Below are 71,628 nucleotides of genomic sequence, written 5' to 3'. Positions count from 1 at the left end.
AAATCTTGTTTTGATAAGAAGGTAGTCAGTGCCACCTCTACATGCAAAGGAGACTTGGAAATGTGCCTTTTAAGCTGGGCACGTTGCCACTCCCAACAAAATCAGAATCAGCAAAATCAGAATTAGTTGCCTAATAAAGTAAAACCAACAAACAAACAAAAACTGGGTGCAACACAGTTGGTCATTACATGGAATACGAATATTCCAGAGATCTTTGAAGCTATTTGTACAGGAAGCTTCTGGAAGGCTAGATTTGGAGTTTTAAAAAACCGAATTCTTGCTCTGTCATTCCCTCTAACGTTAGGCAAGTCACTTTATCATTCTGAGTTGTAGTCTTCTCATTTGTAAGTATTTTTAAGGTTTCTTCCAATTCCAGAATACTATGATTTTTTAGTTTATACAACATAGTTATGCTGTAAATTTCATGAATACATTAATTGCTGCCAGCAGCTAGTGTGGATTAAGCCCTTAAGGTATGATGATGAAGGCCTTGGCTCTTGCCTGCATTCAATATGCTCATATTTAGAGGGGGATTTAAAAAAAAACCAAGCAAATAATATAGGGAGAAGTGATATAATACAGCCATGTATTAATATCTAACATTTAAAAAAATAACCTCTATGTGCCAGTGCTTTACGTGCATCATCTCATTTAATTCGTTCAGCAACCCTATAAGATAGGTATTATTTATCCCCATTTTATATCAAAAATTTGCTCTCTGATAGAAATATTTGATCCAAGCTTTGAAATGAAATCAGAATTTCTCAAGCTGAAGAAAAGAAGAAATGAAAACATACAAAACATTGATTATCTTACATGTCACTATAATGCCATGATTTTAAAGAAGGTAAATCTTACAACCATTTCTATGGAACTGCCTAACTTGTTTGTTGTAATGAGGAGTCTTGTTATTGTATAATACATGAAATTTGTTTTTTTAAGGCAATTCTCTATTAATCAGAGGTCTTTCTGTGGTATCAGGTTTATATAGTGATATATCCAATATAAAGTCTCACTGCTTTATCAGGCAATCATTTAATTGTGATGCAGTTCAAATTAATAGAACATTTCTATATTAGGTAAAAATCTTTATCTCTTTGATGTTCACCCATTGGTCCTGGTTCTCAAATCTTGGAACAGGAAATAAGTTATTTGTTTTCCAAGCATTGGGAAAGTCATTCCCTATAGTCTGAACACGAACTTCTAGTACAACAGAATTAAGTGAACTTTCTTTCATTAGCGTCATATTACACTGTGTTCATGTTAAGGTGATGGACAGCTAAAACTCCAAGGACTTTACCTCATGAACCGATATCAATCCTGGTCTCATATTAAAATTTTAATCTTGATGCAGAATGATTACTTGTTGCATTTCACCTGACTTGTTCTTTTTTAAATATATTTTTAATTAATTAATTAACTACTTTATTTATTTATTTATTTTGGCTGCACCGCGTCTTAGTTGTGGCAGCGGGCTCTTCGTTGCAGCATGTGGACTTCTTAGTTTCGGCATGTACGTGGGATCTAGATCCCTGACCAGGGATCAAACCTGGGACACCTGCATTGGCAGTGCGGAGTCTTACCCACTGGACCACCAGGGAAGTTCCTCACCTGACTTGTTCTGAACAAAATTCTATTGAGATCTATAAACATGTCTCATTTCTGCCATTCAATATACTGGTCATTTCTTTTGTCTTCAGTAGATAGAAGCGTGCCTTCTGTGTCTTCATCCTAATCGGTAATATGAATGTAGTCAGGAACTGTTTTTGTCTGTAAGTAAAAGAGACTAACAAATCAATGACTTACATCAGGCGGGAGTTAAGTTCTCTTTCACATAGCAACAAAAACAAAAGCATGGAGACAGGCGGTGCAGAGCTAATGGCAATTCCATAATGGTGTCAATGTCCCAGGAGCTTTCTTTCTGCTCCTTCATCCATAAGGTCTTGCTTCCATCCTCAAAGTCACCTCATGGTAGAAGATGTTCACTGCAGCTCCAGCTATGATGTCTCAGTCAGGAAGAGACGGGGGGGAGCAAAAAGCATGCAAGGTAGATCGGCCCCACTTTTTAACTCTCCCCAAAGCATCAGTCACAAAATCTTGTTTTGACAAGAAGGTTGTCACACACTGCTAACTACATGCAAAGGAGACTTGGAAATGTGCTTTTTTTTTTTTTTAAAGCTGGGCACATTGCCACCCCCAACAAAATCAGAATTCTTTTAGGTGGAGAGGAATAAATATTGGATAGATGAAAGATGGAAGAGGCAAGAGGAACACAAACATTTTTTTCCCCAGAAACACTGTGCTGCTCAGTACCAGGGACCTAAGCTGTGGCAACACAAGGATGTGAAGAGGTGAATGAGACACAATTCTCGACCTTGGTCACAGTCAGTAGTTTTAATATCATCATTAAATTAATGTGATTAGGAGCAATCTTCTCTAAGAAGATTGGCTTATCAGGTTTGCTAATCTTCTACAGAAAGGTCTCAAGTTACTGTACTTACTCTCCTTTGAGATCAATGCTTTTTAATTGAAGGCACTTGGCTAACCTAGTGAGTCATACTTTTAGTAACAGGGGATTGATGATCATCAATTTAATTAATGACATTTTTATAACAAGAATGTGGAAATTGTACTGCTTAATATTCGTCTCCTCTGCCCCAGTCTTCTGCAGAGTTTTAACAGTGACCTTTCCCTGAGGGCTAGGACTCTGGAGTCCACTTCTTCAACTTCCTGTTGCTCTGCACAGACAAGCAGAGCCTGCCGCAGTTCTCTACCACAGCCATTCTGCCCATCTCCACTCTGACAGGAGACATTAATGTCTGAGAGAAATTTTAAGATAAAAATAAGTTCAAGATAAAAAAGCTAAAACAAGATTTAAAAAACTACATATATCACTTTTGTCTGGACAACATTTTTTCTTTTTTCTTTTAATAGAAAATTAAATCTCCATAGCTGGCGAAGGATCCGATACTTCACCTGTAAGTAGACGGGAATGGTGGCTTATTTGGGTAACATCCAGAACTCATTTCCCATTGCTTTCAGACAGAATTTATGGGTACAGTTACAGAATTTTAAAAGATCATCTTCATCTTCTCAGAATAGGAAGGCTGTTTGTTAAACTCTCTGGCACAGTGAAAACAAGATAGGTCTCTGGAAAATTCTCAGAACTCGCCACAATCACCAATGTCTTTTACAGCTGAAAGAAGATTTGCTTTGTGAGAAAAGACCCAATTTTATATTAAAGAAAGAGCTGCTGGCAGGTCTCTCCCAGAACACCTCCCTTGGGCTTTTGTCATTAAAATTCAATTGAACGCTGACATTTTTTACCTCCACGTGCCCCACCACTGCTTTCCTTCCTCACCAGTTTTTCACAGAGCTGCGAAATGCCCTCTCATTTGTGCTGTGTCATACTAAATACACAAACAAAATAAAATGTAAACTAGGAATACACTGGCATCAGTGTTTAAGGCAAGTGTTACATGCATGTGATGAGATGTGAGCTAGAAAGAGATGGAGCACTTTGGGGTTTTCAATTGCTTTACTTTATTTATTAAAAATTTAAGCACTTCCCTGGCGGTCCAGTGGTTAAGACTCCGCGCTTCCACTGCAGGGGGTGCGGGTTCGATCCCTGGCCGGGGAAGAACCCGCATGCCGTGCAACCAAAAAATAAAAAATGCTTAAGGCATCTTTGGGAAATAAAGGTAGAGATATTTTTTTAAAAAATTAAAAACAAAAGTACATGTGAAACAATGAAAAGATTTATAAAAAGTTCATCTCTCCTTCTCTTATTGTAACCAGTGTTGACATCCTTTCCCGTCTTTCCTCCTATTGACACAAACATTCTATACGTACACACGTGTAAAAGTTAGGATGCTTGAAGCCTAAGAAGGAAAGGCTAATACAGGAGAAGAGTCATACCTCTTTTTTCTATTATACAGGAAAGAAGTTAATGAAAAACATGATTTTTTTAGGACTCTTTTAGTTGCAAGACCCAGAAACCCAATTTAAACCAGTTTAAACAAAAATGGGGAATTTATCTTCGATGTAACTAAACTTTAGAAAGGGTAGGGGTGGAGCCAGTGTCAGGGATAGCAGGATCAAAGAATTCAAACATCCTCAGGTATTTGCCTTTTTTCCCCTCCCGTCTAGTCTTTGCAGTTTGTCTGTCTGAAGAAAGTTGGCTTAGTTTCCTTGGGAAGATTGGAACCATAGCCACTTGCATGCCTAGGCATTCTTCTATCCAAGTACTTGAAAAAAAAATTCCCTCCAGCTCCAATTAGAGGAAACCCTGTGGCCAGGGGCAAAGTCTGTAACCAGAAAGATTCTGGGGAAGAGTGCAAGGGAAACAAAATAATTGCAAGTCAGGAATGGCTTGAGTGAAATTAGAAAGACATCTGTTTAGTGATCTGGGAAGCCTGATGTGGTGAGCAGGTGGTTTAAGGCAGACCTATGGTGATTGTTAACTCTGCTTTTACTAGCTGTGTGTCCCTGAAAAGACTAACTGCCTTTGTGGGTCTCACTTTAGGGGGATCAAGTGAGGTGATGTAAATACAGGATACAGATGTGAGATACTCCACCCCATCTTCACCTCCACGCTCCTTAATGGAAGTGGAAATTTTCTGGAGGTGGGAATTACATCTAAAGATGCACAACACAGTGTCTTGCTTCTATTAATCATTGCTCAATAAATATTTATTGATAAGAGAAAGAATAAAGATGGCAAAATTTAACTGCCAATTTCTCTCAATCAAACGCTTTGGGTCTTCACTGACACCAAGACAGCCTCCAGAATGTTCATATAGGAAACTCATTTTGTAAATTAATTAAGCTTCAAAAAGAAAAAAATTATTCCCCTTCCTATCTAAACAACTTTATGCATGGCCTTTACCTCCATTACCTTTAAGTCTCCTCTGTACGCAAAGTGGAAAGGCAAGAATGTACATATGCATCCAATCCTTTTAGCTTGAGCAGAGCTTGTTCTCATAACTGAGGTGAAAAAGCTGAGGTCCCCAAAGGCGTTTCAGCAGCAAATTCATTCTCAGACTGAAAAATTCGCTGATGTCCATTCCAGTTCTGTGCACTAAAACCCTGTGTTCTAGATTCCATGCCATGATCAGGGCCTCCAAAACCTTAAACCTCTTTAACCACCTATTACTGTAGAAAAAAATATATGTTCCTTGAAGTCCTTCCTGGTTACCTGAATTTGTGAAGGCTAGCTTTTGTGAAAACACAAACATGTTTTCATGTCACAAGGTGAAGTACAATGGATGCAAGTACCTGAGTCCAGCAGTGACGTGTGGTGTAAACTGGAGGAGGGGGACCACAGAGTTCACATCCTCTCTGCTGTCCAGACAGTCTTTAAAACAGATTATGACTGCTGTTGGCAGCATGGTCTGGAGGCTACATAATGACACAAATAACCTTCGTTATGCATGAACTGTAGTGAGACATTTTATGTTAAAGAGGGCAGGCTGTGGAAGACATGACATGATTTGTTTTAGTTAAAGTTACATTTTTATGCACTTACTTTTTGTTTAAAAAATCCCAGCGGAGAAGAATGATTTCTGAGCTATCTTTACCAGGCAGGGTTGCAAATCCTATTCTAAAATTGTCAGAACAAGTTTTATTTCACAGAATAATCATGCCCAGTGCAGCCAAGTAACGATATCAATGACAGTCAAGTAACACCGCAAAACCACTTCATTTTTATTCTGGAGAAATGCACATATGTTAGAGTATTAAATCCAAGGAGAATATATCTGTGATTTTTTTTAAAATAGGAAAGTAAAAGAAAGCCATAGTTTTCAAATCAAGTGATAATAAACATGTCTTTTTCTTTTTTTTTACATTTTTTGAACCAATGTAACAGCATAGTACACATTTTACTATCTATTCTAGAAGGGGATGTACTAGCAAATCTTAGGCAAACTATGACATATTGTATAGTACATTGTGAATTCCTGATTGTAGAAATGTCCAACATATGGAAATTTACAAAGTATTTCATTGTTCTGTGGTTAAAGATAAGTGTTCGGTAACTATCAGGTAGGCATATTCTTTTTCTGGGTCCTCCCCTTGCTCCCTACCAATGTGCTTCTCTCTGTGAGACCTGCCTTCCCTCGTGACTCTAGAATGATCCTTGCAAATGTCTGCTAGTTCAGGCTTAAGTGGAATTATCTCCCAGTAACACTTGTATTTAAGTTGGAGACCAGTAAATGATGGCTTTCTTCCCTTTCCCCTAGTCCACTTATATCCAGGGACACCTAAACTGCAAAGCGTCCTGGGCTCTGTGGAGTTTTCCCCAGGCTGAACCCTCTCACTGAATGTGCTTCTGTGTGCCCCTGGTTAGCTGCTACCCCACCCTCATCATAGTCTTTCTCTACAAAGTTTGAGTAGGGCTGAGTGAGTGGAGCGTTGGCTGCCACTTGGAACGATTGCCAGTGCCTCAATAGTTGCTTGGAGGCCATCACATTTGAAAGAAGTGTCACTTTTTATATTTTCCAGTTGATAGATCTAAGCACTTAGAAGAATGCTGTTAGTTGGCTTTCTTCAGACTAAGTTGCAATTAACTATTCAAACACAACTCATGTAGGGTTCTTGTGGATGAACCCTACCACCAAACAATGAGTCCTCTGTCTAGTTTATACAACTGAGCACATATTGAAAATTTAAAAAATTCCTCCCAAGTGACATTAAGGCTGACACCCTTTGTTTTCCAAGGGAGCCTATGTCTACTTCAGAGGGATGCGGGTTTGCTTTAAGCCTCTTGTGTGCTACAGAGTACCTTTGTTTCCCCTTCCTGGGCTGTGCTCATGGCTGAGTCTAAACGGTGCTTCTGGAGCAAGGGAGGGGCCCCCATCTCACCATATTTAACATATCTGAGGTTGTGGCACTCACACACTGAGGACTTGAGTTTTTTAGAGTATTTTTGGAGACAGCACTTAATAAAACACTTGAGGACCAAAAAACTCAGTTCAGTGAAATTCAACACAATGCACAGGCATGAGGTAATGACCAAGAAGAGGATGAAAATCGTTTTCTCTGTGGGTTTGGAGACGAAGCAGTCCACAGTGTTGGGACAAGGCTTCAAATCACACTGCATAAAGTAGGGAACACTAAAGCCACCATAGAGCTTGTAAAATAAAACCAGGAAGCCAATTTCAAAACCAGTTTTAACAATGAGGCTGATAAGGTAAGTGTACCACAGGCCCCCATCCATGGTGCCTGGGCTGACATAGAGTTTCTTCCTGTGCCTTTTCTCTCTACCCTCGCGATAGGCTACATGTAGAACCACCAGAAGTGAAGGCGTGGAGACCATGATCAGTTGTAAGGCCCAAAGTCTGACCTGGGAGATGGGGAAGAAGTAGTCAAAACACACATTTTCACAACCAGGCTGTCTAACGTTGCACTCAAACTCTTTCTGCTCATCTTTCCACACATGCTCTGCCGCCACCATGTAGACCAGCAAACGGAAGATGAACATGACAGCCAGCCAGATCCACCCGATCCCAGGGGAGTATTTATTTACTCCACTCAGGAGGTCTCTGAGGAACATCCAACTCATGACTTAGGTTCAAAAGAAGGCAATATTCTGCAAAAGAAAACAGTTTCATCATGATTCATTTACTTCTATTCCATTGATCATTTCTACTGTCTTACTCGTAGATTATGGAATTATGGAAGATGAACTTGACTTTTTGCATTATTACAACCCTGGATGTTCAGGGCTCTCTAAGAATCCCTTAGGATATGCTCGCTTTCATACAAGGAGATGACACGGCTGGTCCACAGGACGTAAATGAGCCCATGCCCAGTTTAATTTGGAATTTGGTTTGTCATCCCACACACACTAGCCCATTCCCAAACAAATCCTTCTACTTTATTGCTTCTGTCTAAGGATGGTTGGGCTCTATGGCTGATCTAGAAAGAATTAGATATGAATCCCAAGGTGAACTTGGTACCTTGAGATATCCCTCACATGCCAGCTTCTCTTTTTTTCTTAATGTTCTTTTTTTATTGAAGTATAGTAGATTTACAATATTGTGTTAGTTTCAGGTGTACAGCAAAATGATTCCGATATATATTTATTTCAGGTTATTTTCCATTATAGGTTATTACAAGATACTGACTATAGTTCCCTGTGTTCTACAGTAAATCCTTGTTGCTAATCTATTTTATATATGGTTGTGTGTGTCTGTTAATCTCAAACCCCTAATTTATCCCTTCCCACCCTTTTCCTTTTTGGTAACCATAAGTTTGTTTTCTATGCCTGTGAGTCTATTTCTGTGTATTAATTTTTGGATTCCACACATTGAAGTTGTATCTCTACTCACCTTCTCTAATTTGTCAGTGCCCATCCCTAATCCTTAAAGGTTATTCCCTGTCCCTACCGCCTCCTGTGTTCAGTATCTCATCCCAGCTGCTTGCCTACAATTTGATAGTGAGAAGTGAGCCTCTCCACTATGAACTCCCTCAAACTCATGCTCCCTTATCCCTCCAGATCTACTTACATCGGTGCCCAACTTACCTTCTTTACCCAGTTTGGAGGGAGAGGGTTGGTCTCTTCTCACCTCAAAATGATCATTCCAGCTCTAATCCCATTCTTGATCTACCCATTTCCCCTGTTCTGAATTCTGTATCTTCACCCTCTACTGCCCCTTCCTCTCAGTGTATAAACGTGCTGAAGTGTTGTCCATTTTTAGTGGGGGATTCTTCATAGCTTCTCTTTCTGGCAACCGCTATCTTTATCCCTTATTTCTACTTCCTCAACTATTATTTACTCATCAACTCACTGAGTCTAGTTTTTCTTCTCAGCATTGCACTTAACTTCAACTACCTCTCAATTACCAAGTGTTCTGGACACTTCGAATCTCCTTTAATTTTCCTGTGATGTTTGATACTGTTGCCTGCACTTGTGTTTTTGAAACTCTTTCAGCCTTGATTTCCATACCATTCTCCCCACTCTTTCTGTTATTCTGATCCTCTTGATTGTACCATCTTAGCTGTCTTTGCTCAGCCCTGAACAGCTCTGTCCTCTGCTCTTTCTTCCCTCCATATGCTCTCCCTGCAAAACCTCATGCATTCCTACAGATGCAACTACTGCTTTCAGGTTCTTGTTTCCCAAATCTTAGGCTCCTCCCCAGACTTCCAGATCTCACTGCCTTCTGGCTATTATCTAAATATCCTACAGGCATCTCAAACTTGATATGTCTGTAGTTCAATGTATTATCTCCTCTGCCCTTTGATTTCCTTATGTGGTTAAACAGCATCACTAACGCCCAAGCACCCAGGTCAGAAATCTTATACTCATCCTAGATGCCTCTCTCACAACCGTTTTAAAATTGCTCATCAAGTTCTTCCGATTCCTCCTAAATATCTCTCAAATTCACTTCCAAGTCACTGCTGAGCTCTCTCTCACCCATACAGCCCTCCCACTGCTTTCTACATCCGGTCTCAGCATCTCCTCCATTCCCCTCCTAGTACACCCTCAATGCTGCTCAATTCTCTTGCGCCCCTCTCCGTCTCTTTTGCTCTTTACCCTACAAAAGCGGATAGGAAGCTAGGGAGCCTTCTTTTTCATCTCAGCGACATTGTCTTTCTCGCACTCTCGGCTTCCATTTTGTCATATAACTGAACTCCATGGGCTGGGCAGTGATTTTTTTTTGTTGAGCCTACAGTGTGCTCAGCCTTCTCTGTTTAGTGCTCTTTTGAGTTGGTCTGTCGCAACCAGCCTGGAAAGTGGGGTTTTTGTTGGTTTGTTTATGGTGGCGGTTGTATTGTTCTTTCAGATGAGAAAGCAGACTCTGAAAAATAAAGCCACTTCCCAAGGTCACAAAAATAAGAGGCAAAGCAGGGTTCAAATCCAATTTTCGTCACTCTAAAACAGAGTTTCTCAACAGCGGCACCATTGACATTTTGGGCTGGATAATTCTTTGTTCCAGCAGCTGTCCTGTGCATTGTAGGCAGTTTAACAGCATCCCTGGCTTCTCCCAGCTAGATGTCAGTAGCACCACCTCCCACCCTATTTGTGACAACCGGAAATGTCTCCGGACAATTCCAAATGTACACTGGGGAGATGTAGCAAAATCTCTCCAGTTGAAACCATTGCTCTTAACTCTCTAGTGCAATCAGAAGATGTAGACTGGAGCTCCAGGTCTGCCGCTAAGATACTTCATGATTTCTCAGGTGAAAACCTTGCCATTTCAGGCCCTATCTGCTATTACAAAGATGGATTACTTCTTGCCTTCTCTATAGACTCTGCCAAAGGAGCATCATGGAAATGATGATGTGAGGGGAACCAGGGGGTAAAGAAAATGGGGATATTGTGATAGTAGCATTCCTGCCAGAGCACATCACATGATCTCTTCCAGAGGGAACATTATGTAACAAACCCACATGCTAGAACCCTGAGGAGGTGCATGAAGGTTAAGAGGTATTTTCAGAGACAACAAAGACACATGTACACAATGCCCTATTCAGCAGGGAATAAATACCTCAGTGTCCTTGGTTTTCAGAACACAAACAAAATTGTATTAAATAAAAAGGATTCTCAAATCCACCTGAAAGGTAAACATCTCCATGAATTATTAAAACAAAGCCCCAAAGATTAAAAAGGGGACAAAAGGGTCTTATGTTTCTCTATGACATGTGTCACTGGGCATTTGTCTGTATTACTCAGGAGGATGTTTATGTAATGTTGCAAAATATTTAAAAGTACCCTGTTGGACATTTCAGAGAACGGATAAAGGTAAGAGATTTTCTTTTTTTTCAAAAAGAAAAGTAGTAAGAAAGTGACTGGTGTTTGAATAGGATCAGAAGACTGACGCCATCAAATGTGTCAGGACTATGAATTTCATCTGACTAATGTCCATCCTATTTTGAAGTTCTCTACTGATGGAAAGGCAATGGCTTTTCTCAGGAGGGAGGGGTGTTCTAATATGAGTTCACTTTTAACAGGGGTGGTTTACCGTAGCGGATAAGAGCCTGAACGCAGTGTTGGACTCCTTGGGTTCAAGTCCAAGTTCATCTGTGATAATAATAGTACCTACCTCATGGGGCTCAAAACAGAGACTGACACACGGTAGGTGCTCAGTAAGCATTATCATTATAATTTTTAGTTTTTCCATTAAAAACCTTTTCTTGGTGTCAAAGTGAAGTCTTTCCAATTGCAAGGTAAGTATATATATATATATATATATATATATATATATATATATATATATATACATATGTATATATATATATATATATTTTTTTTTTTTCTCTAGCTCTGTTCCTATGAAGGATAATAGTTAGGAATCTCCCAGTAATAGCCCTTTAAGCATTTGAAAGCAGTGAAATCATCAGCTCAACATTTTTATCTCTTAATAATGTAGATTGTCTCCTTATTTTTAAAAAGGGTCTTTAATTTATCCCTTTTATTAAATTACTAAAGATTACTCTCAATTTTTAAAGAGTTTCCGTTTACCATGTCTAATGTACAAATTATCCTATGACTCTCTCCTTTCTCTTAAGAAGCAGCAGTTAACTGCATAGGAATTTAGTTTGGAAAACATAAATATTTTCAGAAAGTAAAATATTCAATATTCCAATATCAGGAATAATTTTGGAAATTGGAAATTTCCCCCAAACATTTGATCTAAATTAATTTTGTCTGTTATGTATTACAGACAAAATAAGTTGAACAGAGTTCTGTGGAATATAAGTGAAGTGTGTATTGGGAAATAATGTGCATGTGTACGTTTCTCTAGGGGGAGTGGATTTAAAGAGGCTGGGAAGGAAGGTTGGAACTTATATTCTGGAGGGCTTTGAACACATTTTTATTTTTAACATCTTTATTGGAGTATAATTGCTTTACAATGGGGTGTTAGTTTCTGCTTTATAACAAAGTGAATCAGCTATACATGTACATATATCCCCATATCTCCTCCCTCTTGCGTCTCCCTCCCACCCTCCCTATCCCACCCCTCTAAGTGGTCACAAAGCACCGAGCTGATCTCCCTGTGCTATGCAGCTGCTTCCCACTAGCTATCTATTTTACATTTGGTAGTGTATATCTGTCCATGCTACTCTCTCACTTTGTCCCAGCTTACCCTTCCCACTCCCCGTGTCCTCAAGTCCATTCTCTACGTCTGCGTCTTTATTCCTGTCCTGCCCCTGGTTCATCAGAACCATTTTTTTTTTAGATTCCATATATATGTGTTAGTGTACGGTATTTGTTTTTCTCTTTGTGACTTACTTCACTCTGTATGACAGACTCTAGGTCCATCCACCTCACTACAAATAGTTCAAATTCATTTCTTTTTATGGCTGAGTAATATTCCATTGTATATATGTGCCACATCTTCTTTATCCATTCATCTGTCAATGGACACTTAGGTTGCTTCCATGTCCTGGCCATTGTAAACAGAGCTGCAATGAACATTTTGGTACATGACTCTTTTTGAATTATAGTTTTCTCAGGGTATATGCCCAGTAGAGGGATTGCTGGGTCGTATGGTAGTTCTATTTTTAGTTTTTTAAGGAACCTCCATACTGTTCTCCATAGTGGCTGTATCAATTTACATTCCCACCAACAGTGCAAGAGGGTTCCCTTTTCTCCACACCCTCTCCAGCCTTTATTGTTTGTAGATTTTTTGATGATGGCCATTCTGACTGGTGTGAGGTGATACCTCATTGTAGCCCTGATTTGCATTTCTCTAATTATTAGTGATATTGAACACATTTTAAAGAAGTTTATTCTTTGTTCTGTGAAAAAAAAATGGGAGTGAGAAGAAGGTGCTGGGACAATCAGATTTCCACATGCAAGAGAATGAAGTTGGATCCCTGCCTCACACCATTAAAAAAATTTAACTCAAAATGGATCAATGACAAAAATATAAGAGCAAAACCCATAAAACTCAAAATCCTCCACCAGCTATTCTAAGGTTCTACTAACTGATTAAGAGAAATTAAGAATAGTATCACAGGCCTCCATAAAACATAACGTCCTGGAGTGAGAGCACTGTCAGGCTAAATTAAGTAACTCAGAATTTGGAGACAAATACCTCCTTTGAGTGTGAAATGAGTAAAAAACATCATGGGATGTTATTTATAGAAGAAACCCACCCCAGAGAGATCATCTGTCCTGTATTCCTGGGATAACATGGAAAAATACTAGAAAGTTGGTAGATATGTAGATTTAAGGGTGTAAGATTATGCAAGACTTCGAACATCAAGAAGAGAATTGGAGGGCTTCCCTGGTGGCGCAGTGGTTAAGAATCCACCTGACAATGCAAGGGACACGGGTTCGAGGCCTGGTCCGGGAAGATCCCACATGCTGCAGAGCAACTAAGCCCGTGCGCCACAACTACTGAGCCTGTGCTCTAGAGCCCGTGAGCCACAACTACTGAGCCCACATGTCACAACTACTGAAGCCCGCGGGCCTAGAGCCCGTGCTCCACAACAAAGACAAGCCACCGCACTGAGAAGCCCGCACGCTGCAATGAAGAGTAGCTCCCGCTTGCTGCAACTAGAGAAAGCCCGTGCACAGCATCGAAGACCTAATGCAGCCAAAAATAAATAAATTAAAAAAAAAAAAAGGAAGAGAATTGGAAACTTTTTTCCAATCATAGCAACCAGAAGGTACCTGAGTAAAGTGGGTAGTAAATGAAGAAACAGAGAGAAGATAACCAACCATGTGGTCCTGTGAGTGGCATCAAGACATGGCAGCAAAGGTTCACAAAAAAGTAGAGGTCTGCATGAAAGATAGGTGAACAGAAACGACCTAAAATGACATGGACCTGCTAAGAGTCTACACAGTTCTCTGGGTAGGGAGAACACAGTAATGTGCAGACACCACTCTCTCTTCTGCAACTGAGGATCCTGGGTTTTCTGGGACAACCCCTACTGCAAACATGCTGAGCTATTGTCAGAGCTAGTGAGAACATGCACAAGTCTTAGGTTTAAAAAAATGAGTCCCAGTAACCATCTGGTAGGACAAGGATAGCTAATGCATCTGGCTCCTATACATCCTGGATTAAATGTCCATTACAATCATTTGATTCTCATTACTCCAAGTGACCAAGCAACCTTCTGAGGAATTGTTTTCTTGCTGAGATTCCTTAAGCTGTGCAATGAAGTTCTCCTGAGATTAGATGCAAGACTTCCAGTCCCTGGAGAGGTGCTTTATAAATCAGGCTTCCTGGGGCTTGGTTAACATGGATGAGTCCCTTAGGGATGACTCCACTCGGGGTGAACTAACTATACACCTGAGCTTCCGAGCCTTTGGGCCTGAGCACCAGCCCGCCCGTTCTTCTCTTATTGCAGGATGAGCCTTTGCCATGCCAGCAACTTCTAGCCACACAGGAGGCTTCACTTCTTGTGTGGTTCAGGCATCAGGAAGCAAGTGCCCTCTCTGGGCTCTGAATGGGCACAAACACTGTCCAAGAAACCCTGGCACTGCCAGGAGCCGGGGACCTGCTCTGTCGTTACCAAGGAGTGCTGTTTTGAAACTTGCATTAGAGGGGGACCAGATATCGAATGCCACACGCACCATTGGTGACAAGCCCTGAAAAAGCCATCAGCCTCCATACCCAGCTTCTTTTGCTTCTCAGTAATAATAATACCTTGGATATTATTATCCCTGGATAGTGCTTGACCGTTTCCAAAACATCTCACAGCCTCTCATCTGACCCCCACCCCATCTTCTGTAGTAGGCAGTGTGTGGTAGGACCCTTAATGCACTGACGAAGAAACCAAAACTCAGGGAAGTGGCTTGTCCACAACGCGCAATAGTCAGTAGAAAATCCAGCAGCAGAAGCCAGGTCCTGCAGGATGGGTCTCCAGCTCCCCCTGGAGCTGATTTCTGTCCAACCTTGCACACAAATCATTTAACCCCCAAAGAAAACAGTTTCCTCTCAAGGACCTCTTTCCATCTCTGAGGCCCATAGAACGTGCTGACACGTGTGAACGCTTTAACCCCATGTTCGATTATAAGGCATTTTCATTTTTAGAGATGGCCTATTTGGGAAATGCCAAAAGCAGAAAGTTTCTCAACCCAGGACCTGTGGCCCCTGAAGGGCTGTTGTTAGATTCTCAAGGGTCTATGAGAAGAGTTTGTGTGTGTGCTTTCGGTCTAGGATCTTCAAACAGGCAAACAAAAGCACCGCTGAATGACCAGCTCATAACAAGGGCTGCCCCAGGATTTCAGCGCTCACATTTACGTGTTTGGCAAACTACACAGCCTTCAGGCCAAATCCAGCCCACCACCTGTTTTGTAAATAAAGTTTTTTGGGACACAGCCATGCCCATTCATTTACTATTGTCTTTGGGCGGCTTTTATGCCAAAACAGCAGAGTTGAGTAGTTGCAATAGAGATAAAACTGCTCTCAAAGCCTAAAATATTAACTATCAGGCCTTCTGCAGAAAACATTTACTGACCTCTGATATATATAAATTATGTTTAAAAGCATCTTGGAACCAAGTTGCAGAATTTTAATCACCTAGGCCTGTGAGCAGCAGCACAGAATGGGTTGTGCTCAGGAAAAAGCTACATGAAGCCACAGGGAGAGCCGCGGGAACCAAGGTGCTGGTGGCTGGAACGGGGACCGGTGGTGGAAGAAGCAGCCAGGACCAGCCCGACGCGTCAAGCAGGCCCATCACAAGGGCTCTGCCGTCAGAATCTCATCCTCGCCGTGAGTAGCGATTTCATTTCAGCAAAACGACATCTTTTGTCTGCTAAACTTTAATTAGTTTAAATTTAATTTATTGGTTTCGCAACGTTTGGTTTTTCTTTTGTAAATATATCCCCATAAAAGCCGTAAGTCTAAAGATTAGCCTGTAGATGTAAAATTATTTTACGCCTGATTTTATGTTTTACACATATCAATAACAGTATAGTAAAACTTGAATTGTCAATACTGAGGGTCCACAAGCAGTGCTGAGTAGAACAGTACCCACCCAGGCTGACACGTGTCCATATGCACCACGTGCCTGGGATTTCATTTTCCTGTGTGAATAAAGGCGTTGCCATTTTCAGAGGACCCCCCTCTTAGGAACAGTGCAAAGGTTGTCCTCAGGCCACACAGAAAAGACCACTGAAAGGTCCTGGGCTGTGCCTCTGTGCTCCCATCACCTCACTTATATCAGTCCACACCCTGTGCTCAGGCCAGGCTTCTGCCCTGGTCACAGGCTCCCGAAGCCCTTGTCACCCACACGTTCCAAATGGGCAACTTTACTTAGCGGCAGCACATCCAGAAAGGGCATCTGTGATGCGGCACAAAACTGAAGAGCGGTATGTCTAGGTTTGTCATAATTAGGATCCCTTCCCTGAGGGAAACTTTTGGGAAAGAGGTAACGACTACCCAATTACAAGAAATGGCATTTTCCCAGTAAATAAACAAATCCTACCATAAGAGAAATAAGCTTAACTTACCTCTTGACACAGATGTGAAGATTAAAAAGAAATCCAGTCCACTGCTCATTCCATTTAAAAAACCATGAGTTGATTATATCATTTCCCTGAGAGGGAACTGGTGTTTTAAGCTGAGGAAAATGGAGTCCAGTGGTTTCCAAGGTAGCGTAAGCAGAACAGGTGTAACCTGATCATTTGTTTTGGCTCATAACTTCGATGCGCATTCTTATGTCTCTGCTGTTTAAAATATATGTTAAAAGAGAACTGAAACTGAAAAACCAATTCAAAGCCACTGACGTACACACAGTTCATTGAACATGCCTTTTTATAAAACCTTGTCATTATCTAAGCAAAGAAGCTGGGACAATGAGGGAGGGTGTTTCATCTTTTTAAATGATTTCCCAAGGTTATTTATCAAAAGCCATCTACGGGGGGAAAAATAGGCAAAAGAACAATTTAAGTCAATCTATCTTTAATGAGCTTATTTTAACTTCACTTCATGGGTCATAATCTTAGAAATCCAGAAAGTAAAAAGCATAGTAAACATCACTTTTCTAAACCCAGGAAGCATTGATAACAGACATTTTCTATGTATATCACAAACAGAAAGAAAAAGTACTTTATCTTTTTATGGAGCCATTTCTAGGCATGAGTTTAGCTAAAATTAAAGACGTGCAGAAATGAAAATGAAACCCTTTTTCTCTTGGAACAAGAATAACTTAGAAACAGAATTTTACAGTTGGAAATGATATTAGATGTCATGAGATTGAATGCCTTCATTTTAGAGATGAGAAAACAGAACCACTGAGAGCAGCCTGTTGCAGGTCCCAGAGCCAGTATATGAAGTGTAGAAAAGAGCTGGGCAGGAAACCCAAGCCCCAGACTTTTGCACTGTCATAGACACCTCCACAGACCAGGTGGATTTCAGTTCTCCCTTACTGCTCTTAACATTCGTGACCTTTAAAATTATTCCATATATTCATATATTTAATCCAAAATTCAAAGAGGACTGCAGTTTATTTTGAAAAAACATTGATCTACATTATTAATTATCCTACTGGATAATTACTGGATAAACCTCTTCCATACCCAATAAAGCAAATCTTGTTTGATTTGGTTTTGTTTTAACAGAGAGATCCCAGGATCCTAGAATACTGACCCAGTTTCCAAAGAGTTGATATCACGATAAGATCCCAAAGCCTTATCTCTGGAATTGATCATCCCTTTTAGTTTCCATTCCTTTGTTTAGCACTTATCAAACTTCATCTGTGACCTTAAAACGTTACCTGATTGTACTGAGACAACTTCTGCCAGGAATAGTTGGACTGAGGTGGTTTGTTGTTAGGGCAACCTTCAGAGTGGCCTTACTGAATCCCCAAGCACTAATGATTCAGAAGATCCCAGCCTTCCAATAAGGTTAGCACTAACCCAAACAAAGGTAGCATTCGATGACCCAGTATGGCAGAGGTGTAGTTTTCTAGACGAAGGTCCCTGTCCTCAAGGATCATGTAGCATCTTGCACACAAGCTAGGGGAGGGAGAAATTGCTGGGCCTAGGGGGCTATCAGGAGAGGTTCTATAGAAGAAGAGGATGTGGGTTGTATCTTTGTGGAGCAAGAGGCAAGAACATGGGTGTGTCCTGGACACAGTGCCTCTGATGAACCTGACACCTTATCAGTTATGCTCACGATGCTTTCAGTGTTTTTGACAAAGAGATTTCATTCTCCCCCCTCCATTTTTTGTTTGGAAGAAGTAAACATAATAAGGACTGCAAAAGGAGTGATGTGTCGTAGCAGAAATAACACCATCTTGAAGTCAGAAAGCTAAGGGTGGGGAGAGGTAAGAGAAGCCAGAGCTGGAAAGAGAATGGAATGAATGCTGTTTGTTCACCTTGTTCTCCTCTGCTTTCTCTTCACTGTGAGAATGTGTCCCTGCAGGACGTCAGCATGAGCAGAGCCCAGAACACGGAGGCAGTATAAGTCAGAGCCTTCAAATGTCCAGCGTGGCCCCCTGGATGAACCACACAGGGGTGGAGGCTGCAGGAAAACCTGCTTGAGGATCGCTGTGTTAACAAAGACAACAGAGGTGTGTCGAATGCAGAGCCATATGAGAAGAACACGACCAAGGTCTAAGCGTTAACATCACAGCTGGCAGCAGTGATGGACGTATAAGCACTCCTGTGCATTGGGAACACTCACGCACAGAGTACTGTGCTCTGAACTTGACCTTTATTGTTTCTTAGCATAATGTCTCTTCCAAGGGAGGTCAGGAGTCTTTTCTCCTCACTTTAGACAGAGCTGGAGCACTGCGTTTTTTTCTGGCCTCCGTAAGACCTTTGACAAGCTCAAGTAGGTCTACAAGACAGTGACCAGGGTGGAGAGGGTGTCTCTAAACAAGTCTTGAAAATATGGATTGGAGGTATTTAGCCTGGAGAGGCAAGGTTCAAGGGAGTTACTTATCAGAATTTGTGTCAATTCTCTATTAAAATGTTTTTTTGCAACAGTACAGATCCCATAGACTGGAGTTCAGACAAACCAGGGTTGGAATCCCGGACCTGTTTTTTTTTTTTTTTTTAATTAATTAATTAATTAATTAATTAATTTTTGGCTGTGTTGGGTCTTCGTTTCTGTGCGAGGGCTTTCTCTAGTTGTGGCAAGTGGGGGCCACTCTTCATCGCGGTGCGCGGGCCTCTCACTATCGCGGCCTCTCTTGTTGCGGAGCACAGGCTCCAGGTGCGCAGGCTCAGTAGTTGTGGCTCACGGGCCTAGTTGCTCTACGGCATGTGGGATCTTCCCAGACCAGGGCTCGAACCCGTGTCCCCTGCATTGGCAGGCAGATTCTCAACCACTGCGCCACCAGGGAAGCCTCCGGACCTGTTTTTTACTTAACTTCATGAACTTGCTCAAGATGCTTGAGTTTTCTGAGCCTCAATTTCCTTGTCTGCAAAATGGGAAAGGCATTCCCTTCTTTGGTTTTCTTATAACACTTAAATGAAATAATAACTGCTCAATAAATAGTAGCAGTTGTTATCTTTGTCCACTGAGAGCAACGCTGACTTTGGGTTGTGAGATTTTCTGTAAAAACAAAATGGAACCAGAAATGAGAGAAGTATGCATAGACTCGAAAAACAAAAAAAATTACCTTTTGCACTGGGCAGCAAAGCACATATGGGGAGAACTTGCCTCTGCATCTCAGAACAATTGCTTTCCAGTACAATTTGTGAACACAAGATACTTACATGAAGAAGTAGTACCCATCCCTTTCTTTTTCTTTTTTAAAATTTTTATTGGAGTGTAGTTGACTTACAATGTTGCATTAGTTTCTGCTGTACAGCAAAGTGAATCAGTTATACATATACATATATCCACTCTTTTTTAGATTCTTTTCCCATATAGGTCATTATGAAGTAATGAGTAGAGTTCCTTGTGCTATACAGTAGGTCTTTATTAGTTATCTACTTTATATATAATAGTGTGTATATGTCAATCCCAATTTCCAATTTATGCCTCTCCTCTTCCCCCACTGTTAACCATAAGATTGTTTTCTACATCTGTAACTCTATTTCTGTTTTGTAAATAAGTTCATTTGTACCATTTTTTTTAGATTCCACATATAAGCAATACCATACGATATTTGTCCTTCTCTGACTTACTTCACTCAGTATGACAATATCTAGGTCCATCCATGTTGCTGCAAATGGCATTATTTTGTTCTTTTTCATGGCTAATATCCCATTGTATATAGGTACCATATCTTCTTTATCCATTCCTCTGCTGATGGACATTTGGGTTGCTTCCATGTCCTGGCTATTGTAAATAGTGCTGCAATGAACACTGTGGTACATGTGTCGTTTTGAATTATGGTTTTCTCAGGGTATATGCCCAGTAGTGGGATTGCTGGGTCATATGGTAGTTCTATTTTTAGTTTTGTAAGGAACCTCCATACTGTTCTCCATAGTGGCTGTATCAATTTACATTGCCACCAACAATGCAAGAGGGTTCCCTTTTCTGCACACCCTCTCCAGCATTTATTGTTTGTAGATTTTTTGATGATGCCCGTTCTGACTGGTGTGAGGTGATACCTCATTGTAGTTTTGATTTGCATTTCTCTAATCATTAGTAATATTGAGCATCTTTTCATATGCTTTTTGGCCATTTGTATTTCTTCTTTGGAGAAATGTTTATTTAGATCTTCTGCCCATTTTTTGATTGGGTTGTTTGTTTTTTTGTTATTGAGCTGCATGAGCTGTTTGTAGTTTAGAAATTAATCCCTTGTCAGTCATTTTGTTTGCAAACATTTTCTCCCATTCTGTCTGTTGTCTTTTCATTTTGTTTATGGTTTCCTTTGCTGGGTAAAAGCATTTGAGTTTAAGTAGGTCCCATTTGTTTATTTTTGTTTCTATTTTCATTACTTTAGGAGGTGGGTCAAAAAAGATATTGCTGCGATTTATGTCAGAGAGTGTTCTGCCTATGTTTTCCTCTAAGAGTTTTATAGTATCTGGCCTTACATTTAGGTCTTTAATCCACTTTGAGTTTATTTTTGTGTATGGTGTTAGGCAGTGTTCTAATTTCGTTCTTTTTTTTTTCTTTCTTTTTTTAAATCAAGTGCTTATTAGGAGGAAAAGGGGTACATGTAGAGAGACACACGGGCCGACTCAGGGAGAGAGTCACCTCTAATTTCATTCTTATAATGTGGGATGTTAGTTCCCTGACCAGGGATTGAACCTGCGCCCCCTGCAGTGGAAGCGCAGAGTCTTAACCACTGGACCGCCAGGGAAGTCCCTACTCATCTCTTTCTAACATGGCAACTCTCAGTTATACCAGGAGCTCATGGGAGTTTTTAGCATCTAGAACAACTCCAGGAGCACAATAAATATTTCTTATGTATTTATTTATTGGAGTATAGTTGATTTACAATATTGTGTTAGTTTCAGGTGTACAGCACACTGATTCAGTTATACATACATATTTTTTTCAGATTCTTTTCCCTTATAGATTATTACAAAATATTGAGTATAGCTCCCTGTGCTCTACAGTAGGTCCTTGTTGCTTATCTGTTTTACATATAGTAGTGTGTATATGTTAATCCCATACTCCTAATTTATCTGTCCCCTCCCTAAATATTTCTCAGTAATGGTTGATGGGAGCACTATCAAGTGCTTCTGAGGTTTCACATTCTGGTGAGAATGAGCTGAAGGGCTCTGTGTCTTCAGTTGCTGCCTCTTGCCCTGGTGCCATCCGTGATTCATCTAACTTCTGACTGATGTAGGGGAGGATCGAGGAAAAATGCTTCGTGGGTACAGAATAGCTGAGGCGTCAGAAAGGTCACATTTCTATACCTAAAATGAGTTTTCAACATTTTTCAAAGGAACATGTGAGCATCATTTCCTGATTGTAACCACTCCTAAATCAGCCCTTTCTGGACCCAGTGGCACAATGGGCTTGTCCCACACCAGGCGGCCATCAGCAGAGACACAGCTCCCGGCCCCATCTAGGCACCGCATCTCCCCCCAGGTCACTGAAAGCACTCGCATTTTCAATATTTGCACTGAAAGCATCAAATATTTTCTAAGCATTTTCCATGTCCAGGAAATGTTTGAGATCTTGTTTTTCCTAAGGAAAAGAAAGTCACATATTCTCTGGCATCAGTCTAGCCACCAGGCTTTCAAAGCTTTCAGGGTTTGAGGGGGCTCTAAGTTAATCAAGACATGTCCTCCAAACAAATATTACACTTGTATGCCAGATAAGCCTAGGTTTTCATCTCTCTTCCCTTATTATTTGAATTTTCTTTAAGAAAAACAATAATATGAATGGCTTTGTGTGCATGTAAACGTTAATGCAGATGTTGGAGAATAAACAACAAATGTGTATCTTCTCCACCAATTTTTGCCAAACAAATAGTTCCTAATTTAATCACTTGCATGCCTCCCCACCCTTCTGAAAAATAATATTATTTTAATAGTTAAATTCTAGATGGGAGACACAAATATAGGTAACAAAATCCCATTGTGTATAGAAAATCTATAGAAATCTGTAAATGTACCCTAGAGATTAATAATATGAAATAGAAATAAATACATACATGAGTAAGGATCTCCCACTCCACGGTGGCTGGAATACTCATTGCAACTATAACTTCATTATGTGCTTGGAATTGTTAGCTCGATTATCTCGCAGCAGTGTGCAGGTATTGGGTAACAGTGTCTGACATGTAATAGGCATTTGATAAGTGTTAGTTAAATTTAGGGTTGAAAAGGCAAGTAATGAATAATAGTTGATGAAACATTTGAGATTCCCGCATGAAAGGGGATCTCAGTAGGTTAAAAGTAGGAGCTGTTGGTTATTTCAATTGAATAGATGGGTAAAAATATTAAGACATACATACATAACTATAGAAGATGAAATAATTAGGTCAAATACTTCCTCCAGTGCTTGACTAAACTTAAAAAAAAAATCACAACAAAACCCAACGCAGATAAAAAAGTACCTTGGACATATTTTTTTGTGGTTCAGAGAAGTACACACTTTAAATTCCATTCAGGGCTTAAGGTCTGTGGATTGACCGCTCTGTGTGTTGCCATAACATCTCAGCAGATGGTGTTGTGTAAAGTAAACATGGACATAAGACAGACAACCGTTCTAAGTTTTGATGCCTACGTATGCTTACCTTGTGCTCCTTGCAGTATAATAAACACAGTTAATTTTACACACAGCCTGCATATGGTTGTACATAGAATTAAGACTATGGCACCCAGAGCCAATGCTTCACAGCCACAGCCTAAACCCCAGGGACTGTTCAGCATCTCTAGCCTATCGGAAAATCTGAAAAGGAAACCCAGCATGTGTAATGACCTCTGTCAGGCATTTGAGAGCAAGAAGAAAGATTGTTGGGGGAGTACCACTACACACCCACCAGAATGACTAAAATTAAAAAGACAGAGTTTTGGTAGGAATGTGCATATACTGCTGGTGAGAGTATAAATTGGTGCAATCACTTTGGAAACTGTTAAATGTAATAAAATTGAACATACACCCACTGATGACTCAGCAATTCCAATCCCAAGTGTATACATATGTGCATCAAAATACGCTAATATTCATAACAGCATTATTCATAATAGTCTCAAACTGGAAACACCCAAATGCCCACCAACATAAGAATGGGTACATAAATTGTGATGTATTCATATTGTCAACCTCCTCACAAAGACTGCTAGGGAAAACTGTTGATCAGGCACAGCTTACAGTCTTGGTAGTGTCTCTAAGTGGGGAAATTAGGGAAGAGTATTTGTAGGGTTTGAGATTCTGGGCTCACAAGGTTTATGCCAGGTCTTTCAAGGTAGAAAACTGGCTGGGACTAGGTCAAGTTCATGACACTATATTTTAGGATTGGTGGTCATAGCAAAGCAACATTCTGCAGATGAGTTTTATGAAGAGAAAACAATTGTCCTGATAAGTGAGTTGTTTACCCAGATTGGAAAACTGTTTGCTTATAGAAATTGGTTGGCAAAAACTTCCTGAGGCAAACAGTAAATTTCTTTATTGATCTGCTACTGTATCTTCCCAGTTATATTGACACTGGCTAATCTCAGCTATCAGTCCCGTCAGTTAAGTTCATGCTGAGGCAGGAAATCTCACTTCTCAGGACAATGCAATACTATATAGCAATGGAAATGAACCACAGACTGATAAATGCATCAATATGAATGAATTTTAAAACATAACAGTTAAAAAAATTAATATATGGTGATAGAAGTAGAAATGGCGGTTACCAGGGAAGGGGTTGGATAGTGACTGAAAGGAGGTGTGATGTGGTTCTGGGATGCTCTTCCCTATTCTGGGTGGTGGTCACTTGAGTGTGGACACTTTGTGAGTATCCATCAAGCTGTTTACTTAGAATTTGTATACTTTCCTTCAATTAAACAAATGCTTCAACTGAACAAAAAGATTACTTAAAAAATAGAGGTGAGTAAAGGAAAGGCTTAAATTCTAGCACCAGTTTATATTAAATCATTGGTACTGAAAATAAGTACAGCAACAATATTAAAGAAAATCTGAACAAAAGAAAATAATTCCTCATAATTACACAATCCTGTTACCCTGTTTGTCTTGATTCACCCGCTTTGTTATTCTGTGCCTGTGTCACTTTGCTTTACTCCATCAGGCCTCCAGGGGCTAATGGCAGAGCATACTTTCCCTGCCTGCCCCTCCAATTGTATTGATCAAAGCTCTACACCCTTTCTGCAAACAAACAAACAAACAAACATTGTACAATATGATGTTCATGATGTTCTGCTAGACTCTGGGGTCTCTCCCTAAATGTTTGTAAGTTTTATAATAGGCTTCATTTTACATCTGCATGGCTGGAAGAGAGACAGACACTCTTGGTTGCTTGGAGTGAGAGGTGGAGGCTGACTGATCTAAAAGAGAAATAGAGCGAGCCTCTGGCTCAGATTAGAAAACCCTGACGCCTGTTCACACGGAGGCTGTCCTCTTCTGGAGATTTGCCTTTTCACTGTGGATTTTTACAACTGTTCTCATTAATCTGGAAAAGCACTTAACTTGTCACCAGGTAACCTTAATTTAGCACATTCACAGCTTTCCTGAGAATAAAAACACTTACTGTGGGCTTCCCTGGTGGCGTAGTGGTTGAGAATCTGCCTGCCAATGCAAGGGACACGGGTTCGAGCCCTGGTCTGGGAAGATCCCACATGCCACGGGGCAACTGGGCCCGTGAGCCACAATTACTGAGCCTGCGCGTCTGGAGCCTGTGCTCCGCAACGAGAGGCCGCGATAATGAGAGGCCCACGCACCGCAATGAAGAGTGGCCCCCACTTGCCGCAACTTGAGAAAGCCCGCGCACAGAAACAAAGACCCAACACAGCCATAAATAAATAAATAAATAAATAAAAAATTAAAAAAAAAAAAACCCACTTACTGTAATCCACAAACAACCTGCCCTGTGTGTCATCTGCTGTATAACAATTTACACATGACCTGAGGAAAAGTTCCAAGTATTTTCAAACTAAAGAAAGAACAGGAGAAGAAAAAAGAAAGAAATTAAAGAAAATAGAAGACAAGGGAATCTTTCTTACTTGAACTTAAAGAGACTTTTCATTTTTATTTAAGCCATGACACGACATCCTATTAGGACCATTACAATAAAGGACTTTATTACATTTTATGCATCTAAGTAACTCAGTTATTTGTTTTATGCCCTAAAAGGAAGGCATTAAAAACAATTAGAATAGAGTTTCTAATCTTCCTAAAAATCTCTATTTATTTATTTATATTGGATTATAGTTGATTTACAACGTTGTGTTAGTTTCAGGTGTACAGCAAAGTGATTCAGTTACGCATACATATCTATTTTTTTCCAGATTCATTTCCCTTATAGGTTATTACAAAATATTGAGTATAGTTCCCTGTACTATGCCATAGGTCCAAATCTTCGCATTTTTTTGAAACTTAGGAAGCACCTTCTCAGGATAAATGTCATTGCCTCCAAATAAAATTGTCCCACTCACTTGATTAGATTTGCCCTGATCCCAATCCACGCAGACCTATGATCAACACTAACTGTATTTAAGTCTCCACCGTCTGAAATGATTGTTTTCGTCTGATTTGCTGGAGGCTTCGTTGGGTCGGACATTTAAATCTTCAGAGGAATTCCTTAAGATGAGTTAAAGTGCGACACATCTCTCTCCCCAGGGTAGAAACTATATAATAAAAAGCAGTTATGTCTTATCTGGCAAATGAAGAAGGGAATCATGAATGTCAGTGGTTCTCAAGGTGAGGTCCAAGAAACAGCGGTGGCAGCACCTGGGAACTTGCAATGGAATTTCTCAGGCCCCACCCCAGACCTACTTTCTGAAATACGCTGGAGATGGGGTCCTGTAACTGGTGTTTTAACAAGGGTGAGTCTGACGCATGCTCAAGTTTGCCAACCCTCGATGTAGGATAATGCTGAGGGTATGTGAATGTCAGACCAACTGGCAAGACTTCAGAAACACTAAGCCATCTTGTGAGTTCATCTGTTAGTCTCCGGGACTTCTCTCTAAACGTCTGTACATTTTGTGATACGCTGCATTTTACCTCGACATTAAAATGGTTTCATTTCAAAGGTATGTACAGTGAACAGCAGTTTCTGTTCAATCGTACAACCCCAGTATCCCCAACTTTCTCTAGCAACTGGATAAAAATAAGGTCACTTGAACATTGATACTGACATTTCACTGACTTATTTGCCTACAGGCAAACCTCAGGGCCTATGCCCTCCACACCCAAGGGCGTGGCTATTGACAGCGGGCTGGCCACAAAGCCTTGCTTGGGCCCCCTCTACCTCAGAGGGCTCCCCTCCTCTCTGGAAATTGGGTTTGGGCAAAGGTGGAAGAGTAAGAAGAAGGGTGGGCTTGGGGGTTTGTTTGTGTTTTGATCCAATGAGGGGAGCAAGTTGATAAAGGAATAAAAGATCTGTGCCTCAGTTGAGAGTAGTTGTTTCTGCAGCCCTGGGTGCCGTCAGAGGCAGTTACAGAATTGATGTCCAACGATAATCAGTATCAAGGCTGCAAAGAACAAAGAGCTTTTTGGGGGGGGGGGTCTTAAAAAATTGCAATTTGGGAGACACAGAATCAGGTAAAACTAAAAGCCTGTTCCGGGGAAGAGAAAGAGTCAGGAGCTTATAAAAGCAAAAGCCACAGGACTGTTCAAGAATTATGGCTGACTCTGATGCAGGAAAAGAAATATTTGTCCTTAAGGGATAGGCTGTCACCGGTTATTTTAGGGTAAGCGTCCAACAAATATCTTCAGTTTCTGGAGCATTGGGCAGATGTTCTGGATGCCTGCTTTAGACAGTAAGCGATCAAAGGTCAGGTTCCATCCAGGCTGAGACATGCGTAAGTCACACTTTCTTGATGGCCTCCGGGCTCCATGTGAGAGAGCTCTCTTAGCAATACCAACTCCATTCTGATTTTCCTTTCACAACTGGGGCCTGCAGGCCCATGGTGGCAGCTCTACCCTCCTCCACTAGGACCCCTTTCACAATATCTCACTTTCACCCCGTTCTGGGAAAGTGTCTCTCATGGTCCAGAGAGGCCCATGCGTTGGTTGGCTGCTCTTCATCATGGTACCTCCTCCTTAGAATCTCACTAGTCCACTTCACATCCCTTCTATGCATATTTCTGGAGTTCTTCATGTGTCTGGAAATATAGCTACGAGCAAAACATAGAGGCTTCATGCAGCTTACATGACGCTCCATGGAGCTTTCATGGCATAGTCATGCCTTCATGGAACTTACATGCTAATGGAGAAGAAAGACAATAAATAAATAAATTATATGATGGCAGGTAACGACACTATTTTTTCAAGTCCCTCAGGAGTCTCTCCTGTGCACTCAGCGCCAGGCCCACCCATTTCCTCCACTCTGGCCACCTCATGTAGTCACCCACCGTGAGTAGAAGGCATCCCTTCACCACCATGTGAGCACGAGGCAGCAGCACCCCTCGGTGGAAAAGCTCTATTCTGTGGTCCCTGCCGGCTGCTGCTTTTCAGGAGTTCTGTGTAACTTCTCAGGAAGCAGGTCTACCTGTGGGGTGGATGTCTGCTTGTTTTGTCTTCCTAGCACCTCTACCCCATTCCCAACCCCCAGAGAATGTCTCCTCCACAACTGGGATAACATGACCTTGACCCAGGCTGGGCCAGCCCTGCTATCCCTTCCTCCTGTCCACAACAATTTGTCCTGAAAAAGGGTACACGACCCAAAGGTCATGAAAGCCAATCACAATTCTTTCACGGGATTTGATATATGGATGATTAGAAAAGCTCCCTTTCCACTTGGATGTACCTTAACGTGGTAGGAGGCTGGAACTGCCAGCAGGGAGGTACCCAAGACATGCAGTAAGTGTACCTGAGAAGCGCATAGAGAAGTGAGACAAGGGAGCCCTGTTGGCATCTATGGATGTCCCATATCTCACTGTTCCCCAAACCAGTCCCCTGCCTGTACTTAATTACATGAGATAATACAGATCCTTTTGCACTCAAGTTACTTTCAGTTATTTGCAGCTGAAATAACAGTTGTATGCTGAGCCCACATTAATTATATCACCTACTTTGACTTGGCATGATGCTAGGGAAAAGAATCCAGCATTCATTTTATAAAAATTACTGCAACAACGTGGTGAAGAATCCGCCTGCCAATGCAGGGGACACAGGTCGAGCCCTGGTCTAGGAAGATCCCACATGCCGCGGAGCAACTAATCTCGTGTGCCACGACTACTGAAGCCCGCATGCCTAGAGCCCGTGCAAAGATTAATTCTATTAATTCTTGCCTGAAAGAAAAGTACCCTTCCCTTGAGAAGGCTCACAGACCACCAGTATTGTCCCTAGAACAGACTTTGGGAACTTCTGATTAAAATAGTTGTCTTTCATAAATCTGAATGCATTTTCACACAGATGAAACTTTTTTTTATGCAGCCAATCCCATCAAATAGAAAAGCTCCTAATCCTAGCAAATACCAGATGTCCTGTTAAATATTATTAAATATTGATGGTGCTATCTTATTATTTTAAAAAATTAATTAATTAATTATTTTTAATCTTTGGCTGTGTTGGTCTTCGTTGCTGCACGTGGGCTTTCTCTAGTTGTGGTGAGCAGGGGCTACTCTTTAAGGCCATGCGTGGGCTTCTCATTGCGGTGGCTTCTCTTGTTGTGGAGCACAGGCTCTAGGCATGCGGGCTTCAGTAGCTGTGGCTTGCGGGCTCTAGAGCGCAAGCTCAGTAGTTGTGGCGCACAGGCTCAGTTGCTCCACGGCATGTGGGATCTTCCCGGACCAGGGCTCAAACCCGTGTCCCCTGCACTGGCAGGTGGACTCTTAACCACTGTACCACCGGGGAAGTCCCTCCTGTCTTTCTGATGATAGCCCTTCTAACAGGTGTGAGGCGATATCTCACTGTGGTTTTGCATTTCCCTAATGATTAGTGATGTTGAGCACCTTTTCATGTTACAAACAGCTTTTTAATTAAAATTTAACTTATTTGTCAGAAGATTGCCTACTAATACCAGATGTCAATGAACTTTAAAAAATTAAACCTCAAATTAAAGTCAATTTGGCTTGAGAGAACAAGTTTTAAATTCAAAATCCATTTGCCAAAACTTTACATAAATCCATGCCAAAATCTGGGCACCTGATAGTCTATTTTGTTTGTTTTAACACAACTTTTATTCCAACAAACTTCAACATCAGCAAAGTACGTGCAAACCGGTATCCATATCTATTCTTATCACAACCATAGCCACACGTATCTTGCATCTTAGACTCTCAAGGCACTAACAGAATGTCAGAGGATTAACCGTACATTTAAATGACTGTGTCCCTGAAATGGGGCTAGGAGGAGACCAGATCCGAGCCTTCTTTCCCAAATCAGAAAGCTTTCCCCTTCCGTTAATAAATTTATGTAATTCTAGGTGATGTCTCCTTTTATTTATACAAAACACACACGCGAAACTGGAAAGTTATTTGAACCCAGTAGGCTGAAAACTTAAGGTAAAAAAGGAAGAAACCAAAAACGCCCTTTGCAAACTCCATCCCGCGGGCGGGCTGCAGGGCTTGGGAGGTGGAGGAGAGGCGCTAGACTGGTACTCCTCCGCTCCCGCGCCCCTGCGCCGCAGCCTCCGGGCTGTAGGGGCCGCTGCGGCGCCGAGCTTGCCGAGCGCGCTGGGCCGCTCTCTCCTGCAGGGGGAGACGAGGCGCAGAAGGAGAGGCGGAGCGCAGCGGGCGCGGAGAGCAGGTGACCTCGCGGCAGGTGAGCGGCGGCGGGGCCGGGGTGGCTGGGAGGCGGGCCGGCGGGCCGGCGGGTGGGGATAGGGCGGCCGCCCTATAGCGCACTCGACCCTGGCCTTGGAGGGCCCGGCCGCCCTGCGGACCTCGCTCCCAGGTGCGTGGACTCGGCGGCGTTCTCTCAGGCCCCCCGAATCCTCGCCTCTCGGTGAGCGCCCTGAGTCGGGTCTGGGAGATCTCTGACCCCACCGGGCGCGTGTCCCGCCCCATCCGTGGACACTTCCACCGCCAGAACCCTCCCATTTCCTGGACAGTTTCTTGGTATCCTAGCTCACCAAACTTTCTAATTAGGGGAAAGTGGTTTTGTAACTGTTTTCACGTGAGGTGCCTCTTTCCTTTTTAACTGTGTTTAGTCATGTGTTCCCCCTGCAACACAATGTCTGGAACTTAACTGAGTGCAGTTGTTTTGTTTTGTTTTTTTCTGGAGCCTTCAAAGGTATCTGTCTTTGAGTAATAGCCAGATGTAGTGTGGGTACCACACTATGGGGAGGGCAGCGGACCCAGATAGTACTTTACACCTCTCAGATTGTAGGCAACAACCGTTGTCAAAATCTTTCCCCTTCGGGGCTTCCCTGGTGGCGCAGTGGTTGAGAATCTGTCTGCTAATGCAGGGCACAAGGGTTCGAGCCCTGGTCTGGGAAGATCCCACGTGCCGCGGAGCAGCTAGGCCCGTGAGCCACAACTACTGAGCCTGCGCGTCTGGAGCCTGTGCTCCGCAACAAGAGAGGCCGCGATAGTGAGAGGCCCGCGCACCGCGATGAGGAGTGGCCCCCGCTTGCCACAACTAGAGAAAGCCCTCGCACAGAAACGAAGACCCAACACAGCCAAAAATAAATAAATTAAAAAAAAAAAAAAAAAAAAAGAACCCTTGATAGAAAATATCTGTGTGGAGACTCGGGGCCTAGAACATAGAGGAGCTCAGTATATTTAAAAAAAAATAAAATAAAATCTTTCTCCTTTTTCTAGGTACGGTAAATTTCAAGAGATGGAAAGAGATTTTTTAATGGCGTTTTTTACCTTAAAAACAGCAAATACAGAATTTATCTTTAAAATTTAAGTGATTATAATTTTATGTTTCTTAAATCTTGTAATAACTTACAAATGCAGAGTCTTATCAATTTAGGAGTAAGGTGGGGTGAAGTGGTGGTCTAGGGGTGGGCTGGAAATTGAGAGACCTGGATTATCTCACCCTCCTTTGGGCAAAGGCAATCTCTGTGGGTTTAGATTTCTTTGTTTAAAAAAAGGGTATTGGATTCGATGGTGAAGGTCACAGTAGCTACCAGTTATTGAACATCTGTTTTGTCCTTTAAAAAATGTTACTTCATTTAATCCACATAGTAATTCTATGCATTAGATAATACTATCCCTTTTATAAAGGTGCAGACTGAGGCTTAGAGAGGTTGTCACTCAAAAACATACACCTAATCCGTAGCAAAGTTGGCATTTGAGGCTATGCTACACTCCCTCAAGACAAGTCCTCTGATTCTGTCCCAAACTTGCTTATTCTAATTCAAATTATTTTTAAGGTGTCCTGCCCCAGACTTCAAGTGATTTTCTTAAATATTAAAATAGTGTGGTATGTGGAACTAAAATAACAAGTATATTTATATCTCATTAAAGTATTTTGTCCATTTTGTAATTCCCTAAGTCTTAAAAACAAGGCTTTGATTATTGCTGACATGCCTTCTCTCTAATGTTCTATGATTCTGATAATTTTCTAAATTTATCTTCTACTGAGATGCTTATTTCAAAAATGAATATCTGAAGATTGAGGTTTTCCCCCAAAGTAACTCAGATTCTTTATATCTTGGTCTAATTTTTATGTCATGCCAATTTTATTTCACTGAATTGTTTAATGTCAGTTGCCAAATATATTCTGGATCATCCTGCAGAGGAAGAGTTTTACTAAAGGAGAGAAAATCATTCAAAAATGACTGTTTCTGACTCAGCTTAGGAACATCTTTGTATAGCCTCGCACAGTGTGCATTATTCATTCCAGGGGAGCACCATTCTCACTCACACTTTAGGATGTGAATGACCCTTGTGGCATTGGTGCAAAGAGTCAGTCCTTTACCTTTGTTGCTTCCTTTTCCTATCACATATTGCCTTCACCAGAGGGTGGGCAGAAGAAAAAGGTAAAGAACTTTTTACCAGGAGGGACATATGAAGTAAATGCAGTTTAGTTTAGATCTTTTTTTTAAATTTTTATTTTATATTGGAGTATAGTTGATTTACAATGTTGTGTTAGTTTCAGGTGTACAGCAAAGTCATTTGGTTATACAAATACATATATCCATTCTTTTTCAGATTCTTTTCCCTTATAGGTTATTACAGAATATTGAGTAGAGTTCCCTGTGCTATACAGTAGGTCCTGGTTGATTATCTATTTTATATATAGTATTGTGTGTATCTTAATCCCAAACTCCTAATTTATCCACACTCCCACCTTTCCCCTTTGGTAACCCTAAGTTTGTTTTCTGTGTCTGTGAGTCTGTTTCTGTTTTGTAAATAAGTTGATTTGTATCATTTTTTTAGATTCCACATATGGTATTTGTCTTTCTCTTTCTGACTTACTTCGCTTAGTATGATAGCTCTAGGTCCATCCATGTTACTGCAATTGACATTATTTCTTTCTTTTTTATGACTGAGTAATATTCCATTGTGTATATATACCACATCATCTTTATCCATTCACCTGTTGATGGACATTTAGGTTGCTTCCGTGTCTTGGCTATTGTAAATAGTGCTGCAATGAACATTGGGGTGCATGTATCTTTTCAAATTATTGTTTTCCTCCAGATATATGCCCAGGAGTGGGATTGCTGGATCATATGGTAGCTCTATTTTTAGTTTTTTAAGGAAACTCCATACCGTTCTCCATAGTGGCTGTACCAATTTACATTCCCACCAGCAATGTAGGAAGGTTTCCTTTTCTCCACACCCTCTCCAGTATTTATTGTTTGTAGACTTTTTGATGATGGCCATTCTGACCAGCGTGAGGTGATACCTCATTGTAGCTTTGATTTGCATTTCTCTCATGATTAGCTATGTTGAACATCTTTTCATGTGCCTATGGGCCATGTGTATGTCTTTTTTGGAGAAATGTCTATTTAGGTCTTCCACCCATTTTTTGATTGGGTTGTTTGTTTTTTTGATATTGAGCTGCGTAAGCTGTTTGTATATTTTGGAGATTAATCCCTTGTCAGTCGCATCGTTTGCAAATATTTTCTCCCATTCTGTAGGTTGTCTTTTCGTTTTGTTTATGGTTTCCTTTGCTGTGCAAAAGCTAAGTTTAATTAGGTCCCATTTGTTTATTTTTGTTTTTATTTTCATTACTCTAGGAGGTTGATCCTTTTGGATTCAAAAAGATATTGCTGTGATTTATGTCAAAGAGTGTTTTGCCTGTGTTGTCCTCTCAGAGTTTTATAGTACCCAGCCTTACATTTAGGTCTTTAATCCATTTTGAGTTTATTTTTGTGTATGTTGTTAGAGAATGTTCTGATTTCATTCTTTTACATGTAGCTGTCCAGTTTTCCCAGCACTACTTATTGAAGAGACTGTCTTTTCTCCAGGAGGGACATATGAAGTAAATACAGTTTAGTTTAGATCTTTTTTACAGGCAAGTATGAAAAATTCTACTCTCTTCTATTTAAAAAAAATTATATACAGTTTCTTTTCATGAATTGATAAGGGAACAACAAATGGGTGATGGAAAAATGAAGAAGAAATAAGAATGTGGGCACCTGGACAGATTGCACAGCCAGGTGGTGGCCCTGGGATACCTGATTGTGTTTTACAGGTGGGCCCACACAGAAACTAATCACCAAATTACTTTGCCAGGAGCAGTTCAGTGCCAGGTTCCCATCATCCTTGCTAGGGGGGGGGGGGGGGGGGGGGGGGGGTGTGTGTGTGTGTGTGTGTGTGTGTGTGTGTGTGTGTGTGTGTGTGTGTGTGTGTGTGTGTGTGTGTGTGTGTGTGTGTGTGTGTGTGTGTGTGTGTGTGTGTGTGTTTAATATTTATTTATTTGGCTGCGCTGGGTCTTACTTGTGGCATGCGGAATCTAGTTCCCTGACCAGGAGCAGTTCAGTGCCAGGTTCCCATCATCCTTGCTAGGGTGTGTGTGTGTGTGTGTGTGTGTGTGTGTGTGTGTGTGTGTGTGTGTGTGTGTGTGTGTGTGTGTGTTTAATATTTATTTATTTGGCTGCGCTGGGTCTTACTTGTGGCATGCGGAATCTAGTTCCCTGACCAGGAGCAGTTCAGTGCCAGGTTCCCATCATCCTTGCTAGGGTGTGTGTGTGTGTGTGTGTGTGTGTGTGTGTGTGTGTGTGTGTGTGTGTGTGTGTTTAATATTTATTTATTTGGCTGCGCTGGGTCTTACTTGTGGCATGCGGAATCTAGTTCCCTGACCAGGAGCAGTTCAGTGCCAGGTTCCCATCATCCTTGCTAGGGTGTGTGTGTGTGTGTGTGTGTGTGTGTGTGTGTGTGTGTGTGTGTGTGTGTGTGTGTGTGTGTGTTTAATATTTATTTATTTGGCTGCGCTGGGTCTTACTTGTGGCATGCGGAATCTAGTTCCCTGACCAGGAGCAGTTCAGTGCCAGGTTCCCATCATCCTTGCTAGGGTGTGTGTGTGTGTGTGTGTGTGTGTGTGTGTGTGTGTGTGTGTGTGTGTGTTTAATATTTATTTATTTGGCTGCGCTGGGTCTTACTTGTGGCATGCGGAATCTAGTTCCCTGACCAGGAGCAGTTCAGTGCCAGGTTCCCATCATCCTTGCTAGGGTGTGTGTGTGTGTGTGTGTGTGTGTGTGTGTGTGTGTGTGTGTGTGTTTAATATTTATTTATTTGGCTGCGCTGGGTCTTACTTGTGGCATGCGGAATCTAGTTCCCTGACCAGGAGCAGTTCAGTGCCAGGTTCCCATCATCCTTGCTAGGGTGTGTGTGTGTGTGTGTGTGTGTGTGTGTGTGTGTGTGTGTGTGTGTGTGTGTGTGTGTGTGTGTGTGTGTGTGTGTTTAATATTTATTTATTTGGCTGCGCTGGGTCTTACTTGTGGCATGCGGAATCTAGTTCCCTGACCAGGGATCGAACCCAGGCCCCCTGCATTGGAAGCGCGGAGTCTTAACTGCTGGACCACCAGGGAAGTCCGGAGATTCCCCTTTTAATGCAATAAATGAGGGTCCTCGCTTACAAATAAACATATCTTGAAAGCAAGTATATCTAGAGATTGATCAGTATCATATACAAATAAGAAAGTGCTAGTTACCTGCAGTGGGAAAAAAAGAGTAAGGGAAGAAGTGGGAGAAAGTGATGGGGAGACTTAGGAAGTTCTGATGGATGTGTGCTAGATGTTAACTGTTGTCTTAGGTACTGCTGATTCGACTGGTAATGTTGGAATAGGTTGTTGCTGTGCTTTGAACTTACGGTGCTGCAGCTTTTTTTTTTTTTTTTTTTTTTAATTTATTTATTTATTTATTTATTTTTGGGTGTGTTGGGTCTTCGTTTCTGTGCAAGGGCTTTCTCTAGTTGCGGCGAGCGGGGGCCACTCCTAATCGCGGTGCGCGGGCCTCTCACCGTCGCGGCCTCTCCCGCTGCGGAGCACAGGCTCCAGACGCGCAGGCTCAGCAGTTGTGGCTCACGGGCCCAGTCACTCCGCGGCATGTGGGATCCTCCCAGACCAGGGCTCGAACCCATGTCCCCTGCATTGGCAGGCAGGCTCCCAACCACTGCGCCACCAGGGAAGCCCAGTGCTGCAGCTTTTTAAAATGGAATTATATTAGCTCTGCACTTGAAAGTAGCTGGTCAGCTTTTACTGCTAGATTAAAAGTTTGCTTTTGAAATAGAGACTTGTTTTCCCAAAAAGCACTGACAGTTGACACATCTGTGAAGAAACAGCTAAGGTTTTGCATCTTACAGACTTTATTTATTCAACCACCACATCTTGAATTTCTGCCCCAGTCATATTCCTACAGCTCTGTGTGCCGGGCATGTGAGGAGATGCAGAAGAACCTTCTCTTACATGAAAAAAATGTTCTGCTTTGTTCTGTTTTGTTTTTTTTTTTTTAATAGTAAACATCACACTTTAGGTGGGCAGGAGTTAGAGTTTTTTAAATTTATTTATTTATTTATTATTTATGGCTGTGTTGGGTCTTCGTTTCTGTGCGAGAGCTTTCTCTAGTTGCGGCAAGTGGGGGCCACTCTTCATCGCGGTGCGCGGGCCTCTCATTATTGCGGCCTCTCTTGTTGCGGAGCACAGGCTCCAGACGCACAGGCTCAGTGATTGTGGCTCACGGGCCTAGTTGCTCCGCGGCATGTGGGATCTTCCCAGACCAGGGCTTGAACCCGTGTTCCCTGCACTGGCAGGCAGATTCTCAACCACTGCGCCATCAGGGAAGCCCTGTTCTGTTCTTATGTATCACAAATTCTTACCTACTAAGGCCCTTTTTGGCCTCAGTAATCTGTTTCTTTTTACTTAGAAGGTTGTTAAAATTCTTTACTTGTTTGATCAGTGGCATAAACAAGTTCATGCAGTTTGGGGAGAACTGTTGTAACATCTTCACTGACTGTGGCTCATTAAAGGAGAAGCAGCAATGGAACTGAGCTGTCTTATTCCAGGCCTAGTAAAAGAATGACGTATAATGGAAAATATTATTTTCATACATTCCCCAAAGTATCACAAACAATGGAAATTGTGGCATATTAAATCTTTTTAAATATAGTGTAGTAGGTAACTTTAAATTGTAAAAGGCCCTTTCAGTAAACATTTGCAGTGGTTTCTAGCCCAGGTGTTCTTTAATTGTCATTTCTGGCAAAGAGTTTAACATAAACAGTTTAACATAAACAGAATGTGGATGTCTAGAGGTTGCAGTATAATAAATACTACCTTGATTGCTTATTTGTTTGATTCGTCACAAAGCAAATGTAGGTTCGGCTAAGGAAAGAGGAGACCAAAGAATCTTGCATGTGTATATATATAAATATTAATATATCTGAGAGGCTTGAGAGGCTGTCTTCCAGGCTATAGTCCTCAGTAAGGTCCCCAAATAAAACTTAACTCGCAACTTTTAGTTTGCGCATTTTTCTTCAGTCGACAGTTTCAAGAAGTTCACGTAAGAGACGGGCATATGAGTGGACCCCTGGTTCTAAAGAAAACGTTGGATTTTTTTGCCAGCCTTGGGCATGATGAGTTTCAAACAAATGTGTGCTGGCTGAACAAATTTCAGGCATGTTATGGAATTGATTCAGAAGTTGTCTGTAGTGAAAAAAACACTGTTCAGTAGAGAAAACTAGTAACTTGAATGCAGTTGAAATTTTAAAAAAATTGCTTGTTACAGCTTGAATGATGTTTTAAATGCTGATGAAATAAGTGTTTTACGAGTTGTTACCTCATATACTTCGTGTCCAAGGTAGACTTCGCAGAAGAGGTAAACAGAGGTTGATGATTGCTCTATTCTGCTGTAATGCATCGTGGTCGGAAGAGATGAGACCACTTGTCACTGGCAAGTCAGCTAACCCCCAGGGCTTCAGAAATGTTTATTTGCTCCCCAGTGATTATGAAGCCAATACACATGCCCAAAGTATGGGAGGTTTATTTAATGAATGGCTGAGAATGGTTAGCAAGGGGATGGAAGGAGTGAAATGCAAGATCATCTTGCTGATGGACACCTGCTGTGCCCATAGCACACTCCTGTGTTTGGATCACACATGTGTTGAGCTTTCCCATTGAATAATCAGTATGTTTTGAAAAAACTGAACTCCTAACTTTCTCCATAAGTAATAAAGTTGCAAAAATATTGCTTTTATAAAGACTATAAAATGGAAGACTTAAAGAATACTTGAATAAACAAAGCCCCAATGATTGTTTAAATGTGAGTGTTTGACTCTCATTTCATAACATTTACTATATGATAGCGTTCAACATTTCCCCCGAAGAATTTTATTATATTGTCATCAAGTTCAGCCTTTCTTTGGAAGGTGTCTTTTCCTACCTCCTCCCTTGCAACTCTGCCCCCCGCCCAAGCATTCGGTGGCAGGAATGGTAGGAATAAGCTTTTGCATAATAGTATCTAGAAGAGAAAAATATTCACAAAATGATGACATTCCAGCTGGGAGAACCAGAAGCCAAAAGACATACTCGGATCTAATAGGATAAATTCTGAGTAATTAAGAGAAAAAAGGGTATTCAGATTAAGGAGGTAGCATAGTGGTTGTTTCCAGAGAGTGGCTGATAGGCAGAGAGGGAGTGGGGACTGACAGCTGCTCACCCTTCCTGTCTGGTGCTGGTGCTGGGGTGGCCGGTGGAGGAAGGCAGAGGGGGTGGGAGAAGTGGAGCAATGGAATGCTCCTGTCCTGAAAGGGCTATTGGAAGGTGAGGAAGAGTGAAAATGGAAGGAAATTAAGAAGGTGTGGATAACCCACCGGCCACTTCCACCCTTAGCACCCCCTTCATATAACAAGATACAGTGTGACTCAGACCAACAAACAAATTATCTAGCCTCCTGGAAAAGTAGGAAGACAATTTTTGCATACCTCACTAGTTTGGTCTAAGAGATGAAAAACAAAATAGCCATTTTACCAAGCAAAACCTGAAGTTCCATTTACAAAGTATGTGTTATACAAAGGAAGAAAATAATGGACCGTCACTTTTGGTGGAAAAGTGGACTGGAATTCAAAAAAGAATGAAAACAAAATCAGTTTCTTAAAGAGCATTATCAAAAGAACACAGTCTGGAAGGGAAAAAACATCTCTCATTTTATTTTTAGGTACTAAATCATCATTAGTCAAGATGTCTTCAGCACCTGAGCCTCCAGCCATTAAAAAGGAGCCACCCAAGGAAAAAGACCTGGGAAACCCAGGGCTCAGAGGGGTCCGCACCACAACCTTATTTCGAGCTGTGAATCCAGAGCTCTTCATTAAACCTGTAAGAAATGCATCCAGGATAAGACTTTTTTTTTTTTTTAATATGTATTTATTTATTTGGCTGCGCTGGGTCCCAGTTGCAGCATGTGGGACCTTTAGTTGCTGCATGTGGGATTCAGCTCCCCGACCAGGGATCGAACCAGGCCCCCTGCACTGGGAGCACGGAGTTCCAGCCACTAGACCACCAGGGAAGTTCCCAGGATAAGACTTTATGTTCAGTTTAACTAGGCTGTCAGAAATAGAAAGTTCTTATTATTTGATTTTATCATGGAAGACTTCTCTGTGAATAAAAAGCAGGTGGAAGGAAAATCTTAAATGCTGTTTCACTTAATACATATATAAAACTAATTATTTTGAGCACATTTGGAGAATTTTAATGGAAAATGGTTGGATTTTAATGGATTGACTGTTCAAATTCCCGTTTAAAATTTTATTTTAATATCTGTGTTAATTTTAAGGAAATTTTTATTGTTTGATCAAGTATTATTAAGTAAATAAGATCTTCCATTGAAACAAAGAAAACAGACTGAAAATCTGATCATTCTTACAGTCTACAATTCCAGGCTTTATTAATATTTTAACCTAGGGGGATACTGCAAACATATCTTGAAAAATTTCAAAACATGCATTTCTACACTGTTAGGGAGTTAGCTAATCATTCATATTTTTGTACCAAGTTATGGAATATATTTGATATGATAAATTTTACTTTTTTAAAAACTCAAATCAAATCATACAATGTACTTAAATGTATTGAATGTGATTAGAATTTTAATAACATAGTTGCCAGTATAAGCTGTTTGAAAGTTAAATAGGTCAGTTTAACAATCAAATAATTAAATCAAGGTAAAATGTTTTAAAAACGTTGAACTAATGTATTCTTTTTTATATATATATAAATTTATTTATTTATTTACTTATTTATTGGCTGCGTTGGGTCTTCGTTGCTGCACGTGGGCTTTCTCTAGTTGCGGCGAGCGGGGGCTACTCTTTGTTGCGGTTCATGGGCTACTCTTCATTGCCGTGCCTGGGCTTCTCATTGCGGTGGCTTGTCTTGTTCTGGAGCACAGGCTCTAGGTGCACGGGCTTCAGTAGTTGTGGCACGCAGGCTCAGTAGTTGTGGCTTGCGGGCTCTAGAGCGCAGGCTCAGTAGTTGTGGCTCGCGGGCTCTAGAGCGCAGGCTCAGTAGTTGTGGCTCGCGGGCTCCAGAGCGCAGGTTCAGTGGTTGTGGTGCACGGGCTCAGTTGCTCCGCAGCATGTGGGATCTTCCCGGACCAGGGCTCGAACCCATGTCCCCTGTATTGGCAGGTGGATTCTTAACCACTGTGCCACCAGGGAAGTCCCTAATGTATTCTTTTAATTGCCAAATACATTTCAAGAATTGTAAATTTAGGGCTTCCCTGGTGGTGCAGTGGTTAAGAATTCGCCTGCCAGGGCAGGGAACACGGGTTCAAGCCCTGGTCCGGGAAGATCCCACATGCCACGGAGCAACTGAGCCTGTGCACCACAACTACTGAGCCTGTGCTCTAGAGCCCGTGAGCCACAACTGCTGAGCCCGTGTGCCACAGCTACTGAAGCCCATGTGCCTGGAGCCCATGCTCCACAACAAGAGAAGCCACCGCAATGAGAAGCCCACACACCACAACGAAGAGTAGCCCTTGCTGCAACTAGAGAAAGCCCGTGCGCAGCAACAAAGACCCAGCGCAGCCATAAATAAATGAATGAATGAATGGATAAATAAATAAAATAAGAAATATTTTAAAAAAGAATTGTAAATTTAAACTGCTCTGAGGTTTGACCTTTATTTTTTTGATTATTAAGATTTGAAATTATAGTAATATAACAGGTATGGTGACAGAAGCAGAAAATACAAATTTAAAAAGCTTTTAAAAAAAAATATTCAGAGCTGCATCACTTTGCCTCTTAGGGTCTTGGATTTTACAGCAGCAAATCAAGGTTATTATAGTAGCATTTCTCTTCCAATCACTAAATTTCTTGAGGTAATAGAATAAGTTCCCAGAGAAGAACGTGTATATTTTGCTGTACCTGGTATATGACATGAAAGGGTTTCTGCCAGTTATCCATGAACTCAGGTGAGAAGAATAGCATGTATACTTCCTTCCTCACTTCCTAATAAAATTAACTAATTTAAGGTTTGCAAGTGGGAAGCTTGGGCCCAGAGAAGTTAAGCAACTTTTCTGCATCACACAGATAACACTGAAAACTCTGAGCACTGGACCAGTTTTCATGCCTCTCGTTTCCCCCGCACCTCTTCCAGCCTCACCTTCCTAAAGGTGAAGGTCAGAGATGTCCCAGCTGTGGAGAGAAGAAGCAAGAGTCTTCTATAGTCTCTAAATTATCAGGAGTTGAGTTAATTGAATAAAGAACTGGGTAAATTTTTATAAATGAAATTAATACCGTAGGAATGCTGGTGTGGTACTAAAGCCTTGGCATGTCAGGAGGAAAGTGCAAGAGATACTTGAGTCTCCTCAAATGATGAGTCTTAATGAGGTCTTATAATTTTTTTTCTTTGACAGAACAAACCTGTAATGGCTTTCGGATTGATAACCCTTTCACTTTGTGTGGCTTATATCGGTTATCTACATGCGACACAGGAGAATAAGAAGGACCTCTATGAAGCTATTGATAGTGAGGGACACAGTTATATGAGGAGGAAAACATCTAAGTGGGATTAACAGTGCTGGTTACTGCAGATGGAGCTTTACTGGGGACTCTGAAATCTTCAGGTGAAGATGAGCGCCACACAGTGTCTTGTTTCTTGTTCTAGAAGACGCTACTGAGGAAGAAGGATGGTGGCTGCAGCCAGGCCACTATCGTGAGTGTTGTCCTTTCAAAACTGTAGCCATTATCGCATTCTTTTTCCACAGAAAGAGCTGCTCAAGATTTTTCCTTGACTAAATCCTCTTGTAAAAGTGCCATGAGAATGGAAGTCACTTTTGTGAATTAAGTTCTATATAATAAAAAGTGCTGATGCTCTTAAATTTACATGGTATTTTTAACATTTTAAGGGGAATTGTGCATTTACAACTGTTGTGAGTGTTTAGTTTGTTTTACTGTTTGCAGGGACAGTGTTCATTTTCTACCTGGCATAGAACCTATATTTATGAAGAAAAAAATAATTGTAAATTATCGTAAAGCCTGCAGTTAAAAACAAATAGTTTTTACAGAGTCACAGATGGGTCTTATATTTCGATTTTCCATTTCAGCTAATTTTGGTCCAGAATTTTATTTTAATTGAAAAGATAGTCCCATTCAACTACTAAAATAAAGATTAAATGAGAGAATAACCCAAAGTAATTGGAGTTTTTCTTTTTTTAAAAAGAAAGTATGTTATACTGAGTATGATGTTTTTATTTGACTACAACCATTATCTGTTTTGGTTTTTGTAAATTAATGTTACAGTGATATTATAAATGTAGACCAAATGTTCTTACAGTTATTTAAAAACTAGAACTACTCAATAGATAAGAAAAGAAGGTCTGGTTTTAAAATAACCATAAGAACATGGGTTTACCTTATATATATATACCTTTCTGATGAGTGTTCTAGACCTGTTTCATTTCTAGATATTTACCGCATTCTCCAAATCATTGGAATTGGAGCTCAGTAATAAATCTCATCTCTGAAATTTTGTTTCATTTATTATTAACAAGTAAAATAATTGCACAGGCAGAGTTTATCATCATAATGTAATATTTAATTTCCAGTGCTTTATTGTGGTTTTGCAAGATGCATGAAAATGTAATTATGTCTGATTTGTAAATATTAAAGAGCTTAGCTAATTATCTACATGCACCTAAATTAAATCTTTATTACTGAGCCCTAAATATTTCTTTGCTAGGTGTCTCTGTATAGTACACTTCAAATAGTTTAAAATGCACTTAGGAGGTATAAGATGCCTTTTAATTTAAAGTGTTATCTTTTGCTGTTGGTTATTATCAATTTATTTATTTATTTATTTATGGCTGTGTTGGGTCTTCGTTTCTGCGCAAGGGCTTTCTCCAGTTGCGGCGATCGGGGGCCACTCTTCATCGCGGTGCGCGGGCCTCTCACTGTCGCGGCCTCTCCCGTTGCGGAGCACAGGCTCCAGAAGCACAGGCTCAGTAGTTGTGGCTCACGGGCTTAGTTGCTCCGCAGCATGTGGGATCTTCCCAGACCAGGGCTCGAACCCGTGTTCCCTGCATTGGCAGGCAGACTCTTAACCACTGTGCCACCAGGGAAGCCCCTTTGCTGTTGGTTATTAAAGAACTAGAGTTCTTCTGTTTTCAACTTACGCATTTAATGTCACATCATTGTCTTTAGAGTTCTTCTAGTAGTCAACAAAATAAGTTGCTATTTGGTGAGGGAGGTATTAGTTAGGTGAGCTATCAGGAGATTATTGCAGCAAAGAAGGGCAGCAGGAACTGGACAGAGGGCAGCCTTAAGCCATGTGACGTGTGTGAATGAACCAGGGTAGCAGTAGATTCCGCAAGGCACACAGCTGTGAAAAGTAGTGCAAGGGAAGAATCCCACTGAATTTTAGGAGCAAGTAACCTAACTGTGCTACTATTTACAGGGTGGTTACAAGTTCTGTAGCACAGTCTTTCTGTGTGCAGTGTCAAAGGCTGCCTGGCTGTGTGCTGATGTTTTCATTCCTTCTCTAAAGGAAAATGCCACTTTGACAGAGTCAGTTGTCTAAGGAGGGGATGCTCAGGGCAAGATAATTACAGCCTTTTGTAGTCTGGGTTCAGGTGGTAGGAGGAATGTTTTCCAATGCAGGAATCTGGTTGAGATTGGGCAAACTCAGTAACATAAGAGATTCAGTCTTGAAGCAAGTCTTGGTAAGTGAACCATTGATAAGGTGTAAGCGACCTCTTTGCCCAGGGAAGCAATCTCTTCTGATAGAAGAGCTATTTGCCCAGAGGAGCAAGCAGTTCAATTGACAAGTTGATAAGAATTTCCTGACGTAAACAGTGAAGTTACTTATTATTTTATACCCTTATAGGGTGACCAATCTGTCCCAGTTTGCCAGGCACCGAGGGGGTTCTTGAGATGTAGGACTTTCCATTTTAAAACAAGGACAACAAATTAGTTAACTCTGATTTTTAAAACCAAGCTTAGTAATTTTGAGTGCTTGCTTAATGAAAGTAAATTTTCCTTTAAGATACTTGTGATATTTCCCAGTTTTATTGTCATGGCACAAAAACATATTTATAGATAACCTGAAAAAAATTAAACTCCCTCCTTTTCTGTCCTAAAAAATCAATTCTTTAAAACAAACCATTTAACAGAAAGTATAGCAGGCTGAATAATACTCCTTTTCCCCCAACCACCCCAGAGATGTTTGGATCCTAATCCCTAGAACCTGTGAATATGTTCCATTATATGGCAGAAGGGTCTTGACTGATGTGATTAAGTTCGGGATTTTGAGATGGGGAAATTATCCTTTATTATCTGGGTGGGCTTGATATGATCACAGAAGTCCTTATAAGAGGGAGGCAGATGATCAGAGGAAGAAACAATGTCACCCTGCAAACAGGAAGAGAAAAGGCTATATTGATGTGAGCCCATGGGCCAAGGAATGTGGGTGGCCTCTGGAAGCTGGAAAAGGCAAGGAAACAGATTCTCCCCTAAAGCCTCCAGAAGGGCCAGTGCTGCTAACATCTTAATTTTAGCCCCTTAAGACTCATTTTAGACTTCTGACCTCCGGAAGTGCAAGAGAATGAATTTGTGTTGTTTTAAGCTACTAAATATGTGGTAATTTGTTACATCCCCAGAAGGAAACTAATACAGAAAGTATCTGGGAAATGAACAGCTGTACTATGCTCCCTTTAGTCATTATTTCTAGTTGCTTTTATGAGCAAAGCTTGTCTTACCTAGCAACAGTTGCTAAGTAAGTTAACAATTTAATCTAGAGTCTAGGAGGGAGCAACTGCTTAAATCTTCCCAAATCCAGTGCCCAGACCTTATATGGCAGAGGCTTTCAGTACTGTTCTTTACCATTAGGCACATAACCACTACCTAATCATGGCAAATCATTTAATCCTTGCAAGCCTCTAGCATTGTCTTCAAACCTTGAACCTCTTCCAGCTTTCTCAAACGTCTAGCTTTTCTTAAAATTACTTTTTCTGATCCTAAGAGTGTTTGTACATAGTAAAAGACATCTTAAATTTAATTATGATCAGAAATCCGAATTACACAAACTTTGTTTGCTGTGCTGTATGTAATAAAATAATTCCACCAGCCCCCTTTGGGGAAACCTTCAAATGGATCCATGAGTACAAGCCATTTAAGACACGCTTTTACACTCACAAAGATATACTGGGTAAGTGACTTTGCTGTTTTCCTTTGTTCTAATGTTTCATAGCATTATATGACATTCTTCCTGATGTGTAGACTTTGATCAGCTCTTCTGATCAAAGTTGCTTGTCCTGCAGGGGTGTCTGTTTGGCATGAGAAGAATGTGGGTTGAAATCCAGTTCTCCACTTCCTAGCTGTGTGCCTTGACAGTGTGCTTAGCCTGTCAGTCTGTCTCCTTATATGTAAATAGGTATGTTAATACTTATCTTGCAGATTTGTCTGGAGGCTTTAATGAAATATTTGTACCTATTCTAAAGCCTGGCACATAATAGTAACTGAGAGTTCTTTTTGCCCTTCCTCATACTTGGGCACCTTCCATACACATAGGAGAGGAAATATCTCTAAGTAATACCTTAATACATGGGTGAAAGAAACTATATTCTTTTTTTTAATACATCTTTATTGGAGTATAATGCTTCACAATGGTGTGTTAGTTTCTGCTGTATAACAAAGTGAATCAGCTATACGTATACTTATATCCCCATATCCCCTCCCTCTTGCGTCTCCCTCCCACCCTCCCTATCCCACCCCTCTAGGTCGTCGCAAAGCACCGAGATGATCTCCCTGTGCTATGCAGCTGCTTCCCACTAGCTAGCTATTTTACATTTGGTAGCGTATATATGTCCATGCCACTCTCTCACCTCGTCCCAGCTTACCCTTCCGCCTCCCCGCCCCCGCCCTCAAGTCCATTCTCTATGTCTGCGTCTTCATTCCTGTCCTGCCACTAGGTTCATCAGTACCATTTTTTTTTAGATTCCATATATATGCGTTAACATATGGTAAAACTATATTCTTTATTAGTAGCTGGTGACATAAAAGTAGGTAGATCTGGGTAACATGAGTATATGTACTATATATACACTTCTTATTTTTCCTCTTTTAAATCCTTTTGTTTTTTTAAAAAATTTTTATTGAAATATAGTTGATTTACCATGTTTCAGGTATATAGCAAAGTGATTCATTTTATATATATATATATAAATATAAAAATTTATATAAATATTTTAAAATTTTATATAAATATATTTTATATAAATATATATAATATATTTATATAAAATATATATTCTTTTATATAAAATGTTTTTTTCAGATTGTTTTCCATCATAGATTATTACAAGATATTGAGTATAATTCCTTGTGCTGTACAGTAGGTCCTTGTTGTTTATCTATTTTATATATAGTAGTGTGTATCTGTTAATCCCAAATTCCCAATTTATCCCTCCCCCCCATATATACACTTCTAGTAAGCAAATCAAGTTGTAATTACAGGTTTCCTTCTCTCCTCATCTCTGTCAGATTTTTCAGTCTGACTTTAAGCCTTAAAAGTGTTTTCCTAAGAACTCTCAAAATACTTCTCATATCCTCTCTTCCTTAATATCTTAAATTAGTGGTGATTAAATTTCACTCCTGATCTTTGAAAATGTAAGAAGCTAGAGAATGGAGGGTGTTTTGAAAAAGCTAAAATGTAGCGGGAGATCAAATTGGGATCATCCTCTAAAAATATCAATACCAAAACTGATAACTGATTTTAACTTTTAGTAACTGTTTAGTATGACTTATTAATTATTATCTCTATAATGATTTGACCTTTTACACCCAGAACAGTAGATATCTATTCTTAATATGCTTTTATTGGTTGATTCCTTATGCCTCCTAGGATATCTGAATCCAAACATTAAGTGAATAAATTAAAGCATGTTGAAATGTCTGTATAAACGCTAATGAGTATTGCATAGGGTAGTTCTCAACCCTGGCAGTGTCCTACAGAACTTTTAAATCCAAACACAGACTCATTGGATTTAATACTGTTACCGAGCTCTTGGGCAGCTCTGGCCCGGGGGAGAGGTCTCATGTGTCACTTCATCTGGCGGTAGTGGCGGGCGCGGAGATGGCGGAGACTGTGCGACCACCCGGGTTTTGAAGTGGCTGCTGACATTTCTGAATCCGGTGGGCATGATTGCAAAGGAGACCCGAGGAGCAATACCAAGTTAGATGCAGATTACCCACTTCGAGTCCTTTACCGCGGAGTCTATTCATTACCAACAGAGTACTGTGAATATATGCCTGATGTTGCTAAATGTCGGCAATGGTTAGAGAAGAATTTTCCAAATGAGTTTGCAAAACTTACTGTAGAAAATTCACCCGAACAAGAAGCTGGAATTAGTGAGGGTCAAGGAACAGCAGGGGAAGAGGAAGAGAAGAAAAAACAAAAGAGAGGTGGAAGGGGTCAAACAAAACAAAAAAAGAAGACTGTACCACAAAAGGTTACGATAGCCAAAATTCCCAGAGCAAAGAAGAAATATGTAACAAGAGTGTGTGGCCTTGCAACTTTTGAAATCGATCTTGAAGAAGCACAAAGGTTTTTTGCTCAGAAATTCTCCTGCGTGCCTCAGTAATAGGGGAGGATGAAATCATCATTCAGGCAGACTTTACAGATGACATAAGGGATGTCATTCAGGAAAAATGGCCAGAAGTGGATGATGATAGCATTGAAGATCTTGGAGAAGTGAAGAAGCGATTTTGAAAATTTGTCTGTACTTAATGATCTGAACTGATTGTTGATATGGCCAAAGGGAGAGAGGCCTTTTAAAATATATACATATATTTATCCCACAGTAAAACTGTAGCCTACCCTCACCCCTGGCATTTTCACTGTTCTGTACAAGGCTGCTTGTTTGTTTGTTTTTTTATTGCCAAAGTCAAATAAACAGGAGAGGGTGTCATGCTTATGCATGAAATAGAATTTAGTCAAATAAAAAATTTTGGTCATTTGGTACTGACTTTTTAACTTTTTATTTTTGGAAAAACTAGACTTTTTGTGGAAAGCTTTTCTGTTGATTATTTTTAAATAATCATGATTTAATCAAATCATGATTTTTTTTTTTGTTGTTGTTAAGCTGAGTGATATTTTGAAGAATTTGAATTTGGCTTCATCACCAGTAATAACTGTCTCCTTGCTTCTTTGGTATGATAGTTTTGAGATGCTTGAGCATCTCTTGGATCTGTAGTTGAATTTGCTTCACTGTCACCAGCCAAGTTCACTTTGTGGGCCTATTAACATATTGTTGGTAATAGTTGTTCAAGCTGTTCTGGAGATTATTTGGTAAAGTATATTAAAAGCCTTAAAACCATCTGCACTGTTTGACCCACTTCTTGACATTATCCTAAAGATATAATGTCTGGCTTAAAACTATGGTTGAGGGTGTTCTTCAAAGTGCTACTCATGATATAAAAAAATTACAAATGATAAAGATGAACAATTGGGAAATGGTTAAAGAAATGATGGTTTGTCATATGGTAGAATATTTGCATATATTTTAAAATATTTTCTAGGAATACTTGGAAAGGTGTTTGATAATGTTAACTAGGAGGTCAGACCCTCAAATCCATTTTATACATTATTTTCATCATTGTTTTGAGTGGATAGGCATTCAGAGAGGCTGAGTTCTTTTTCTGGCTATAAATTTATGTGAGTAAAATTCTGCTAACCGTTTGAAAGTAATATACACCATTACTCAATATAGTCTGGGAAATAGCAATTGAAATTTGTTTTCCTGACAAGAGAAACAGTGACAATGAATCTTAATGAGTACATTAAATGAATTTAAAATCTGTTTTTATAAAGGTCTTAAGTCAGGTGCTACAAACTGAAAAGAAGACTCATGGTATTTTAAATTGCTATAGACACCTTTAAGAAAATTAGAACCCATTGTTTATTGCCATGCAAATTGCAATATTAAATGAATTAGTGGGTTTTCAAATAATTGAAATCTTAGAATGTATAATAAAGATGTAAATTAAGAAAATGAAATTCTGCATTAACTGTGAATTTAGCTAAATAAAATTATCTGATAAAGCAAATTTACCCATTAAAAAAAAAAGTACTGTTACTGAGTCCAAACCTGTTCTGCTCACCATACAACAGGCCAGTAAATCAGAAGACAGGTTGTCAGGGCAAGGAATAACGACTTTATTTGGAAAGCCAGCAGACCCAGAAGATGGAAGACTAATGTCCTAGAGAACCATGGTACCCCATTCAGAAATCAGGCTTCTTTTATATTAAAAGGGGCGGGGGGTGGTGGCTGGTTGTTGCAGACTTCTTGGTGCAGGAATCCTTTGTTCTTGCAGCTGTTTGGGTAGGTCAGGTCATGATGTTACTGTAACCTCCAACAAGACAAATGTTATTCTCTGTTCTGCAACTTTTTATCTCTATATGGATGGGGAAGTGTTAACACCTTTAAAGGTTAGAACCTTGAGAATGGGCTATCCTGTAAATTTCAGGCTATAGGCAACATTCTTAACTCTAAGCAAAAGCAATAGAATACAAAGGTTAAAGTAAAAGAAACAGATCTAATATGGAGTCAGATTTGTTCTTTCCTATTACAATACTAATCCAACACAGACCCAGTAAATTAGAACCCTCAGAATCGGCCCTCAACTTGTGGGGTTTTTTTTAAGTTTTAAAATATTTTTTACATATTTTAATAGTTTTTTATTTGGAAATAGTTGAAGACTGGCAAGTTTTAAAAATAGAACAGAGAGTTCCCATCCAGCTTCTCTCATTGATGCCTTACATAATGCTGCTACACTGTCAAAACCAGGAAATTGGTGTTGGATCGATACTGTTATTCAGGTGCAGACCTTACATGCACTTTTTTTCTTTGGTGTGTAGTTTTATTGAATTTATCACATGACGGTTATCATGTAACCATCACCACAATTAGAACATAGAAATGTTTCTTCACCACAAAGAAACTCCCTCATGTTACCTCTTTTTTTAAAAAATTTACTTGTTGAAATTGGCTTCTTTTTTTAAAAAATATTTATTTATTTGGTTGCGCCAGGTCTTAGTTGTGGCAGTCGGGCTCCTTAGTTGCGGCTCACCGGCTCCTTAGTTGCGGAATGCGAACTCTTAGTTGCTGCATGCGCGTGGGATCTAGTTCCCTGACCAGGGATCGAATCCGGGCCCCCTGCATTGGGAGCACAGAGTCTAAACCACTGCGCCACCAGGGAAGTCCCCCTCATGTTACCTCTTAATGCCTCCTAATCACCAAACACCTCCAGTTTAAAAACCTTAGAGGAAAAAGAGCTCTGTTCTCCTTACAGCTTTATATAAAATCCTGGAGAAGAATGTGGTTGGCCAGACTTGAACATGTGCCCAATCCCGGGCCCATTAGTGGGGCCAGTTAATGGGGATCATCTGATGGGCCAAGCAGGTTGGCTGCTGTGATTGGCAGTCCCAGAACAGGTGAGAGGGGGAAGTTCTTGAGCAAAATGGGTCCTGTTACCAGAGGGAGAAAAGAGATGTTGGTCAGACAAAACATATGTCCCCAATGTCTTATCTGTGTTTATGGCCAGCGAGGCCCCACGAGAGATACACTGCAGTTTGAGATGTGCTTTGTAATTTTAGGGAGCTGATCATCAAGACCTAATCACCAGAATGGTTAATAATTTGACATATCTAAGATGTGAGCAATAAATGGAATAAATAAGTACTGTAATAGTTTGAATTGGAGAGAAAGATCACTCTGTGTGTGTGTGTGTGTGTGTGTGTGTGTGTGTGTGGTTTCAGCATCCTCATGCAGGCTGTGAGCCACCTCTGACAACCCACTCTGGCAGAAGATGGAGAAATCCCTGGGCCCAGCTCAGTGCACTCAGAGCTCTGTCCCCAGCTCTCTGATATTGTGTGGTCTTCGAACCTCTTTAGGTTTTTATTTTCTTGTCTGGGTGGAGAGGGAAGTATTATGGGAATATTGTTATTTGGAAATAAGATCATTGACAGAGAAGTGCTAAACTCCTACCCACAACTAAAGCAGCTAAACCCATGAAGACCTACACATTAGAAGGGCATATAGCGTATTAAAGAAAGCATTCTGCTCCCACTTTCCTGGTGGAGGTAACTAGCACCAGCACCCAGAGAGGAACTGGACAGTGTGCTAATGTCTCTTGGATATTCACTCACCGTTCAACTCGGGGGTTCAGAATGTGTTCCTCCTGCTATTTTACTTCCCCAGTTGCCTCCCTGTGGACTGGGTCTGATGCAGGTGCTGTGAGTTCCCCCTTAATCAGTTAGGGAAGAGCTTACCCCTTTCATGGGTATCTTTAAAGACTGACATTTCCTGAAAGGATATATTTCTTAGATAACTCTAATAAATAACTCGATAACAGTGAAAAGGAAAGCCAAGAAACAGTCTATGGATATTTGTGATTTTTTTTTTTCTCTTCAAACACACAGATATTGGGGCAGATATTCTGAATAAGGAAGAGCAGTTGCAAGAAGCTGTACTCAAAGAACGTATTGCAAAAGCAGAAGCTGACGTATGGGCTAAGGTAAAAGAAGTTGGAAATCAACCTGAATGCATCTTTGCGGTTCTTTCGTGTTTTGGATTTGTATGAAAGAGTGGAGTCAGGCAGAACTGACTTTGAATGCTGGCGTCTGTGGGACCAGGGGAGCAAGTTCTTCAACTCCGTAGTCTTGGCGTCTTCAAATGTAAAAGAGGAACAGTAATACTCACTCTGTAGGACTGTTGAGAGAGTTCAATGAAATAACGTGCCAGGCACACAGTAGGTGCTAAGTAAGAAGCAGAAATCATCAGGAGCTTCCTTCTGTCTAAATTGCCCCTATGTGTGGATGACTCCTGCTCCCTTTATTCTCATGGGATTAAAACCTTTTTAGAAAGACATTCTTGTTGTAGTTGTTTATTATTGCTTAATATTTAGTATATAGTAGACCATTCGTTTGTGCAGCGTGTAATGCCCCTAAGTGCCTGTTTTTTCCAAATGCTGCGTCATAGCTGACTCTCCTTTTCACCCCCTCTCCCAGCTCCCCTTCGCTCCAAAGTCTTTGACACCTTGTCCATGCAACTGCCGAGGGCCGTGGAGGCCATTTGAGGGTCTTGGGGCTCACGGTCAGATCCCAGACACTTCAGTGAAGCAGAATCTCAATCCTCCAGCTCCCACTTCTTCCAGTTAGAGAGAAAATGCCATACGTGACTTCCTAAAGAAAATTAGCGCTCCTTGAGAGCAGGACAACCCACAGTGCTAGAACATTATTTCTTGGTCTCTCTATAAAGTAAACATCATAGCAAAGAGTGTTGGAATTGCCCAGCGTTAGTCCCAGCAAAAGCTTGGTATTAAAGTACTTCGAAAGTACAAAATGCTCCAGTGCAAAGGGTAATAGATATAAAAATCTTACTAGACATGTATCCTTATCAATAATAATAAAATTTAAATTGATTGTGAGCCATTAATTATATACCCTAACACAAGAGAATGCTTTTGTGAATAATGTACAATTTAAATATAACAATATACAATTTAAATATAACAAATGTTCTGGGCATTCTCTTGAAATAAAATCATGAAACCTCTTCCTGAAGACCCTGATGCAGGGGATCTGGGATGGTACTCAGCCTCCCTTCTCAGCAATTTCAGGCTTTGTGCATTTTTCCACTTCTCTGTATTCTCCAGATTTTCTGCGATGAGCATACATTACTTTGATAGTCAATCAAGCAAGAAATAAAGTGCCAAAGAAAAAAGACAACCCAGCAGCCTGCAGTAAAGCTCTCCTTAGCAATTCCTGAAACAGTGATTTTAGCCACGGTTTGGGCCGTGTTAGGGCATCTCTGGCTGAGGCCTAGTTTGCTATGGGAGGTTTGAGACCGGAACAGAGCCAGTAGTCAGGGGCCCCAGGGTGGTTGCTAGTTTTCATTAAACATGAAAACCTGATATATATTAATAAATAAATGAACTCTTTCAAAGGCTGATGAACGCCAAAGAGAAGCAGTGAAGAAAGCCCTTGAAGAAGCAAATGACATGCACAAAATGAAAATCCAGATTCTGAAAGAGGAACATCAAAAAGATTTACAGGTTTTTATAGTGGCTTGTTTGTTGTCTTTTTAGCGGTACTTTAGTAAAAAGCTCTGGCGTGTTCCATGGTGGTTGGTTGGGAGGCTCAGGATTTTCACAGAAGATATGCTGGACTCCATGGCAACAGTGATGCATGGGTGCAAGAGAATCCCTTTGACATAACGAAGCATAATGAAGGGCCTTTGATATAATGAACCCAAACCTTTATGGGGTTAAGGTATGAAGGAGGCACCCCTGCCTGCCGGACCCCACATCCCTTGCCACTGGCTCTCTTTCCTCCTCTCAGTGCCCTTCTTCTGGACCCTCAAACCTGTATGCCCCACACTCTTTCCCACCTTGGGGACTTTGCCAGAATGTTCTTCCTGCACTTCATCAGACATCAGACATCACTGGTCAAGGGAGGCCTTACCTGATCAGCTCTGTCCTGCTACCCATACACTGTCCTTGTCACCCCGCCCTCTTTAACAGCATCACCACCTAGCGCTGGTGTAAGTAAATAGATTGGAGGATTGATTACTTGTTGAATACCTGATCGCCACCTGCCTGCAGCCTCCATAAGGGTGTGTCTGTCTCGCTACCACCCTCGTCCCGGTGCCAGCACGGTGCCTTGACTGTGTAACTGGGAAAACGGGCTGAACAGAGGAAGCAGGCGCTTCTCTCCCTTCTCCTGAGCTCTCTGATTGCATCCTTTGTCCTAAGTTTGCATTTACTGCGATGCCAAGAGGGACCTCTGTTTCTCAGGTATTTCCTGCAGGACCAGAGATCACACAATGAGGGGAACTCTTTCCAGCCTGTATCTTGTTCCAGTACACGACTCTGGGTAGTTAGTAAACTGTCCAGGCAGAGACCCCGGGGTTCCTTACACAGTTCAGTCCCAAACTCTGCTCAAAGGAAAAAACATACAGAACTATTTTCACACGTGGGTCACGGGAGGGACAGGACAGGGCACGATGCAGGTGTGATGATTCCTGGGCAGAGGCTGGAGGGAAAGTGGCAGAAGTGTGGACCCAGGGTTGGCCTAATTCAATAAGAACATAACGAATAAACAGTTCAGGGACCATGGGCCCTTTTGTCTCTCGTTTCGGCCGTGAGCACCTGCCATGTATCAGCTCTGTACCAGGTGAGATTAAATAGACTGTCCTCAGAAAACTTTCTGGCAGGAAAGGGAGCTCCACCCCAGGGCTCCTAAGGGATGGTTGACCCTCCCTGCTTGGCTCCAGTGGCCATGGCACCTGAGGGGCAGGCTGAGGTGGTCCACTGCCCATCCCTGATTTCACTTCAAAGCGTGAGGAGCATTTATAGCATGTCCAGATAGGCCTGCTGCTCAGCTAGCTGGGACCAGAACGGCCACACTGGTTCTTGAATAGTGAAATACTTCTCTAGCAATTGATAAATCACCACTCCCCGGGCCCCTAACACCTTCACCACCCTGGACCTCCCACAGCCCAGCAATTTGAAGGGGCAACCGTTTCCATGTGTGCGGGCCTCTAGGACCCTGCCCTGTGCTGCAGCCAGAGGATACACATTTTAAATATCACTCCTGGCATTAGGTTGTGATGATGCAAGGGTAACTTAGATGTGATGCCTGTTTCAAGGAGCTTGCATCCTAGTCTTGCTCTAGGTAATTTGATGGTACCCCATATATATAGTCTTTGGGTTGAGTTGATGCACTTAGTGTTAAAATAGAAGAAGTCCTAAGAAATTTTAAAGAGGGAGGTTGACCTTTCCAAATTATTCTAAAAAAGTCTCAGGGACTTTTTTTTTTTTATTATTATTATGATGAATGAGTGATTTGTCTAAGAGAGGTGTGGAGGGTTGTTTCAGCTGTAGGGTCCCCAGACATAAACACCACTATTGCTCCTCAGGGTGTGTCTCTGAACCACCTCCTCAGAGTCTACTTACCTGCAGATTCCTGGGCCCCGCCTGACCTACAGAGTCATTGGTAGCGTATTTAACCAGCAGCCCATGTGATTCTCACATATATTAAAGTTTAATATAAACACATATAAAGTCACCCATATTCTCTCATGTTAAAGTTTGAGATTACCTGTATAGAGAGCAGAAAACCAAGTTCTTCTAGAACCAAACAGCATTACATTCTGAGACGTAGAAATCACCAGGTATTGCTCTTTTGTGATGTTAAGAATCTGGGTGTCAGATGCTTGCTGTTAAATAAAATTTCCAGGTCTTGTCCAATGGACAGATAGGATTTTGAAAAGGTGCTAATATTATCTTATTCAAATACAATAATATTAAAAAGTAAATAATAAAATGGAAGCTAAGGGAAAATGAGAGTAGGAAATATAATGAAGTCAGGTGTGAATCCAAAACTTAGAAATGTCTGTATGCCACGAGGTCCTGTGCAGTTATCATAGCTGGCCCTTGAGCTTTCTGACAGTCAATGCACAGAGGAAAGTGCTATGAATCACCATGTCCATGAGGTAAAAACAAATCCGGGACTCAGGTGGCCCAGATCTTCCTCCATGTGATACCTGAGAGAAACTTCTCATGAGGGAGGCATTGTGTAATAAAGGAAGGTCTGTCAAACACCTGCACAGTAAAGAGGATGGATTTCATGAGGCTGTCTCTTATCTCCAGATAGAGGCTGATTCACTCAAAATGCATTTCAGTAAAAGTAATTTAACTGGAAGGCTTTCCATTGAGTAAGAACACTGCCAAACAGTAGGTCATTGAATTATTTTTTCGTAGCTTTAAATAGGTATTGGACATGCTGTATGAGGCAGTAAAATGATTTTGGTTTTACTAAACCATTACATAAAAGAGGGACAGGGTTTAATTCTCTGAATCCTAGTTCAGAACCCAGTCAAACTAAAGGGCTGGTGTGTCATTTTTAAATTCTATGATTCAAATAGAAATGTATTATGATAATACTTCATCTATCTAAGGCTCAACCATTCAGCAATCTCAGTTACTGGAAATGTACTTGAAAACCCAGAAATAATCCCTAAGAAGTTAAAATATCCCCTAAGACGTTAAATAACAGCCTCTGACTACAAGATAGAGACTCAGGCTTATTACCTGTAGCAGAACCTTCCATTCCCTGCTCACTGATTGTCTCTGAGAGACAGGGAGGAGGAGGGAGGGAGGAACCTCACTGTCTTATAAGCCTGGACGGCGATTCTGGAAGGAAAACAAACTGATGAATCTCTGGAAAGACCCCAGCATCACAGCCAGCAATGAAGCGGGAAGCTGGTGGGCGAGAATCCTGCTTTTGTTTCTAGTTCTTCCACTGACTCACTCTGTGAAATAACTTAGTTTCTTTTGCTTTGTTTTTATTATTTTTAAAAAAAAATTTTGTTTAATATTGGAGCAGAGTTGATTTACAATGTTGTATTAGTTTCAGGTGTACAACAAAGTGATTCAGTTATACATATACATGTTTCTGTACTTTATCAAATCCTTTTCCCATTTAGGTTATCACAGAATATTGAGCACCTTTGTTTCTTTATGTTCTCTCTTATCCCTGAAACAGATACAAACTGACCTTTAAATGAAAGTTTTGAAACTCCTGGATGGAATTAATTGCCCCTCCTTTCTGGCGTGTATTTCTGTTAAACCACTGGTTGCAGGATGGGGTCTGGGTCTCCTCTGCTAGGCAGCGGGTCCCGAGGAGGATTCCAGCCTCCTTCTGTCTGTAACATTGGGCCTAGCACTGTGCCTGTCACACTGTGCTGTCAGTGGACATTTCCAGGGATACAGGGTTTTCCTTGGGAGCCTGTTTCCCTCAGGTCCTGGTTTGGCAAGTGCCTCCTCTTTTTACTCGGCTGAAGGCTCCACAGGTCCTTCTACCCTGGCACAGTGGAGCCCTTGCTCCCGTCCCCTTTGTGAACAAGGAAGAGCCCCTCAACGCGAATGAGCTGGAATGCTCCAGAACGACATTGGGACTGGCAGGCAGCTTCCTGTGACTGCGGTCGTGTGCGGTGCTTGCTGCCCGGGCCTCAGGTCTCCTCCTACCCGGGAGACTTTCATAGTCATTATTTCTGCCATTTTCCAGGACTGACTTCCTAAGGCAGTATCGTACTCTGTATTTCTAATCATGAATAAAGATAATAGGACACTATAGAATATTTGGACAATCAAGAAAAAATACCTGTGACCCAATTACTTTTCTTTTTGCAATTCCTTTCCAATATTATCTATATACGTATTTTATGCTAAATAGTTTGTGCATTTCTGATTTTACTTAACATCATTATAAATGAAACTTTTCCATATAGTATACACTCTTCTTTATTTTTTCCTTTTAATAGCCATGTAATATTCCATGGTAAGGCTATACCATTCCAGTTTTTTTCTTTTTCCATTTTTTTCTGTAAAAAAATATATTTTTTTATTGAATGAAAGATTCTTTAAATTCTATGGTGCTTTACAATTTTCAGAAGTTTCACACATATGATTTCATACAACCCCATAATCCCCTTTTTTTCCCCACCCCCTGTATTGCCCCTCCCCCTTCCCTCTCCCCACTGGTAAACATTAGTTAGATCTCTATATCTGTGAGTCTGCTTCTTTTTAAAATACACTCTTCTTTTAAATCATTAGGTTTAACTGGTGTACATTCCATCGGGCAGATGAATTATGATTTGAATAACATTTTTAAACATCAAAGCTGTAACACCTAAACCTAGTTTTTCTGTTGCTTAAGGAAATGGCATCTAAGACCAAGATCGAGTTGCATCAAAACATGGAGGAAGAACTGCAGCGAGAACACCTGGCTGCCGAGCAACGCATGGTCCACAGGATCCAGAGGATCATGATGGAGTGCCACCGGGAGAAGGTCCAGGCCGTGGAGGAAGCCCGGGCCCAGGAGAGGCACATAGCCCAGGAGGAGATCCAGGCCCAGAGAAGGTACTCCAGGGGGTACCCCTGCAAATCAGTGTCTTACTCTGTCAGAATCAACTTGGAGAAAGGGATAAGGTTGAAGCACATAGGTGGATATTTCCCAGGTTTGGATTTTTACATTTTTTTAAAATTTACTTATTTTTTATTTTTATTTTTGGCTGCATTGGGTCTTTGTTGCTGCACATGGGCTTTCTCTAGTTGTGGTGAGCGGGGGCTATTCTTCATTGCGGTACGCGGTCTTCTCATTGCAGTGGCTTCTCTTGTGCAGCACGGGCTCTAGGTGCACGGGCTTCAGTAGTTGTGGCTCGTGGGTGTAGAGTGCAAGCTCAGTTGTTGTGGCGCACGGGCTTAGTTGCTCCGCGGCATGTGGGATCTTCCCGGGCCAGGGATCGAACCCATGTCCCCTGCATTGGCAGGCAGATTCTTAACCACTGCACCACCAGGGAAGCCCTGTTTTTACATTTTTATTATGGAATATATCAAACATAGAGAACAATATATAGTATATTGTAGAATGTGTGTGTGTGTGTGTGTGTGTGTGTGTGTGTGTGTGTGGTTTAAAGAAAAATAACACAAATACTCAAGGGCCTACCAGCCATCTGAAGGGACTGAAAAGTCCCATGTTCTTCCTCAACCACATTTCCTTCCTTTCCCCCCTCTCGCGAGATAACTACTGTTCTAAAAATTGTGTTTTTCATTCTATATCTCCAGTTTTAGGGTAGAAGAGGAATCAAGAAATACTTTTCCACAGGCACATATAAGTCAGTCTTCACATTCTCTAGCCCATACCATACACTACTGTGGATGGGTTACTTTTGGGCTTTTTCTTATTACACAAGTCATAATGCTGTAAACGAAGTTGACCTTATGGAAATATAGAGAGCAAAAATTGCTAAGTCACTGCTTCCTACCCCGTCCCTGTCTCCCAGAGACAATCATTTTAAAGAACGGGGTCTGTATCCTGCTGTGCCCTTTTGATGTATTTACAGCCTTATATATGTTCATAATCTGAAATAATTTTTACATAAATTGGATCACATATATATGTGTGAAAAATACCAAAGGAACCATTTTATATATGTAATGAACATTTGATGGAATTGGCCAGTTTTAACAGGACAGCAGTCAGGAGCCCTAGTGGCCAAGAGAGAACTTCGGTTTCCGGGTGTTCAGCGACCTGACCAAGTTCATGTAGCTGAAGCAGCAGGACCAAAACTGAAACCTTTGTATTCCACCTCCTGGACTAGGGCTTGTCTCTTGCTTTGCTGCTTGAGTTAACAAATCTATTTGTATATAATTAATGGGTAAAATCGTCCTTGTTAGAACTGTTTAGAATAGGGCCAAAGGTAAAATTCTGTAGGGGGTGCAGATAAATAGGAATGAAGGCTGCAGCCGCGGCTATTTTGGTGGTCCCCCCTTCTTGCACAGGCTGTAAGTCACTGTGAGGCAGAGGAGGAAGAGGCGAGAGGATTTCAGGAGAAAGAGAAGGTGGTAACTCCTGAGTGAGCTGTGGTCCAAAGCAGTGGAAGATGGTTCTCCTCTCCCTCTGCTTCCCACCCTCCATCTGCAGGAGCTCTGTCTATCCTGAAGGAGCCTCTGGGTCCTCTCTTCACGCACACCGGCAGCCTCCTGCTCCCTCCTTCACTCTTTCGCTTTTGTCCCCCTTTGGCCCTTTCCTCTGTGAGGTTCAACAGCCACCTTTCATTAAGCCAGTTGACTAAGATTAGGGAACTGCCATGCCTGTTATTTAAGTATATCCATCTAGAATGTCCATTTTGTTATTGATGTGTCCCAAGTGCCTGGCGGAGAACCTCACGCATGGTGGGTGTCCTTTAAATAGTTATCAAAGGTTCAAGTTTGTTCCAATCAGCTGAACCCACTCTGCAGCACACCAGGTCTTATTTCGAGACATTGCTAGATTCCAGCATTCTTTAGAGCATTTGCAGAAATTAATATATGGAGAAGGGCCACTGTTGAGGATTCCACTGTGGATCTCTTACTTGGCTCTAAACTTTCACTCAAGACTTCAGGATTCAGAATACTTACATATTGTGACAAGTTTGTTAAATGCTCAGAAAACTTTCTTTGTGGGTTGAGGTGATTGAGTTCTAAACAGATTATCTAGGAGACACTGTACTCTTTCTCTTAAAGGTAAAAAAAAGAAAAAAGAAAGAAACATCTTGCTCGGAAAGGTTCTAAGTATTTTCTCACCCAAGGCAAAGGCATGACTGAAGTGACTGCTCAGGGATGTGTGTGGTCATGGCTGTAATTCCTGGTGACAGCTGCCCTTTATTCCACACTAGACCATGCAAGGCCCTTTGTATGCTTCTCATTGAATCCTCATATCCCTTCCTGGGGGATTGAGTCGTCTTTCATATCTTCAGATGAACATGCTGAGTCTTAGAGAGAGACTAAGCAACTGCCCAAGGTCACCTGGAAAGATACAAACCCTGGTGTGTATGATACCGAAGCTTGTGACCTTCCCTTACGCCACCCTGCTCACTTCACCAGGGGTCATCAAGTGCCTTCTGGGGATGTGGTTCTGAGCTCGGGCACTGAGGGGTAAGACTCTTGCCTCAACATTATGTGACGTAACTAAAGCATAGCTGTCCCCTTTGAGCAAGGCTAGAGGGACTTGTGCAAAGAACACATGGGTGCTGGAGGAGTTCTCTGTCCTGGAAAGATCAAGCGAAGAGTGTGTGGGCTGTGTGGTGAGGTGGGTTTCTTGGAGGAAGTTAGTCTTGGTTTGGGCCTTAGAGAGAAGGGAGGAGGTCCCATTTGTGAAGGACTGAAAAGAGTGGGGACAGCATGAGCAAACACATGGAGTTGGGAGTTTAATGAGGCAGAGCCAAGGGGAGTTGGGAGCATTAATACCCCAGAGATATAAACGCGCTGCTGAAGGTTGGACTCTGGAGATGCCTCCTCTCCTCCCCGCCCTGTCTGCTGTCTACCGCCCCAGCTTGGGTATCACTAATCGTCCTGCAGACCAGGTGCAATAGGTTCCCAGCGTCTCAGGTAGAACATCAGAATATATTTTCCTTATAAACCCACTGGTTATAGCTAATTAAAATAGTGCTAAGAGCCCTGTAGTTCAAGTGAAATAGCTCATTGTGGGCTCACCTGGCAAATGATCTGCCATGTTCAGTGTTTCTCCAAACATTGGATGCACAAATGAGTTTTGGAAACAGATCCCTGCATAACTTAGGAATTGCCTATGGAGAAATGAAGTGTTGGTTTTTACTGTACCAACACTGGGAAAATAACTGGCAAAAGTTGGAAAGGATATTTAAAAAAATATCAGATCCTTTTAAGCGAGAACAGATTTTGGTAGTAAGGAGTTTAAAGGGGGCTGTCATGGAGGGTGGGAGCTGGTGTCATCTAAGGTACATTTTGAGCAGATGTACCTGAGATCAGCTCTGGTGGAGCTTTTTAGTCAGCCCCTTAGATGGACACCTCCTCTGTGTGGGTCCAGAGAAAGCCAGGCCGACCTAGTAGGAAACTCCCACCTGCTTGTGATGGAGCCGTGGTTCTGGAGAAGGGGTGTAACTTCCTCCTTGGGGATTTGGGGCTGGCTCAAGGAAATGCCTTCCAGTTCCTTCTGATCTAAGCACCACGGGCTCTGATCATCATCTCCACAATCTCACCAACATCCTAAAGATTTTATAAATCATCAGCCTGAATCCTAAGGTTGTGTGTAGATGCACCTTCTGAACACTATCTATGCCTCTATTGTCCTGTGACCTGGGCTGAGAATCAGGAAGTTGGTTTTGATTCCTCTTCTTTCTGTAGCCCCTAAATCCTAGCAATAACGAATTCTGGCACTTGTGACTTTGTAATATTCCTTGGATTTCCCCCTTTCTCTCCCTCTTCCTATCCCTTTCTCTTTCATCATTAATTTAGATCATTGTACACTCAGAATGTTACAAAATAGTACGAATTGGTCTCTCTACTTCACCCAACTCGGATTCAGTTTACCTGATATTATCAGAATAACAATTCTATAATTATTTATTTATTTATTTATTTTTGGCTGTGTTGGGTCTTCGTTTCTGTGCGAGGGCTTTCTCCAGTTGCAGCAAGCGGGGGCCACTCTTCATCGTGGTGCGTGGGCCTCTCACTATCACAGCCTCTCTTGTTGTGGAGCACAGGCTCCAGACGTGCAGGCTCAGTAGTTGTGGCTCACGGGCCTAGTTGCTCCGTGGCATGTGGGATCTTCCCAGACCAGGGCTCGAACCCATGTCCCCTGCATTGGCAGGCAGATTCTCAACCACTGCGCCACGAGGGAAGCCCCAGAATAACAATTCTAAAATGTTATTTTCAGTGTGTTGCCCTCCTGATAAGAAATGTATAGTGATCTCTTATGCTATTGAAGCAGGCAATGTTTTCTACTGAAGGGCAGGAACTCTCCGATTTGCCCCATTGTGTGACATTGAACAATAACTGTCTCCCCAAGCCTCACTTTCCTCACCTGTTATGTGGGAATAATAAGAGGTAATAAATACAAATAGAACCGGCTTCAGTGGGTGAAAATTAAATGAGATATAGTGCATGTAAATTGCTTAGCACAGTCCCTGGGACACAGTAAGTACTCAATAAATGGTGACCCTTGTTATTAATAACGGATATAGCCTAGTTGGTGGGAGAGGGAATGAGAAAAATAGCATAGCAGCTGGAGAGGCTCAGGACAAATGATGTTTACCTCCAGACTGGGAAAATCTGTCAGGTTTGAAAGTCAAGTTGAAAGAATCAGAGACTGAGAGAACTGCATCTTGGAGGGTAGGAGCTGGGGTAAGTCTTGGAAGGACTGTATTAGACTAGGAGGCAGAGAGGGGAGGGTTTTTATTAACAACCATAAATACTCGAATTCAACATTTGTAGGTTTTTTAATCCTCAAATCTTTAGAGGTTCTATTCCAACTAGGTATCAGGAGATATCCACCAGAAGTGTATCTCAATGGCTAAGAGATTTGTCCTGAACCCAGACTGTCTGGGTTGTAGCACTTGTTTTGCCACTTTATCTAATTAAGTGAAATTGAGCAAGTTGCTTGACCTCTCTGAGCCACAGTTCCTCATCTATAAAATAGGCCTCATAGACTGAACTGCCTCATAGACTTGTTTGAGTAATCATTGAGTTAATATATTAATCATTGAGTTACTATTGAGTTTATAGTTGGCTGCTATAAATTCTATATAATTATATACATTATAACCAGAGGCCTATGAATTCATTCAGCAATGGTTCTCAAAGTATGGTCCCAGACCCTTTCAGCAGGTCCCCAAGGTCAAAGCTATTTTCTTAATAATACTAAGATGTGATTTGCCTTTTCACTCTATCTCATGAATATGTAGTGGTGTTTTCCAGGGTTTTATGATGTGTGATATCTCAACAGATTGAAACAAAACGAAAATCTAGCGCCTTTTTCTATTAAGCCAGACAGTAAAGAGTTTTGCCACAAATGTAAAATGATGCCACTTTTCTCACCAAAAGTTTTTTGATTTAGAAAAAATATTTTTCCTACGAGGTGTTTTATGTTAATGTTTAATGGATTTATCGATACTTCACATGAATTTATAAATGTTGGTTAAATGTCTGACTTTTAACTTTTAAAACTGTTAGGGTCACTAGATATAACCCATATGAACAAAAGTCCTTTGGGTTTCTTGGTCATTTTAAGAGCGAAAAGTGATCTTGAGACCAAAAAGTTTGAGGCTGCTGTCTTAGAGTATTGCTCAGATAGAATCAAGAGTAGGGCTAAACTCACCCTGTGAGACAGTTTCCTCCCCTCTGGCTAAAGGTGAGTAGCTGGGTTGAAATACAGAAATGCTTTCTTTAAGGGTTTGGAAATCTGAGCCTATTTCTTCATTTTTTTAGAACTCTGCATTCATATTTTTCTGACCACAGTGGACTCGAGTCCTTAAAGTTAGCATCAGACACTAGACTAGTGGCCTCACCCTAGCCCACAGTGGGGAAATCAATGTGCTCCTTCCCTGCTCTAAAAAATATTTTTTTATTGTTAACATCTAATCAAAGCTCATCTCTACCAGCCTGTCTCAGACTGGTGGCTCATGTAAACCATGAAATCATTTCTCCTACATCTGCGGTGAAAGACAAAATCTTTTTTTTTTTTTGGTGGCTCATCCATCTAACTATTAATATTCAACCCTTATTCCTTTCTGTAGAAAGGCCATGGAGGAACTTTTGAAAGCTGGTGTCACAGTTATGAAGGATCAAAAGAAGAGTGTGAGCCATCTGATAAAGGAAAAAGAACATGCAATGAACGTCTACTATTGCGTGGCTCAGAGACAGAAGCAAGAAGAGGTTCAGGAAGTGCTTCAAGAAGCAGAGAAAACACATCAGGCCACGCTTGGAAATGTGATGGACAAACTGCTTAACACGCAGGGGGAGCTGCTGTCCATGGCGAAGCAACTGGGAATCATGACAAATTGGAAAGATTTCCTGGAGGAAGAGTTACAGGAAACCAGGGTAGCGTTTCAAAACTACATCAATTATACGTTTCCGAAGCTCTCACCGGGACATGCAGATTTTATTCTGCCAGAAAGAAAGAAAACGCCTTCCAGTCTTATTACTCAGGAGAACCAAGCAACTCTTGATTAGAAGTCTTCATCTGAAATGGCACTACAAAAGACATTGTTCTAAAGACTAAATAAATTCACTCAAAAACCATTTATTGATCCCCGGTTATGTGCAGGGGACTAGTGAGCTGTGAGCATTTTGATGGAAAACCAAAATAGTCAAAAGCACATTCCAGGCTACAATGAGGTTCTAAGTCTAATGGAGGAGAGGTAACAGTGAGGGGGGTCAAAACTGACTAGGAGGGAAAAAGATTTCTTGGAAGAAGTCTAAACATACTTCTGTATCTGGCTTTACTCACGTTTACATCAGACATTTAACTATTTTAGTATTTGTTGCAGTTAAAAAACAGTAAAGGGACATGTTCTTAGATGGTTTCCGTTGTGGAGAGGTGTGTCTAGTAATCCAGTATGTCTAGTAATCTAGTCTAAAGATTATTATTTGGTGAACTGCAATAGCTTTGTAGGAAAAAAAGCAAAGTTTCTCAGATTCAATAGGATAAAACTTAAATTCTGGGAAGCCTATATAAAATAATTCAGAAAGGACTCTCTTATATTTGCCATTTGTGAAAGAAAAATATGTCTTTAGAGGTCAGATTCCTTGCCTCAGGGATGGGGAGTCCCCTTATGTTTATACCCAAGCCCAGGAGTGCTTGGAGCTCATCTCCTTTAGGTAAAAATGCAGAAAATCATTCTGTACCACAATGCTCAGGACCAACAAATGTCAACATCTACTGAATTAAAATGGAAGAAAACCCAAGCCATAAAGACTGCTCCAAAAAAATCTATCCACTTTAATGTAGCATCCTTAAATTATTAATCACCAACTTATATTGGTGGCTTTAAAATTAAATACCTGGAAAGCCATTTTCAGTAAATTAAAAAGTGCTATTGTCAAGCAGGTCTTAGGTGGATTTGTTTATATTGACCGGTCTGGGATTTCCTAATGATAAAAGTAGTGATTTGTTTACAACTGCATAATGGACTGCACTCTCCTAGTGTTTAGCTTCCTGATTCTGCAGGACTACTGCGGTCCATACTAATCGATTGCCTAGGGGCTGGAAGTCAGAACATTTATACAGTACTTTACACTGCTTTTTCCAGCACGTTCTTCTCATAGCACTCAATGGGATAGGCAGGACAGGGGTGGTTGTTATCCCATTTTGACAAATGATAACATGAAAACTACTATGTATGTATTTACATGTGTGAAGCACTTTTTTTTAAGTTGAAGTATAGTTGATTTACAATATTGTGTTAGTTTCAGGTATACGGCAAAGTGATTCAGTTATATATATATATATATATTTTCAGATTATTTTCCATTATAGGTTATTACAAGATATTGAATATAGTTCCCTGAGCTATATGGTAAATCCTTATTGTTTATTTTATATATAGTAGTGTGTGTATGTTAATCCCATACTCCTAATTTATCCCTCCCCTACCTCTTTCCCTTTGGTAACCATAAGTTTGTTTTCTATGTGAGTCTGTTTCTGTTTTGTATATAGCTTCATTTGTATTATTTTTTAGGTTCCACATATAAGTGATATCATATAATATTTGTCTTTCTCTGTCTGACTTACTTCACTCAGTATGATATTCTCTAGGTCCATCCATGTTGCTGCAAATGGCAATATTTCATTCTTTTTATGGCTGAGTAATATTCCATTGTGTATATACCACATCTTCTTAAACCAGTTGTCTGTTGATGGGCACTTGGGTTGTTTCCATGTCTTGGCTAGTGTAAATAGTGCTGCAGTGAACATTGGGATACATGTATCTTTTCAAATTAGGCTTTTCATCTTTTCCGGTTATAAGCCCAGGAGTGGAATTGCTGGATCATATGGTGATTCTATTTTTGGTTTTTTAAGGAACTTCCGTAGTGTTTCCATAGTGGCTGCATCAATTTACATTCTCAACAGTGTAGGAGGGTTCCCTTTTCTCTACATGTGAAGCACTTTAAAAACCTTAATATTTAATCCTCACAATGACTTTTGAAAGTAATTATAACTGCCCCCAATTTATAGAGAGGGAAACCGAGGCTCAGGGAGATTCAGTAACTTTCTCCAGGGCACACAGCTAGTGACAGAGAGGGAATTCAAAATATCACAAGGCACAGGCAGATGGTTACATGAGAGAGACCTGGGTTTTGCAGACTTGAATAGATAAGAACAGCAGCTGACACTGGGGAGTGCTAGCATGCGCCAACTGTGCATACACAAGTGGACTCATTCATGTTCACAGCAGGCTGTGAAAGGTAGGAACCATTAACACAGGCACAGACAGGTCAAGTCACTTTCTCAATGTCATACAGCGAGGAAGGGTCAGAGCCGGTTTCAAATCCACAGAGTCAGTCTTCAGCCCACGCCTTCCATCATTATTTTTGTTCAGATGTAAAGGCCTTGGTGCCTGGTTGGTTGACTCTGCAGGTGCGTGTCTTCGTGGCTTCTCTGATGAGGACCAGAAGGACGTGGTCTGTCCTCTACGGCATGCATCATTTTTGTCCCTTCTAGAAGTGAAAGGAAGTTGTACCTAGGATTGTGTGTCTGAGTTATTGGAGTCATTCACCAGATTCGCAGCTGAGCACAAGGAAGGAAAGCAGAAGGAATGCATCTTCTGAAGACGTTCACTTCATGGCCACAGTGAAGGTATGTCTTTTGGTATCAGTGATACAGTGCGTAACATAAAAAGAAAGCAGGCGACTTATTTTTGGTTTGGAAAAAGGAATCTAGCTTCTCAGGCTTCAACCAGATTGGAATAAATTATCTGTGTTTTTAGTATTTTCCTTGTTTATATTGATACTTCACCCTCAGCTCCCACCCCAATCCCAACCGTTAGCTCCCTTAGGGTTTTTAAAGTAATGTGGATGCTTCCAATAAGGGCAGAGTTAGAGATCTTGTTACTGTCCTGATCCCAACTTGACCTGCCCACCAGAGGACTCCTCGCCCCGCTTCCCCACAGTGCTAATCAGCCCCCCTGTTGTAGGGGTGATCACAGGGGGTTCTGTCAGGACAGACTGACCTGATCCCAGAGCCCCACTTGCTTTTCCCCTTAGAGCCTGGAGTCAGCACGAACCACGGAGGGGAGGGGACCTCTTCAGTCCTCTGTTCTCATTCTGCTCTGCCTGTCCCAAGGCCAAAGTGAAGAAACAGTATCTTTACTCTTACCCAAATCCTTCACTTTGATCATTTCAAACCACAGTTCTTTCTAGCTTGAATGTCTCCAAGATATACCCCTGAGAATTAAAGTTCAAAGTGGATGGATAATCTGCTCTAAAGGGCAGAAAAAGCTGATAGTAAACTAAAAATGAGACCTCCCTCGTATTTCCATAATCCCATCTACGGAACTTCTCAGCAGTCTCTCTTATTTTTTATTTTTTTAATACATTTATTTATTTATTTATTTTTGGCTGCACTGGGTCTTCGTTACTGTGCGCGGGCTTTCTCTAGTTGCGGTGAGTGGGGGCTACTCTACGTTGCGGTGCGCAGGCTTCTCACTGCAGTCGTTTCACTTGTTGCGGAGCATGGGCTCTAGGTGCGCGGGCTTCAGTAGTTGTGGCTCGTGGGCTTAAGTAGTTGTGGCACATGGGCTTCAGTAGTTGTGGCTCGCGGGCTCTAGAGCTCAGGCTCAGTAGCTGTGGCGCACGGGCTTAGTTGCTCCGCGGCATGTGGGATCTTCCCAGACCAGGGCTCAAACCCGTGTCCCCTGCACTGGCAGGCGGATTCTTAACCACTGCGCCACCAGGGAAGCCCTCAGCAGTCTCTTGTTTCCATGATACTGATAAGGATGATCCTTGTGGATAAAAAAAGGAAACAATGGAAAATACAGCAACGACCACTGACTGAGCATCTGCTATGTATCATCTGTTGCACTAAATTCCTTACTAAACCTTGTCTTACTGAAATCTCACAGCAACCCCGTAAGATGCCTCCTATTACCCCCATTTTGAAAATTCGGAAACTTAGACTCAGAGAAGGAAAGTTGCTTGTTGAAAAATGACAAATTGTTTGACTGCAGAGCCATGTGTTTTCCACAGCTACAGCACAGAGCCTAATTTAGTGCCTGTGTAAACACTGAGTAGGCGTCAGGGGTGCACTGCTTTCAAAACACATTGGAATTGTAGCGAGCAAGTCTGAATTACTGTGCAGAACCCTTGCTCTTCCAGTGGGCATGGGCTGGGAGCCAAGAATTGATCAGCCTTCCCTGAATGTGCTTGAGGAACCCTCCTGATGCGGAGCCCGGGGAAGAATTTATGGAGGGGCATAACCCAGAGCTTCCCCTCACCACGCAGGTGTCGAGAAGGGCAGAGTCCCTGGCGGGTTCTGGAGACAGATCAATTGCCTGAAGCTCAAAGGTGAGAATTACAATGTCAAGTGAAAAACTGAAAGTGAGGTATGTCTTTGAAATCTCAGTGGGATACTTACTCAAATTTTCTAACAAAATCTGATTGAGACTAAGGCTATTTTCAGAAAGAAAGATTCCCTGAGTGAACCAATTTTTAGTATAACTTGTCTTGAGAACACTTAGTAACTCTCCTGGTACCAATTACTTTGAGTACAATACCTAGAAAAGCCACTCTGGATCTTAGATACTAAGCCCCATGCAAGTTATTAAAATTGTAACCATTTTGGAAAGTTACTTTAAAAAGAGCTTAGGGAATTCCCTGGTGGTCCAGTGGTTAGAACTTGGCATTTTCACTGCTGGGGCCTGGGTTCCTTCCCTGGTCAGGGATCTAAGATCCCGTAAGCTGAGAGGCGCAGCCAAAAACAAACAGACAAAAGAGCTTAAAGTGCATTTTTCTTAGTTGTCTTAGAGGCTCGCTGTACAGTAGGAGTCTTTGCAGCTCCCATGGTTTCTGATATTTAGGAAGCTATGTTAATTCCTGGAGGCCATCTGGGAACTTAATTTGAGGACCCTAAGAAACTACTGTACTTAAATTGTATAGAAGTCATTCCACCAAGAAACGAACCTTGTTTTCAGAGACAGTAGACCTGTAGGCTGGGAAACAGGTGCCTAGCATCCCTAGGAGAGATGGAGAAGCTACCTCACCCCCATAGCAGTCACAAAGCACAGGAGTTGGGCTATTTAGTAATCACTGGACCTTTATGTGACAAAGAAGTCATTCTGGTATTGTCTTTCTCCAACTTTGATTCCATTTGACCTATTTATAGCCTGCATATTCTAGCTTTGGGGGCCTTTTTTGCACTGACATCATGTAGACACTATTTGACAAAATAGGTTTGTTTACAGAACAGAGAGTTTTGACATTCTGCTGCCTCTAATAAGCTCTCCTTTCTGCTTGGCTGAGATCACTCAGAAGAGGAAAGAAGAAACCGTTGCCTTTTGCTGTCCAGTTATTGGAAGCCAGGGCATGCGTGAGTGCTTCACCTGCGTTATTCAGCTCCTGCCTCATGGCAACCAGCTAAAGAAATTCAAGCACATCGAGGCTGGGTATTCCGCATCAAGTCACTCCATTTGAAAAGTGCAGATGCATTCAACGCAATACCATCTGATTCCAACTAGCAGGATTGAAAACCAATGGTTTTACTCTAGTTAGTTCTAAATAGAAACACTTTAATATTGAATTGAATGAAGTTCAAATTATCCTTTTCTACATAGCAACTGCATGTTAGGTCTTAAAATTAGCAAGGATCCAAGTTTATCGATCTGCCTTTCCTTGCTTTTAACCATATGTGATATTTCCTATTTCTCATAGCACTCTTTCCATCTGACCTGCTTTGGGTGTCTGTTTCCTACCACTGGACTTTAAGATCCACTGGACTCTCTCTGCTGAGGACCCACAACAAACTCCAGGACCAGGTAGTATCCTTGACATATCACTCTGTGCATAAGTATTTCCCATCCCCTCTCCCCTGACTCAGTATTCCCAAGGAAAGCTATTTCTATTACTGGTCCATTTGAAGGATTATCATTTAATTACATAATAGAATGTATCCCTAGAGTTATGCATTTCAGCTAGAAATCTACATATCTCTAGAAGCTCTACAATCTGTTCTAAAGAATCTACATCTCTAGAAATCATAGAGGTGTATGGGATGTTAATTATTGATTTTGTTTATTCAACATGCAGTAGGAAGCAACCTACTGTATACCAGGTGCCGTGTTAGATGCTCGGGTTCTTGGTACACTAAATAGTTGGTGGTCCTTACTCTTAGAGAAGTCAGCTAAGTGGGTAGAAGGATAGTGAGTACATGCATTATAACACTGTCGAGGGCTGGAGAAGTAGCAATAATGGGCTCACAGCTCATTTTCTAACTCATGTCATGTTGTACTGCCAAGGCGGTAATATCTACCATCAGTAGCCTGCTAGCCAAACTGGTACTCTTGCTTTGTGCTTAGTCCTGTCCACATTTGTGAAGGAATGGCTTGATTTAAATTTTGTTTTCAGCAAAGTGGATTCTACAATCTCAAAGATAAATTTTCCTAGTTCTCATATGGTTTTGTTCTTCTTGAGGTTGTTAGGTGGCCACTAGTAGATGGTTGTTTCCCCTGTCGGTTCAGGGGCCAACAGCTTCCTACTTGACAAAATACCATCTCTGGGTTTTCTGGAATACAAGGAAATTCCAGCCTCTTTGTCAGAGGCCTCAGGAAGACACAAAAGACAATGCTACAACTGCTGTCACCCATTCCAGGGAGTCCAGAGTCATGGTCTGGCTTCATACTCTCTGGTCTCAGAGATACACTCAGTGGACTTCGGCCGGGGAGCATCCGCCAAGTAATGGGAGCATCGTGGGAATAAACCCCACTGTTCTATTGCTGAGGAATTGAGGCAAGCTGCTCAG

General features: G+C 41.2%; 3 protein-coding genes, 1 non-coding gene and 1 pseudogene across 4 annotated transcripts; 3 read left to right on the top strand and 2 right to left on the bottom strand.

The window, feature by feature from the left end:
* Window positions 1-1,528: 1,528 nt before the first annotated feature.
* TRNAG-GCC (transfer RNA glycine (anticodon GCC)) lies at window positions 1,529-1,601 on the bottom strand. The gene has a single exon. It is a non-coding gene; the product is annotated as a tRNA-Gly (tRNA).
* Window positions 1,602-6,757: 5,156 nt separating this feature from the next.
* On the bottom strand, window positions 6,758-7,564 carry GJB7 (gap junction protein beta 7). The gene has a single exon (XM_068551447.1). It carries the CDS (start codon window positions 7,562-7,564, stop codon window positions 6,758-6,760), a length of 807 nt encoding a protein of 268 aa, XP_068407548.1.
* Window positions 7,565-30,116: 22,552 nt separating this feature from the next.
* SMIM8 (small integral membrane protein 8) lies at window positions 30,117-42,139 on the top strand. Its single transcript, XM_068551146.1, has 3 exons — window positions 30,117-30,191; window positions 38,981-39,138; window positions 41,675-42,139. Exons 2-3 carry the CDS (start codon window positions 39,004-39,006, stop codon window positions 41,831-41,833), a joined length of 294 nt encoding a protein of 97 aa, XP_068407247.1. The 5' UTR covers window positions 30,117-30,191; window positions 38,981-39,003; the 3' UTR covers window positions 41,834-42,139.
* A 3,272-nt stretch (window positions 42,140-45,411) lies between these two features.
* LOC137769152 (density-regulated protein pseudogene) lies at window positions 45,412-48,099 on the top strand (annotated as a pseudogene).
* A 2,553-nt stretch (window positions 48,100-50,652) lies between these two features.
* C9H6orf163 (chromosome 9 C6orf163 homolog) lies at window positions 50,653-65,705 on the top strand. The gene is made up of 5 exons (XM_068550849.1): window positions 50,653-50,716; window positions 51,736-51,830; window positions 53,262-53,369; window positions 58,036-58,238; window positions 64,412-65,705. Exons 1-5 carry the CDS (start codon window positions 50,653-50,655, stop codon window positions 64,845-64,847), a joined length of 906 nt encoding a protein of 301 aa, XP_068406950.1. The 3' UTR covers window positions 64,848-65,705.
* The last annotated feature ends 5,923 nt before the right edge of the window (window positions 65,706-71,628 follow it).

The sequence above is a fragment of the Eschrichtius robustus genome, chromosome 9 (genome assembly GCF_028021215.1).
Source record: "Eschrichtius robustus isolate mEscRob2 chromosome 9, mEscRob2.pri, whole genome shotgun sequence".
Classification (NCBI taxonomy): Eukaryota; Metazoa; Chordata; class Mammalia; order Artiodactyla; family Eschrichtiidae; genus Eschrichtius; species Eschrichtius robustus.
Note: the sequence above shows the minus strand (reverse complement) of the source record. Positions and strands in the feature narration are given on the sequence as shown.

Bases quoted from the DNA above. Each gene is read 5' to 3' on its own strand.
- GJB7 (XM_068551447.1), bottom strand. From the start codon at position 7,564: ATGAGTTGGATGTTCCTCAGAGACCTCCTGAGTGGAGTAAATAAATAC.
- SMIM8 (XM_068551146.1), top strand. From the start codon at position 39,004: ATGTCTTCAGCACCTGAGCCTCCAGCCATTAAAAAGGAGCCACCCAAG. The intron at 39,139-41,674 runs GTAAGAAATGCA...TTTCTTTGACAG, and splicing joins CAGAGCTCTTCATTAAACCT to AACAAACCTGTAATGGCTTT.
- C9H6orf163 (XM_068550849.1), top strand. From the start codon at position 50,653: ATGTGCCCAATCCCGGGCCCATTAGTGGGGCCAGTTAATGGGGATCAT. The intron at 53,370-58,035 runs GTTTTTATAGTG...CTGTTGCTTAAG, and splicing joins AACATCAAAAAGATTTACAG to GAAATGGCATCTAAGACCAA. The intron at 58,239-64,411 runs GTACTCCAGGGG...TCCTTTCTGTAG, and splicing joins GAGATCCAGGCCCAGAGAAG to AAAGGCCATGGAGGAACTTT.